General features: G+C 50.0%; 2 protein-coding genes across 9 annotated transcripts; one reads left to right on the top strand and one right to left on the bottom strand.

Annotated features, from left to right (window-relative positions):
• The first annotated feature begins 12,522 nt into the window (after nt 1-12,522).
• Nucleotides 12,523-19,188, top strand: LOC138765389 (uncharacterized). Its single transcript, XM_069942431.1, has 5 exons — nt 12,523-12,671; nt 14,172-14,281; nt 15,910-16,035; nt 17,135-17,275; nt 17,582-19,188. The coding sequence occupies exons 1-5, from the start codon at nt 12,523-12,525 to the stop codon at nt 17,797-17,799; spliced, it is 744 nt and encodes a 247-aa protein (XP_069798532.1). The 3' UTR covers nt 17,800-19,188.
• On the bottom strand, nt 18,905-45,808 carry LOC138764326 (pleckstrin homology-like domain family B member 3). Of its 8 annotated transcripts, none has more exons than XM_069940081.1 (15): nt 45,727-45,808; nt 43,545-43,777; nt 43,171-43,263; nt 41,392-41,526; nt 40,117-40,215; nt 39,774-39,929; nt 39,324-39,434; nt 32,930-33,052; nt 32,560-32,662; nt 27,543-27,717; nt 25,163-25,247; nt 22,993-23,076; nt 22,370-22,586; nt 21,891-21,976; nt 18,905-19,734 (listed from the first exon to the last, which is right to left on the bottom strand). In XM_069940081.1, the coding sequence occupies exons 2-15, from the start codon at nt 43,722-43,724 to the stop codon at nt 19,600-19,602; spliced, it is 1,782 nt and encodes a 593-aa protein (XP_069796182.1). In that variant the 5' UTR covers nt 43,725-43,777; nt 45,727-45,808; the 3' UTR covers nt 18,905-19,599. The 8 variants fall into 8 exon arrangements, with proteins under 8 accessions (XP_069796182.1, XP_069796181.1, XP_069796184.1 ...); XM_069940080.1 differs by lacking the exon at nt 45,727-45,808 and adding an exon at nt 45,410-45,542; XM_069940083.1 differs by lacking the exon at nt 45,727-45,808 and adding an exon at nt 45,410-45,540 and having other exon boundaries at nt 39,324-39,431.
• Nucleotides 45,809-54,346: the final 8,538 nt, after the last annotated feature.

Here is a 54,346-nt window from a genome sequence, read left to right as displayed (position 1 = left end):
CAGACTTAGAGCTAAGTTCCTTCCGCATTGTCCCATCACACACTACCGGGGTCAGACACAGAGTGAAGCTCCCTCCGCACCGTCCCGACTCACTCCCGGGGTCAGACACAGAGTGAAGCTTCCTCCGCACTGTCCCATCGCAAACTCCCGGGGTCAGACACAAGAGTGAAGCTCCCTCTGCCCCGTCCCATCACACACTCCCGGGGTCAGACACAGAGTGAAGTTCCCTCCACATTGTCCCATCACACACTTGCGGGGTTAGACACAGAGTGAAACTTCCAATGCTCTGTCCCATCACACGTTCCTGGGGGTGGACACAGAGTGAAGTTCCCTTTTCTCCGCCCCATCACACACTGCCAGGGGCGGACACTAAGGGAAGCCCCCCCCCCACACTGCTCCAGAGACACAGCCAATTCCCACACAATTGATACCCAGTTTGGACACCATGTGCTTCCCACAGGGACTGGAATTGGCTGCATTTTTAATCCCACGATTTTCCCCATCCTCGACCAAGTATTCACTGCTTGGGATCTGGGGATTGTGCATGGTGCCAATTTTCACAGTGTCTCTCTCCAAATTTAGTGTGCGCAAGCCCATAGCTACAAGATACCAATCTGAATCATCAACTGTTCATGGGATTTTGGCCTCTGCCCAGCTGTGAGCAAGTGCCTGGAATTGTTCCATACTCAACAACCTGTCCCCTGAAAGTTGATTGGATGTATCATGTCTCCTGCAAGTAAACTTAGATGAGTTACACTGGACCAAATATTTTTCTTTCAAAAGGTTTGCCTCCTGAAAATAAATCAGGGATTCTGATGGACAGCTTCAAGCTGAACACAATGATAATTTCACATTTGCTGCATTGTGTTGGAAGTTGGAGAAAGATTGAATTTACTTTGATTGAATTTACCATGTTTAATCGCAGAATGTCTCTCTGGGCCAAGCTCTCTCCGCTCACGTTACACAACAAATGTGAGGAGTCCAGGGTTTCTTAATAAGTGTGGTCATGCTGCGTCTATATTTAGTAAACTTCCTCCGCCACTCACATCCCACTTTAACCAATCCCTAGGCCATCGGGGCTCTGTGATTAGTGAGGGATTGCTGAAGGTGGGATGTGAGTGGGAAGGGACGGTTGAGAATCTCTGCTCCCGACCCGATTGTCACTGAAATATTTTGCTTGAGAAAAAATGGTCATTAGCCCATTTCCTTTGGAGTTCTGAAACCGTGCACATAATGAGGGACGATTAAAACAGTAGTTTTCAAACTTTTTTCCTTCCACCCACATCCCACCTTAACAGCCCCTTACTAATCACAGAGCACCCGATGGGAAAGGGATTATTTAAAGTGGGAAGAAAAAGGTCGAAAACCACTGTCATAATCACCCCTCATTGACTCATTATGTGCACAGCTTCAGAACTCCATAGCAAATGGGGCCATTCCCCTATACCATTGCATGCATCACAGCCGAGACTGGGGGAATACTGTCCCCCCCCCCCCCCCCCGAGCATAAAGCCCTGTGAAAGGTAGTGGATGCAGCCCAGGACATCGCAGGCAAAACCCTCCCCCACTATCAAGAACGTGGATGGGGGACGCTGCTGTCGGAGAGCAGCTAGGATCCACCCAGCCCAGCACGCATTCTGTTCATTAACTGGGATGGAATGGTGACACAATGTCACAGCCATACAAGAACTTGGTAAGACCCCACTTGGAATACCGTGTTCAGTTCTGGTCACCTCATTATCCATTATACCTACCTACTAATATCCTGGGGGTGGGCTGCCTTCAGGAGAGTGAATCTGATGAAAGCATCTGGACTGGACAGACTACCCGGCCTGTTCTGACCAACCTACCAATGTATTCACAGATACCTTCAACAGCTCACTCCAGCGGGTGTCAATGGTACCCAAAAGGCTGGTGTTGAAGCTTATCAGCTCCCGTCTGACATGGATCCATCCCAGTTCACCCATCGTAGCAACAGGTCTACAACAGATACCATCTCACTGGTTCTACACAAAGCCCTGGAACAACAAATATGTAGGACATCAGGACGCTCTCCATCGACTACAGTTCGACATTCAACATCATCACCACTCAAAACGGCAAACTCCAAGATCTGAGGCTCTCAACACCCCTCTGTGTAATTGGATCCTGGATTTCTTCACTTCCTGACAGACCATGATCGGTGAGGATCGATAAGAACATCTCCACAATTTCCATCAGTACCGGAGCAGCATACGGCTATGTTCTTAGCCACCTGCTCTACTCACTTTACACTGATGACCGTGAGGCTCGGTACAACAATACCATCGGCAAATTTGCCGATGATCCCACGGTGGTGGGTTGTGTAAAGGAAGGTGATGGGTCGGCTTACAGAAGGGAGGTTGAATATTTGGCTGAACGGTGTCACCAAAACCAAGGAGCTGATTGTTGACATTAGGAAGGGAAAACCAGACCCAGGGATCACTGAGGGATTAGGGGTGGAGAAGTAAGGTCTTGGGATTAAGAGATTAAGATTAAGAGATGAGGAAGTGCAGAGAGACCTAGGGGTACTTGTACACCAGTCTCTGAAGGCGAGCATGCAGGTCCAGCAGGCGGTTAAAAAGGCAAATGGTATGTTGGCCTTCATATCAAGAGGGTTTGAGTATAGGAACAAGGATACCTTACTGCAGCTGTACAGGGCCTTGGTGAGACCCCACCTGGAGTATTGTGTGCAGTTTTGGTCACCTTATCTAAGGAAGGATGTTCTTGCAATGGAGGGAGTGCAGAGGCAATTCACCAGGCTGATACCTGGAATGGCAGGAATGACTTATGAGGAAAGATTGCGCAATTTGGGATTGTACTCGCTGGAGTTTAGAAGATTGAGAGGGGATCTCATAGAGACATATAAAATTCTGGCAGGACTGGACAGAATGGATGCAGATGGGATATTTCCAATGATGGGAAAATGCAGAACCCGGGGCCATGGTTTGAGGATAATAGGCAAACCATTTAGGACCGAGATGAGGAGGAATTTCTTTACCCAGAGGGTGGTGAATCTGTGGAATTCATTGCCACAGAGGGCAGTAGAGGCAGGTTCATTAAATATATTAAAGAGGGAATTAGATATATTTCTTCAGTATAAGGGTATTAAAGGTTACAGAGAGAAGGCGGGGAAGGGGTACTGAACTTTAAGATCAGCCATGATCTCGTTGAATGGCGGAGCAGGCTCGAAGGGTCGAATGACCTACTCCTGCTCCTATCTTCTATGTTTCTATGAGTCGCCATCTCAGAGGATCTTCCCCGGACCCAACACACTGCAACAATTACAAAGATAAGCAATGACGCGAGCAACCAACGGAGGATAGTGTGGCCCACTCCCCCAAATGTAGCAGTTAGCCATGAGAAAGGATTCCAACCAAGGCTCAAATTATCCTTGTTGGCCACAATACCCAGATACTGGACCTCACGAACAGATTTTGAAACATGCTGAACAATAACATATTTATATAAGCTGCACTTGAGGCTGATGACCGAGGACTTCCTTGGTGTAATGCATCGGACCGTGTTTCCCACGGGGAACTCCCTCGGAACGTCCTCGACATTACAAATCCAATTGCTGGCATCAAAGCAGCTGTTAAGCCAGATCACCAGGAGTGTAAAATGGAGAACCTGGAACAAAGAAGCCTGACACACGTCACTCACGATACCGTAAGTGTTCAGTGTTTAAACAGACTAAATCATCCTGTCCCTCAATAGCTACCCACCGAGTGTTACCCTGGGCAGTGTCACTATTTCCCCTTTTACAGGAGGGCCACTACCTGGTGGTGCCACCCATACCTTTTGTCCAACATTCTCTAGTTCGGGAATGGGGGGAAATGACTGTTTTTCCTCTGGAATAGGCTGTAATTCAGGAGCGTGAAGAAGTCGGTGGAAAGGTGTACCTCCTTTTAAAGGGCGATGATTCAAATTGTCGACTGCTTGCTGCAGCACATGGCACCACCCCTTCTGGGTCCCCAGTGATGTTAACAAACGAATTTGTTCCTTCAGTAAGCCATTCATTCGTTCAACTAACCCGGCAGCCTGCGGGTAATAAGGAATATGGTGAACCCATAAAATACCGTTGTAATTTGCCCAATCACAGATTGCTTTCCCGGAGGAGTGCGAGCCATTTTCAGAGTGAATCTCCTCTGGAACATCATAACGATAAATCAAATGGTTTAGTCCTTGGATAGTGCTAGCTTGGTCAGCCATCTTGGTGGGAAAAGCAAAAACCAGGCCCGAAAAGGTGTCAACCATTACTAGGACGTAATGTTTACCCATACAGTCTAGCATGGGGCCTATGTAATCATTTGCCAGACCGCAGCTGAGTGAGCACCCGTTTTATTCGGCCATGCGGACCAGGTGAATGGTATGGAACTTCACAAGCTGACATTCTGGGCATGTACGTACGACCATGCGGACATCATCCTGATGGACGGGTAAAGCATGTGTACGGGCCCACATAGCTGATCCCTTCTCCCCCAAATGGCCACTCTGTTCATGTGCCCATCGAGCCAGGGGGACGGTATCAGCACAGCTGATAGTGCAAGCTGATCTGCTACTGCATTATGTTGTGCCATGTTAGTCGCCACATTGGCATGGCATCAACGTGATACACAGTTATCTCACGGTGGTGGGAAGCATCCCACAACAGCTGCCACAACTCTTTACCCCATACCTGGCGGGTCATGTATCATCCAGTTGTTCTTTTGCAAATCAGGCATCCATACCACAAGTCCATTAGCCACAGCCCAGGAATCAGTAAACAGGCGAAGGAAGGTGATCATGGGGATCTAGTGGTAAAATGACTGCCTTCAACTCAGCATACTGACTGGAGCCACCATCCCCCTCCTCCGATAAGTGAGTTCCTGACCCTGGGATGGTAAGCCACCTGTTCGTGTATGCGGCCCACCCCTTCAGGCCCTCTGGTCGCACGACTCTGAATATACCACTTCCATTTAACAATAGAAGACTGCTGAGCCCTCCCGACCTTTAGATTAGCGTCATTAGCAGGACCCAGTTCATTATTGGAAGTGCAGGTCGCAATTGAACATCTGCATCACCTGTCATTCTTTCAGTCTCTAGCAGGGCCCAGTAACAGGCTAGTAAACTGTTGTTCAAAAACAGAATAACGAGTGGCAGCCTCGGGCATGGAACGTGACCAGAATCCCAGTGGGACTCGGCGACCCTCTTGTTTACTGCCAGAGGCTCCAGGAGGCCACATCATCAATATAATGGTGAATTGAGAGGGAAGGCGATACTGGAAGGTGGGTGAAGGTATACTGGTGCCCCTTCCAGGTAAAGGCGAACTGATCCTGTGAGTCCTCAGCTATAAGAATACTGAAGAAGGCGTTAGCAAGATCAATGACAGCACACCATGTTCCTGAGTTCCCAGTAGCAATGTTTTCAATAAGGGTAACAATGTCCGGAACTGCTGAAGCAAGTGGCGGGGCCATGTTTGTTCAAAAAACGATAATCAACTGTCATTCTCCAGGAGCCATCCGGCTTCTGGAACGGCCAAAACAGGGCTATTAAAGGGCGACGTTGCGGGCCTCACTACCCCTTCTTCTTGCAGAACATCAATGGTGGCAGTAATCTCTTCCTGCCCCCCAGGGAGACGATATTGTGGAATGCACACTGGTTTCATGGGGGCTGGCACCATCACAGGATCCCACTTAACCTTTTTGTAATAGTTCGAATTCCAAATTCAAATCCCCCTTGGCTTAGTATAAGGACCGTACCGGCCAACATATTAATACCCAGGATACACTCGTCAGTAGCAGCCACCAGGGCATGTAACCAGACAGGGGGAAGGGCTATCACCCACCATGGCACAGACTTTTATTTCCTTTGCCAGGGTGACCGCTCCTCCCAACCCCTCTATTCGAAAGGCCGGTCCAGTCCAGAGGTCGGGGTTACACCGAATCACCAAGTGCTCTGCACCCGGTGTCGACCAAAGCCAAGTATTGGCGATCATTACCCCCACCCCAGTGGATTGTTAACGGTATGTAGGGCCGCGGATCCCCATGGTGTACGCCGTGTCTCGATGAGTAGACACGGGAATCCTGCCCACACCTTCAGGCTTCAGAAGGGTTCGGGGGCTTCCAGGACCACATGCTATTGTTATCTTTAAGAGCCTGTTTAACCCATTATTTTACCTCATCACGAGTAACTGAGCAGGAGAAGCCGGCTCGATAGAAGCAGGAGTGGGAACAGAAGGCACAGCTGGGCCAGGAGGACTCAGCAGCTGGGAATAATGTTCCCCAGCTTTTCTCTTACAAAGGACATAAAGGACTGCAGTAGGTTCCCATCAATATCACTTTTAGGTACGCCTAACTTTAACAAGGTTAGAAAAAGGTCCTTTCTTGTCGGTCCGTTATAGCCGCAGCCCCTCTCTTTTCATCCTGCTTGTCTGATTTAACCTGGGTTATACGTGAGTAGGTTTTACCTCCCAACTCTTATTCTCTAAGCCCCAGATAAGGTATGCACCGCCTCAGACACAGGGTGCCCAATTAGCGGACAGAACCAATCCCTGTGTGGTGGGTTGGGTGGAACGAACCAATCTGGTATGCATTCCGGCAGTGAATATCTCTTCATCAGGGCTCCCCCCATGTACCCACAGCCTCAAACGCCTGCATACAAGGCAGAGGCCAGGGCCTGCTGACGAATTACTGCTATATCCTCCTCTGGGGTGCCCCAATTGTTTCTGTAAATGTAAATCCCAATCTATTGGTGATGGGTATACTCATAGCAGGCATCCCCTAGAGTAGTAAGTAAGTAATCCATCTCTCTCCCTCTACCCCGCAGCTCAGCAGTGACCCTGATATCAGTAGATAATGTTCCTAATCCCAACAATTCCTCAGGGGTTAAAAATACATTACCCCCCCCCCATCCCCACTTGTTCCCAGACACGCAGGAGTCAGGCTGCCAGAGTTTCTCCTGCCTTTTGCCTAAATCGAAATCCAATGGGTTTCCTCGCGCAGGTTCGAACCCTGCTCGCAAGCGCCAATTGTCTTGGGTAGACTTATACCTCTCATTTTGTTCATTTTAGATTGGTCACAGTGTTTGAGCTACCGAAAGAAAATAGACACACACACCGAGAGCAGTTCAGTTTATACAAATGTTTATTACTAATTCAAAAGCTGATTTCACACTACAAGTATGCAAGCCCTTCCCAAACTATACTTATCAACGCTTGGACTGGTCCCAACTGCCGAAGCGAGGCAACGACTGCACACTTGTAGTAGGTTGTCAGGGCGCTGGTAGCAGCTTCTCCACCTCCCCGACCGGGACGTTGCTCGGACTCTGGCTGTTCTTCCTTCTTGACAAGGGGTGTTCCCACCCCTCGGAGAGTCTAAACTTCAGCAGCGGGACCACAGGCTTATATACCCCAAAAACAATTAATCATGCGCCTACTCCTTCTAACATTTGTCAGTCAAAATCAAAACTAAAATTATATTCTACAATTTAGAAGATTAATTATTATGGAACCAGGATGTTATGATTTCCTGGTTTATCTCGTAGATACAAAGACTTATTAAAACTTCTCGAGCAAGACAGGTTGTGACCAATTCGTCAATTTCAGAGTGTTGCATTTGACAATGCTTTCCCTGGCCTCACAGTGGAATTCCATTTCAAAGTGTATCTTCAGATAAATCCCCATGGCTGAGTTTAATTACATCTGCTAGTTCTGAAAGTAAGGTGACCTGCGTGTGGACCCAGTGTCGAGAGTTCCACATAAGCAAAAAGCATTTGGGTACATGGTTTTAATCCTCCATTACAGTGCCCCAAGTTGGCAGAGGTTTGGCACGATGCCGGAGACCCCGACAAATTTCCACGGAGTCAGGGGAGGTGGAAAGTGCGCAGACCATCTGCATCACGGACTGGTATGGGTGGAGGTCACCAATCTTCCCCCACGCCCAAGTGTAAAGCCCACAAAAGGTAGCGGACACGGCCCCAGGGTGTCAAGGGGGAAAAAAAACCTGTCCCCACCGTCGAGAACATCCTCGGGCTGCCGATGCAGAAGCAGCGTCAAGGGTCGAGCATCAGAGGGGTCGCACGATGCAGAATAGGTGAGATTCTCAGAGCTCCTGATACAGATCATGAAAATAGTCAAAAAACAGGCAGAGAAGTGGGAGAAATATTGGCTAAAGTTTAAAACTTATGGGGGAGAGGAAGTATAAAAAAAACAAATCAGAAAGAAACTGCGACCCCAGCACAGCACGGAGACCAGGAGAGGCAGCCTCATGGAGAAGTAAATGGCGAGGCCCATTCGAGGCACCCGCATTGGACGGCAACGGGACCCGCTTGTCGGCAGGCACAGAGAAGAGTGCGGGCATCGCTATGGGAGAGCTGGGGCCTGCACGGTCCAGGTGAGACAGCAATGGGCCGAGAGGAGAGGAGAGGAGGCGTCGCCGGTGAAGACGGAGGATGGTGGGAGTAATTGCGCCATTGGGAGTGGGCGGAGAGCAGCGGCACTGGGAAAGTGGCCTTACCTGCCTCCCACAGGCACTCGCAATGGCGGCAGGAGGGAGAAGGGGGAGAGTGGTTGGCTGGGAGGCCCGTCATCACGGGCAGGAGAGAAGGAGGGGACCTTCATGGAAAACATTGTGAGGGCAATGGAGGCGGTGATCGAGGCCTCCAAATGAACAGAGAAATAAGGGAAATTCAGGGGGCCATGGGGGAGGAATTGGGAGGGTGAATATGGTGGGAGAGGGTCTACAGAATGGAAAAGGTTTGAAAGGTGGGGGTAAAGGATGGGATAAACTCATATGCTACAAAATAGGAGAATTAATATCAAAATTGCAGGATGTAGAGAGGGGAAAGACCCTAGTGCATTTTTTTTAAAGGTAGATCCCTGAGACATTGGGATTGGAAAGGGCCTATCGCCCCCTGCCCCTTTCCCCAAACCAGGACCGGGACAGAGACTTCATTCAGATTCTGGGGATTTTAAGGAAGATAACTAATCCTGCAGGCGGGTGGCGGTGGGGTTATGTATCCGGGGTATATCCCCCTGGATATTGGTAAAAGGATGGAAGGAACTCAATGTGGCAAAAAAGGTATTGGGTTTGCATTGCTCCTCTCCAGCAACTTTAGAAGTGTTCCTGCCTGGGGGAGGGGGGCGGTGGAGGCAGCAAGGTTTGCTAGGAGCCAAGTCGCAGCCAGAAGGATCCCCTAGGAAGATGAAAGGATGAAGGGCAGGGCTTAAGGTGGTGGGAGGGAGTGTGGATGGGGAGGTTTGATCGGTGCTCCAGATGGAGGGGGAGTTGGTGCCTGTGTAAGGGATGGGGTGCCAGGAAGGGCAGGAGTGGAGTGAGGGAAAGTTGGGGAAGGAGAAGGGGTGTCATAGGGGGGAGGGGGTTTATGTATCCTTTTGAATTATGGGATTTGGTTTTGTCAGTTTGTTTGGGATGGCGAGCCTCCATACCAGGAGTCGAAAGGGACAGAAGGCAAGTATTGGAGGACAGGAAGGGAGGGTGAGAGGTAGATGGAGATCAACTGGGTGATGGGTATGACAGAGTATTTGGATATGTTTTGGGGAGATAATTGGAGTAAGTCACATACAGATACTTTAAAACATATCTTATTTGAAATACTGGAGCTCTGCTCATGCTAGATATGTCGGGGCCTCTGGGCCTTTGCAAGAGCTTTGAAGTGTGCCGAAGAGACTTCTCTAATTGATTTTTGTTTACAAAAGGCAACAGATGAAAGAATTTGTTGGAGCCACAGACTGTCTGGAGAGGAGCTTGCTGTTCTAAGAGGGTCATGTGGTTTTGCAAGCAGAGAGAGGGTCAAACAGATTTTCTCCCAGAGATCAGTTCTACAGTGTTACCACTAGCAGAAGTAGCTGGGACTGGAGCCAGACAAGCTGGCAAGCTTGTGGAAAACCCCATATAGAAGACAGGTTCTTATTCCAGCCTGGTCAAAGCACTTGTGGTTCATGCAAGAGGAGAGGACCAGCTGTCTAATCTTTCACTTGGAATAAGAGAAACAACAAAGAACTCGGTATAGTGACCTGAAAGAAAGATGTGATCATCTGGAGAACCCTGAGGGGGCAAGTTTCTTCAGCAAGACACTGAAGTGGCTGATGAAAGTAAATCAGCAACAAATCTCTCTCTGAAAATCAACAAGAACCTTCCTGAGTGGTGACCATTTACCTTTCAAGCACCAAAGCCTGGTGAATGTTATAACCATAATAAATGATAAATTCTGTGCACCAGTGAACTTGGAGGAGTGAGAAGTGAGAGTGGACTGTGAACTTTTCTGAACTTACACACATGCGCTTAGAATTAGAAGGGGGTTAAGTCAGGTAGTTAAGTTAATAGTGATAAGTTAAAGTGTGATTCTGTTTTCATGTTTAAAGATAATTAAAAGCAATTTTTGTTTAAGTAAATATCTATTGCTGCTTGGTGAATATCTATTGCTGCTGGGTCTTTGGGCTCATAACATGTGTAAAACAATGACGTTAAAAGTTTTAATGTAAATGGGCTAAATAGAACGAAAAGAGAAAAAAGAGTTGGCACACCTTATGGAAGACACATGGTTGAAGTGTGGCAACTGTATCTGAAGCACACAGGTGCACAGATATAATTCACAGCCCCCCTCCCCCTCCCCGAATAAGAAAAAAGGAACGATCCGCCACAGCAGATAAAGGATTAAGAGTATGTGTTGGGAATGTGGTGCAGACGACGGGTTTTTGCCCCATCTTAACATCTGGGGTCCTCCAACTGCGAGGAGGATTGTTGTCTTTGTTGATATTGAGGGAGTTTTTGTACGTCTGTATTTTTATATTCTGGTATTAGTATAATTTAAGGGATAGGGAGGGGAGGGTGTAAGGAGGGGGATGTAAATCATATTATGTGGGAAGAGGAGGTAGTATTTTGTTATTGTATTTACACGAGTTCTTTGGAAATCAAAAATAAATGGATCAAGTATCAGGGACTGTTCTCGCTGCTGCCATCAGGTGCCAGAGGACTCGCCCCACCAGGTTCAGGACTAGCTGCTCCCCTTCCACCATCAGACCCCTCAACAACAATTCAGGGACCCATTTAAGGACTTTACTGGTTTTTTTCTCTCTCTCTGTATCACAGTCGTTTTGTTTATATTTCTTTATTTGTTTACATGTGTATGTTGAGTGCAGTTTTGTCTTTGCACGGCCAATATTCTGCTTGGCCCGCAGGGAAAAAAGAATCTCAGGCTTGTATGTGGTGTTCAATAAATCCGAAATCACCACGGGAAGGATGTGATTGTGATCGAGAGGATGCAGAAGAGATTTCACAAGGACGCTGCCTGGATCGGAGGTATGTAAGGGACCTGAGGGATTTACGGAGATAGAGAGGGATGTAGGGGACCTGAGGGGTTATGAAGACAGGGAGGGGTGTAGGGGACCTGAGGGGGTTACGGAGACAGGGAGGGGTGTAAGGGACCAGAGAGGGTTACGGAAACAGGGAGGGGTTACAGATCAGTTCCAGTATGCCTTCTGATGATGACATGGGATTTACAGGGACGGGGGTTTTCAAAATTTCGTGACACCCGGGTGCAATGCACAACATGATGCCACGATCAGATTCATATCGTTTTACCTTCCTGAAGAGGTCACGAAATGAACTAGACTTCCTCCCGCGGCACTCCCCCCTCCCCGCCCCTTCTCCCCTCCCATGGTGCTCCATCCTTGCCTCCCCTCCTGCAGCGCACTCCCTTCCCTCCTCCCGAGGCGATCCCGGGTCACCTCCACCCTTTCCGCCCGAGCCCTCTGTTTGTTCCCAAACGCCAGCAAATATCGATGCAAATCCTCTGCTGCCGCTACATTGGGCCCGGGAACTGTGGGTGCGAGGGGTGGGAACGAGTGGGAGGGGGGAATGAGAGAGGGGAATAAAAAGAGGGAGATAGGGAAAGAAAGAGTGAGGGAGGGTAGAGATAGAGGGGAGAGAGTAGTGGGGGAGAAGAGAGGAGGGAGAGAAGTATTTGAGAGAGAGAATAGTCACACACTCTTCTCTCACACCTGTCGCCATATAGCGGGGTGATGGGCTGACGTCCTCCTCTCCCCCGTGTAACATTGGTAAAGGGGATGATGGTCTCCTATCCTGGTGTAGCAGGGGAGAAATGGGCTAAAAGGGCTCCTGTCCCGGTGTAACAGGACTAGAGGGGTAGAATAGCCTCCAGTCCTGGTGTTACAATGGCTGAACGGCCTCCTGTCCCGGTGTTACAGGGGTAGAAGGGCTGACGGCCTCCTGTCCTGGTGTAACATGGGAGAAATGGGCGGAACGGCCTCCTGTCCTGGTGTTACAAGTGTTGAACGGCCTCCTGTCCCTGTGTAAACAGGACTAGAGGGGCAGAATGGCCTCCAGTCCTGGGTGTTACAAGGGCCGAAAGGCCTCCTGTCTCGATGTAACAGGACGAGAGGGGATGCCGGCCTCCTCTAGCGGTGTAACAGGGGAGAGAGGGGCTGAACGGCCGTGAGGTTTGTCCTGTCAGTTAGTGTGGTGGGAAAGGCGGGCGAACGAGATGTGGGAGGGGTGGATTCAACATAAAAACCACATCACCTCGCTGCTCCGGCTGTTGAGAGCGCAGGAGCGGCGGCAAGAGTCACTTCTCTCGGGCAGGGATGGAGCTGCCTGTCGCGGCGCTGGTCATCTCGCTCACCCTGGAGAGCGGTGAGGGATTTATTGCCGCCCCCCTCCTTCAGGAAGGAAGGAGGGGGGTGAATGTTGCGTGATTGTCCGGGCCCAATCTCTGCGAGGAGTCCGTCTGGTCAATAACTCGAGCTGAGGGGAGTGCTTCAGGAGGAACGCCGCGGGGGAAGGGGAGGGAGGGGACTTGGGAGAGGAAGCAGCGCCGAAGGATGGTGGGGGGGGGGGGAGGGGGGTGGGAGCGCACAACCTGAGACCTCAGAGCTCCTGCATTCCCATGACCCCCGTTACATCTGGACCCCGTTACCTCTGGGACCCCCACCACCCCCGGGGACCCCCGTCAACCCCCCGTCACCCCTGGGACTCCCGTCACCCCCCGTTACCCCTGGGACCCCCGTCACCCCCCCGTTACCCCTGGGACCCCCGTCACCCCCCGTTACCCCTGGGACCCCCGTCACCCCCAGTTACCCCTGGGACCCCGTCACTCCCAGTTACCCCTGGGACCCCCGTCACTCCCAGTTACCCCTGGGACCCCCGTCACTCCCAGTTACTCTGGGACCCCCGTCACCCTGCCACGCCGGAGCCGAGTGGGACGGGACAAGCCATACTGACACCACAGCTGAACCAGTGGGTCCCGGAGTCCCGCTGCCCCGCAGTGAGAGGCCGCGCTGATTCCAACCTGTCAACGGCCTTTGTCCACCAGCCGAGGAAGAAACACGGAAAGTTTCCGCCGCTCCGAGTTTGAGGCTTTGACACAAACTTTTCCTGTTGTGCGTCGACCGTTTAAAAATCTTCCTGTGTTTCCAAGAAAACCAGACAGAGAGGTCCCCGGCCAACGTGAAGCTGCTGCATGAGACGGGACAGGATCGTCCCACTGACGAACACGACGGACTGATGAAAGGAGCGGGGGTGGGGGGGGGGGGGGGCGGGGGCTGGAGCTGGAGAAGGGCCGAACTCCCTCTCACCCCATCTGGCCTTGTTGACGGAATGGCCGTGGCGAGGAAGGAAGGAGGCGTGTGTTCTGCGTGGCCGGGCTGTGATCCGGACATCGGGGTTGCACACAAGGCACAGAGAGCGGTGGACAACCCCTTCTAGGGTCCAGGGTGCAGAGCTCTGTCACATCTCCCAAGGGAGCACCAATTATACACTGCTCCCTTTCCCTGTAACCCCCTCCGGTCCCCCACACCCCCTCCCTGTCTCTGTAACCCTCTCCGGTCCCCTACACCCCTCCCTGTCTCTAACCCTCTCCGGTCCCCTACACCCCTCCCTGTCTATAACCCTCTCCGGTCCCCTACACCCCTCCCTGTCTCTGTTAACCCTCTCCGGTCCCCTACACCCCTCCCTGTCTCTGTAACCTTCTCCGGTCCCCTACACCCCTCCGTCTCTGTAACCCCCTCAATCTCCTAAACTCTCCATGTGCGTGTAACCCCTGCATATAACGGGATGGGTGTGCCTAGTGGATAGCATAGATTTGGGCTTAAGGGCTGTTTCTCTGCTGGATGACGTGTTGTGATTGTGTTCCAGCTCTCTCGCTGACCTGCTACAATGTAGTACGGAGACGTGTGGCCCCCAAAATGTGCGGCAGTGTCAACCAGATGAGAGCTGTTTGCTCAGTATAAGTGAAGAGGCGAAAGGTGAGTAGGTATGGGACTCTCCCTCACTCCCCACCCCCCACCTCCTTTGCCACCATTCACTCAACTCCTCCTCCCTCCTCTCCAGCCCCTCCCTTCCTCCCTCCCCATCCCTCCCTCTTCACCAACCCCTCCACTACTGACCTTCATTGCCTTCTCACTAGCCCTCCCTCCTCACCGGCTTCTCCCTCCACCTCCCCTCCCCTCGCCATCCCTCCCTCCAATGACCCACCTCTCACTCTGTCCTCTCCCTCCACCAAACTCCCTCTACCACCCCTTCCCTCCTGCCTTCCTTGCCATCCCTCCATCCTGCCTTACTGCCCCCTCCCTTCCCTTTTCACCCCTCCCCACTGCCCCTGCCCCTGCACACCCCTCCTTCCATACCAGCCCACATTTCCCCCTCACTGCCCATTCCCACTTCACCATCCTCCATCCTCACCAACCCCCTGCCACTTTACCATTCTTCCCCCTTCCTCAAAATCTCTCCCTCTCTCCTCAAGGCTGTGTGTATGTGTGTGTACACATGTGTGTGTGTGTGTGTGTGTGTGTGTGTGTTAGTGCGCGCGCGCGGTGTGTGTGGGTTTGTGTATCTGTGTTTTTGTGTGAGTGTGGGTTTGTGTCCGCAGGGGTTGGTGTTGGGGCCGTTTCTTTTCGCAATGTATGCTGATGATTTAGAGAATGGTTTTGAGGCCAAGTTTGCAGGCGACCCAAGATGGGGGTGAAGCAGGGGGTGTTGAATAAACCAAGAGGTTGCACAGAGGCTTAGAAGGTTTAGGAGAGCAGGTGAAGAAATGACAGATGGGATCCAACGTTGAGAAATGTAAAGAAAGAGAATGCTATGTTGGCATTAATTCCACGGGGAATAGTGTACAAGGATAGAGGGGTGTCGATGACTCTTCTCTGGGGCACTGGTGAGACATCATTTGGAGAACTGGGTGCAGATTTGGGCCCCCTGTCTTAGAAGGGATGGACTGATGTTGGAGAGAGAACAGAGATTTACCAGGACAATTCCTGGAATGTCAGGGCAAACTGAGGAACATTTAGCAACTCTTGGACAGGATCCATTGGAGTTTAGAAGAATGAGAGGGGATCTCTTCCAAACATTTCGAACACTGATGTGAATAAGATGTTTCCCCTTGGTGGGTGAATCCAGGACAAGAGGGCATGGTCTTAGAATGAGAAGGAGTCCATTTAAAACAGAGAGGAGGAGAAATCTCTTTAGCTGGAGGGTCGTGGAATTCGTGGCCAAGTCCAGCTGATCGTTGGGGGAGTTTGAAGAGGAGTTTTCTGGCATCTAATTAGTCAGGGGATCAAGGGATACAGGGAAAGGCCAGAAATTGAAACTGGATGTGAGAACGGTTTAGCTCAGGGTGGAGTAGCGAAGAAGATTTAATGGGCTGAATGGCCGACTTCTATTGCTTCATCTTGTGATCTTGTATGTGTCTGTGTGTGGGCATGTGCGAGTGTGTGTGCGTGCGCGCAAGAGACTGTGAGTGTGTGAGTGATAGAGCATGAGTGTGTAAGTGTCAGAGAGAGTGAGTAAGTGAGTGAGCAAGCTGATCCTAGCTGGGAGGTGTTAACAGGCTTGTCCTCTCAACTCCTCCCCCTCCACCACCCCCCCCCCCCAACAGACGGAGTGGTGGAGAGATACATCCAACGATCATGCATGGCTAACTGCACAGACACCAGCCTGAAACTGGGCACCATCTACCTGGACCAGCGCTGCTGTGGAACGGACCTGTGCAACCTGAAGCCAGGTATGGGCCCTTCCACCTCCCCCTCCCCCTCCCCCTCCCCCTCTAATCTAACCCCATCTGCTCCCCTCTTATTCCCCCTTATCTGTAACTCCCACATTCCCCTCTTCCACCACACCCCTTTCCCCCTCTCCTCACCCCCATTTCCCCCTCCCCTTGCACCCTTCTACCCTGTTGACAGAAGTTTATGGGAGATGGGGGAAGTGGGGGGGGGGGTTCAACCTTCCTTCATCGTGCACTATCTGGGAGGAGGCGACTGACCCTGGAATTGGTCCAGAATGGGTGGGACCGCTCTGGAACAGATCTGGATTGGAGCGAGTGGGGTAGGAGTAAGAGGGCGTGAGTGGGGTAGGAGTAAGATAGAGTGCAATGGGTCCGGTGGGTGTCAGGTTTAAACTGGGTGGGACAGGTGCAGAACAGGTGTAGACCAGGTGGGATGGTCCCGGATGGATCAGAACGGGTAGGACGGGTGTAGACCGGCTGGGACGGTCCTGGAACAGGTCTGGAACAGGTGGGATGGGTGAGACTGGGTGGAACAAGTGTAGACCGGGTGGGACAGTCCCAAATGGATCTGGAATGGGTGGGACGGGTGTAAACTGGGTGGGACAGTCCTGGACGGATCCGGAATGGGTGGGATGGTCCCGGATGGATCCAGACTGGGTGGGACAGATGTAGACTGGGTGGAATGGGTGTAGACAGGGTGGGACGGGTCCTGAATGGATCTGGAATGGGTGGGACAGGTGTAGATTGAGTGGAATGAGTGTAGACCAGGTGGGACGGTCCCGGACAGATCCGGAATGGGTGTAGACTGGGTGGGACAGTCCTGGAACGGGTAGGATGGTTGAGACTGGGTGGGACAGGTGTAGACCGGGTGGGATAGTCCCGGATGGATCCCGAATGGGTGGGACGGGTGTAGACCGGGTGGGATGGTCCCAGAATGGGTGGGATGGGTGTAGACTGGGTAGAACAAGTGTAGACTGGGTAGGACAGTCCCAGAATGGGTGGGACAGATGACTGGGTGTAGGCCAGGTGGGACGGGTCCAGACAAAATGGGATGGATCCATAGTGGGCAGGACATTGACCCTGTTGTCCCATCACGCAGATGTGCGGCGACCGTCCCGGACATTGGAGTGTCACGGATGCCTGGAGTTCGGGAACGACATGCAATGTCTCCGGAACGGGACTGTGCGGTGCGAAGACAAGCAGACACAGTGTGCGGAGATCCACACCCGGCTCCCCGGTGGTGAGTGTCGGCCCTGGGGCCAGGAGGGAAGGAGGGAGCACCACGGGAAGGGAGGGAACGAAGGGGCGCCGCGGGAGGTGGTGGGGAGGAGGGAACGCCATGGGAGGTTGAGGGAAGTAAGGAGTGCCACGGGAGAGAAGGTGAGGAAGTGCCGCGGGAGGGAGGGAATGGTGAGGAGTGGATGGTGGGAAGTATGCGAAGGGTCATCCCTACCAGCCTCAAGGCTCATCCAACCTCGCCACCTGTGGGATCTTGCTGTGCATTTCCCAGGACGGGAGGTAATGCTGGGACCTTTCTGTGCTGCAGACAAGCTGCGGGAGGTGACTCTGCGAGCCTGCGTGTCGACTTCGTGGTGCCATGGGGCCAAGACCATGGCTTCCATCTTCGCCATTGACAACATCGACTGCTGCCAGCACAGTCTGTGCAACCGGGCTGCCTCGCCAACTTATCGGCCCCTCCGCCTCCTGCTCCCCCCCACCTGCCTGCTACTGATGAGCACGATTCCCATTGCCGGATGGTGGTGAACACTGCGCCCGCCCCTCCTGGGGATCGGCGCCTGATGCTCTTATCGCAAGTTGGCAGCCTGAGGAAGCGCTGAGAGATGGAGGGAGCACCGAGGGAGTGCCAACTGTGAGGGAGCGGAGGGGGAAGTGCCAATTTGGGGGAGGGGGAGAAGGAGGGTGAAGTGGAAGAGGCCGGGAGGGAGGGGGATGCGGATGGGGTTGAGGAGGAAAGGGCCAAGGAGGGGTAGTGAGGAGTGGAGGGAGTGCTGTGGGAGGAGTGAGGGAGCAGGCAAGGGAGGGGGTAAGGGGAGTGAGAAGATGAGGAGGGACGGAGCGGGAAATGGAGGCAGGGTTCGGGAAGGGGAAAATGGTGAGGAGAGAGGGGAGAGGAAAAAGAGGTGTGGGAGGGCGCGAGAAAGGGGGGACAGCAGAGGGAGGGAGTGCCTTGGGAGGAGGAGGGAGTGTCGTGGAAGGGGTGATGGAGGCTAATGTGACAAATATAACTGGCTGAAATTCGACCACAGGCCCTCTTGTTCTTTTATTTCCCAGAGACGTGGGTTCGACCTTCATCTCCTGCTGTCAGCTCCCTCCTGCTGTCAGCTCCCTCCGCACCACCCCGTCACACACACCCGGGGTCAGACACAGAGTGAAGCTCCCTCTGCACCGTCTCGTCTCACACGCCTGGGGTCAGACACAGAGTGAAGGTACCTCCACACTGTCCCGTCACACACTCCCGGGGTCAGACAACGAGAAGCTCCCTCTGCACTATCCCGTCACACACTCCCGGGGTCAGGCACAAAGTGAAGCTCCCTCCGCACCGTCCCGTCACACACTCCCGGGGTCAGACACAGAGTGAAGCTCCCTCTGCACCATCCTGTCTCACACGCCCGGGGTCAGACACAGTGTGAAGATACCTCCGCACCGTCCCATCACACATGCCTGGGTAGACACATAGTGAAGCTCCCTCTGCACCGTCCCATCACACACTCCCCTGGATTGGACAGAGCGAATCTCTCCCTACACAAGTTGCGAGTGGGTGAGATTTACTATGTTTTCACAACACTTATACAATATACAAATTCCTTCGCCCAGCCCATGGGCAAGAACACCCCCACCCCCCCAACCACACACCCCCATCACCTCACCTCCCTCAGACCCATTACAGAGGCACACTCGGGAGATTCGACATCCAATGCCCTCTTCCCACTCACTGGGCTAATGGTGTCCATTCTGTCATCAGTATGTTCAGATAGGATTTCACTGTCAAACTTTGTTCACACATTTAGTCGCTTTCAACAAAATTACAACGGGTGGGAGGGATTTAAAGACTTGCTTTGAGGCATTTTCCCATTTGGTCATGTCAACAATCATCTTGAGTGTACGACATCCAATAAATGCCAATGAGACTGAGCAGCCATCTTGAGTGTTCTGGTCCAGGTACCACCATTTTGAGTGTACTGCTCCAATATGGGCCACCAGGAACCTTTTCACCACCATTTTCGGTATTCCCCCTTGGAAGCTACCAACAATTGCCACAGCATATCTTCAGCCACCATCTTCAGTGTACCAATACGTGCCTCAGTGGATCTTCAGCCTCCATTTTGTGTGTACCATCTCCAATATCTGCCACAGTGCTACTCCAGCCTCCATTTTGAGTGTACCCTCACCAATGGACATCGAACTGCCATTTTGAGTGTATGTGCACTGGCAAGGACATCTTCACCACCATCTTGACTGCCCTCTTCCCCATTTTCAGGCAAGCTCCAGGGAAGGCAGTGAGGGAGGAAGGGGTGAGAGGGGCAGGGGGTCCTCCTGGTCCTTTCAGCTGTGCCTGGCTCCCTCCACAGTTGTCAGGATCACCTCCATCCAGATCCTCAAGGCCACATCGCTTGGGGCGACCAGGTAGTACCGCCGGTCGTAGGTCTTGAGGCAGAAGGTCAACAGGGGGCTCGGGCTCTGCAGAAGGGTGACAGGGTGAAAGACATATGGTGGCCTCAAACCCCTATCCCGTTCAGCCTCTTAATTCCCTCCTAACCCTTGTCTCCCTCTCCAAACCCAAAGAATCCAGCGCCTCCCTTCCTTCTCTCCCATTTGCCCCACTGTTCCCCCCAGACTCTCTGCCCAATCCTGCCTGGAATCTGGCCAAATCAAAGAGGTTGCCCAGCCCCTCTCTTTGCTACCCCGTTCTTGGTCTGTATTTCTGTCTCGACACCCCTCCCCCACCAGCTCCACGCTTCCCGACCTCCTCTACAACCCCCCCACCCCAACCTTCTCAATCTCCCCTCTGAGGACCTGTGGAGGTGTGGTGGGGGGAATGAAAGAGATGGGCATAGCGGTTATCGCCATCCCATTACAGCGCCGGCAATTGGGCCGGGGGTTCGAATCCCGTGCTGTCTGCAAGGAGTTTGTATGTTCTCGCCATGTCTGTGTGGGTTTTTTCTGGGGGCACCGGTTTCCTCCCATCGTCCGAAACATTCGGGGGTTTCAAGGAGTCATGGGCTGAAAGGACCTGTTACTGCGCTGTAGATCTAAATTTAAAATTAATGACCTTATCTTTGCTACATAAAGGTCACAGTTTGACTTGCCAAGTTTCTCCAGCGTCGTGTGCGTGTTTTTACCTCAACCATGGGGTCTGCAGGCTTTCCTGTTTTTCTTAAATTCAAAATACAGGAGACTTCGCCCCACTGCGCACCCCCCCCCCCCCACCGATCACTGATCCAGCCCACCCTCCGACCTCCAAAGGTGCATGGTGCAGTGGCCTTCAATAATGGCGAGATTGCATTCGAGAGCCGCGAGGTGATGTTGCCGACAGGCAAGACCCTGGTGAAACATCACTTGGAAATATTGCTGGTCACCTCACTGCAGGGAAGGATGTGGTCATGACAGAGAGGGGGCAGAGGAGATTCACGAGGACCCTGCCCTGCATTGGAGATTACGCCTCACGAGGAGAGGTTGAGAGAACTCTGTCTTTTCTTCTTGGAGAGACGGTTTATGTATTCAGCCAAGTTTTGGTTCAATGCAATTAGAGTGCAGTATTTTTAATGCATATGTATTAGATGGGCATTGTAAGTTCAAATCTCAAGCAAATGGAAATTACACATCCGGAATCTACCCATACCCATAGGTGCCGGATACCAGGGGTTTTACTGCACAACTTCACCGTCATCGATATCTGGCAGCCAGACCTCAATGAAGTTGCCTCTCATCCTTCTTCGAGCCCCCCAACCCCCACCTCTGCTATAACCTCGCCTCGTGAGGCGTGATCTCCAATCTGGGCAACATCCTGGTGAATCTCCCCACAGCTTCCATGCCCTTCCTTCAATGGGGCGGCCACAACTGAACACGGTAGGAAACCGGGAGAGCCCGCAGGCGCCCGTGATTGCCGTGATAACGCTCAGTGGCGTCGGAGGAACTCGGCCAGACCCATGGCGTCCTCAGAAGGTAAAGGTGTACCCCTGACTTTTCGGCAAGTACAGAATGGGGAGGCGCAGAATAATGACATGGCTGGCTGGGGGAGGGGTCCAGACCAACAAAAGGTGTTGATCGGATATGATAAGAGGTGAGAGTCGATTTTAGCTCTGCAAGAGAGAACTGGGGTGGGGGGGAGGGGGGGCACCAGGAAGTGTGGGTGCGGTTTAATGAAAGCCGGAGAAGTCGACGTTGATGGAGGGAGCCAGACGGGAGATGAGCTGTTGCTCCCCCAATTTGCGGGTGGCCCCACGAGACAGTGGTCTGGCAATGACGGTGAGGGAAATTGGGCGGGCAATTGAAAACGGGTGGCCATGGGGATACCCTGCGGAGGAAGGAGGGCGAGGCGCTCCATGGAGCGACCTCCCGGCCCCCTTTCCGACGTGGAGGAGACCCCCAGCGGGAGCGGCGGCTGCCGGTGGGAAACGACAGGAATACGTCTTTCCCGCCTGCGAGACCAGCCGAGTCCCTCCAGCATCTCTGAGTTTCCAGTGAACACTGGGCTCCAACGGTTGACCCACTAGAGCCGCTACTTTACCTCACGGATTTAATTCTGGCTGTAAGGCAGGAAATCCTGTGCCTTTGCACAGAGGACCCATGTGTACGATAATAACGTCTCCACTAGACCCAGTCCAGGCACGCACCTTTGGAGCATCTCGCAAGTGGTCAAAGTAGACCTCTTCAATTGCTTGGAAGTAAATCACCCCCTTTCGTTTCGTTTCCCCCTTGTCTTCAGCCGTCATGGAAAAGAAACAAAAGTTAACCCTGACCTCTGCCGCACCTCAGGAATGAAGCAAACGTTCCCCCCATCGCGCACAGTTCAGGGAAGGGTTGGGTTTCAAGGGAGGGGGAGTGATGGCGCAGGAGGGGAGAAGAGGGGAGGAAGAGAGAGCTGGCAGAGAAGATGGAGATGAGCGAGAGAGGCTGAAGGGAGGTGGGGTAAGGAATAGGAGGTTGAAGGGAAGGGAGTCAGGGGAGGAGGCAGGGGGATGGGAGAGAGAAAGAGGGACGGGGAGAAAGAGGACAGGAAAGAGAGAGACAGGAGAGGGAGAGGGGAGATGGATTGGGAGAGGAGACAATGGTGATGGTGTGAGGAGACGAGGAGGGGAGGGGAGGGTCCCACCTGTGTAGTAGGACAGGTGCCCCTGTCTACTGTCAAACACAAACCACCGCTTCCTCCAGCTCTTGATTCGCCCCCCGACCTTGGTGAGGAACCCCCGACAGCTCGAGCTCGACAGGTGGATGTGGGGGCACGAGCCCACCCCGTGGCCCGAATCCTCCACATGGCCGCGGAGGTCCAAGGGACGGGCGGGCAAATGTGTCCAATTGGGTCGATTGGGCTGGGAGGCATTGGGGAGGGGGAGAGAGGGAGATGGGGAGGGAGGGGTGATGGAGGTGGAATAAGGGAAATTAAGACAACATAAATTGGAAAGCAAGAACCCTCCGCTAGCTCCAACAGGGTGGGTACAGTCTCATTCTCCCCCCCTCACTACCCTCCTACCCCCCCGCTCCCGACTCATGGTTTTGTCCTTATTTCCAAAATGTTGCATCACATGCCAGCAGCTCCCCCCAAACCCCCCCTCTCCATATACCACTCTCCGTTCTCACCCCTCCATCTTTCCTCGATGTCCCCTCCCTCCCTCCCTCTCCGCCCCCTCCTTCCTCGCCATCCCTCCCTCAGTCCCCTTCCTCTGTTCCGCCCCCCCTCAGTCCCCTCCTTCTCCGTCCCCTCCCACCACCACCAACCTGCAGCATGGGCACGTCCATCTCCCCGCGCTCTGCTCCCTCCTCCCTCTCCGGGACTCCTTCCCGCTTTCCCCTCTCACCTTCCTGCGGGAGGAGAGAGGGAGGGACATTTTCACACCCCCACCCTCATCACCAATTTGTCTGGAGGCTCTGATGGAGAGATTTCCGGACATGGAGGAAATAGCCGGGTGTGGGGGGGGGGGGCGCAGTGGTGCAGTAGGGACAAAGGGCCATATGTCCTCTGTCTCCCGTGTGGTGCTTGAGCGCAGGTTCTGAATCAGATCAGGTCGTGGACACATCACGAAATTCACTGTTAAATTGCTATAAATTACATTTAAAAATAAATAACGTGGAAAAAGTTAGGAGAAAGTGTTTGGGATTCCCTGTCTGATGGTGGAGGGGAAGAAGCAGTCCTTGTGCCGCTGAGCACCTGTCTTCAGGCTCCGGGACCTTCTTCCCGATGGGAGCAGAGTGAAGAGGGCAGGGCCTGGGGGGGTGGGGATAGAGGCTGCTTTTTTAAGACACCACCTCATGTCGACGTCCTCGATGAAGTGATGTCCGTGACGTCGCAGGCCGAGTTCACAACCCCTCTGGAGAATTTTTCTTGACCTGAGCGTTGGCACGTCTGAACCAGGCAGCGATGTGACCAGCCAGATTGTCCTCCACCTGCAGAGAATTTTGAGTCTTCGCTGACGTCCCAAATCTCATCAGGCACCCCACCGAGTCTAGCTGCCGGCGAGCCTTCTTCGTGACTGCATTGACGAGGAGGCTCCAGGATGATGTTGACCACCACCATCCCCACCCCTCCCCAGGAATTTGAAATTCTTGACCCCTCTCTGCCTCTCAGTCCTCATTGAGATCTGGGCCGTGTTCCCCCGGACTCCCTCCCCAAATCCACAATCATCTCTTTGGCTCTGCTAACGTTGAGTGCAAGGTTGTAGCCAATCGAGCTGATCGCTCTCCCTCCTGCACGCACCATTGTTGCCGTCAGGAAACTTGTAGACGGCACTGGAATTCAGATTTAATGTCAGAGAACATACACCGACATCACGTACAACCCTGAGATTCTCTTTCCTGCAGATGAGGTATAATTACCACTTATTGGTAGAGCAAAAAACTGGACATGTGTAAACAGATATAGAAACTGACTGTTCAATACAGAAAGAGAAAAATTAATAAAGTGCACGAGTCCCTGATTGAGTTGGTCGTTGAGGACTCTGATGGTGTAGGGGGGAAGTGGGTGTTCCTGAACCTGGTGGGGGCGAGTCTTGTGGCCCCACCACCTCTTCCCTGATGGCAGCAGCGATAACAGAGCGTGTGCCGGGCGGACGATTGCCGCTGCTCTCTCGACGGCAGCATCCCCCCGCAGACACTCTCGACGGTGGGGGACGGTTTTGCCTGTGATGCCTTGGGCTGCGTCCTCTACCTTTTGCACAGCCTTACATTCAGGGGCGGGGGGAGGCGGGGGATTGGTGTCCCCGTACCAGACCTTGATGCAGCCGGATCAGTGCACTTTCCACCGCATCTCTGTAGAAATTTGCTGGCGTTTCTTGCCACACAGTCATGGGTTCAGGCCCCCGTCTCTCGTTTCCCGGGTCAATCTGCATCCCCAATGCCAACATGTCACCCTCACCTCCCCTGTTCAACCAGTTGGTGCTGGGAGGAGAAGCAGATCTCTCCTTTCAACCGTACTCACCTGCAGTGTGGGTCATGGAGGATTACATGACCTCTCTGTCTGGAACCCAGTCGGAGGTTGTATCACCTGCCAATCAAGGTAGGACTCCGCTTACCCATTGCTAGGACACCTGACCGCTCCTCCCTGCTGAAGTCCTGGGCTGGACCCTCCAGCTCACTCTCCACGGGCAATAACTCTTCCCCTTTTGCTCTTCAGCCCTGAGACGAACCCTCGGAGGCCGTGGGGTGGGGGTGGACCTTGTAAAACCACGTGGGGTGTGGATAAGGTCGATGGTTATCTCCCCCCCCCCCACCAATCCTCCAGGTTAGACTAAACAAAGTTTAATGGGAGAGATTTAAAGCGGCACCTTCTCCACAGAGAGGGGGATTGGGTCTGTGGGACATGGCGGTGGGGGGGGGGGGGGGAGGGGAAAACGGTTACTGTGCTTGGGTGGGGTTGGGCTGAAGGGCCTGGAACTGACTTGTTGTAACTCACCCGGGCCAATAGTAGACGCTGTTTCTCTGCCATGGCCTTGCGTAAACTCTGCTCCATCTCCACGAGGATGGTGAGGGAATCTCCACTGCAAGAAGGGACAGGGGTTCAGAGGGAGTGAGGACTACACAGGACCACTCCCTATCCTTCTGTCTGCCTCCCATCTCCCCCTCCCCTTCCCATAGTCCCCCTCCCTCCCCATCCCTCTGCCCATCCCACCTCTCCCTCCCTCCCTCCCATTCCTTCCTTCTCCCCACTCCATCCGCCCTTCCCAAACTCTCCCCAATCCCCCTCAACCCCCTCCCTCTCCCTGATCCCCCTACCTGTCTCTAATTCTCCCTCTCCCTCCCATCCCTGACCCACTCCTCGTTCCCGATCCCCCTCCCTGTCTCCTTCCTTCTCCCCTTACCCTGGGGTAAAGTCTGTGTCCGTCCAACGTATCCACGCCCCCTTGTGGTTTTATATAAACCTCTCAGCCTCTGATGATCCAGGGATCATCGTTATAAATGGAAACCCCCCCCCCCCATCCCAGAAACATCCCAGATAATCTTTTCTACTCTCCCACCTCTCCTTCCAGCTCAGTGATGTCCTGCCTGCAGTTGGGCTTCTGAAACTGTGCGGTCTCACCACATCTCCTACAGTTGTAATGGGACGTCCCAGCTCCTGGACTCAGTGACCCAAATGAATGCCCCCTTCCCTGCCCCATCTACCTGTGTCCCCACTCTCAGGGAATGATGTCCCTGTACCCCGAGGTCTCTGTTCTACAACACCCTTCCCCACCCTGTCTACCTGTGTCCCCACTCTCAGGGAACAATGTCCCTGTATCCCCGGGTCTCTGTTCTACAACACCCTTCCCTGCCCCATCTACCTGTGTCCCCATACTCAGGGAATGATGTCCCTGTACCCCGGGGTCTCTCTGTTCTACAATAATGTTAGGTGTTGGGTGTACTATGGAATGGGCTTCTGGAGAATGACATTGAGGCAGGGACTATTGCAACAACGGAGAAAAAATTTGACAGATCCATGCATAGGACGGGTTTAGAGGGATGTGGGCAGGTGGGACCAGTGTGGGTGGGACTGTTGGACGGATCCATGGATGGGAAAGGGTTAGAAGGACATGGGCAGGTGGGACCTGTGTGGGTGGGGCATGTTGGTCGGCATGGGCAAGTCAGCATTTCCTTGAACCAACAAAGGAGGCCACTCGACCCACCTGCTCCATGCTGACCCACAGAGTAAGCCCATTTCCCCTCCGAACTAATATCCCCCGGTGGCCTGGACTTCCCATTGACCTCTGGGATTGAACCCAGGTTAGCCGGACCACGCGAGGGAGTGACTGCAGAGACTAAAATTGCTGCTACTTTGCAAGTTACTGGCCCATTGGGAAGGGGGAGAAATGTGAGACTCAGATCCCACTCCCCCTCAATGTTTGGATAACACACTCTTTCTATGCAAATGATTTGGTGCATGGAATAGGTGGGTTCGTGGATAAGTTTGCGGATGACATCAAAAGATGTTGCTGGGTGGGTGGTGCTGAGGACACGGCAGCAGAGAAAATCAGATCGACAAGAAGAATGGGGGAAAGAGGTGGCAGATGAAATATAGTGTTGGCAAGTGCACAGTTGTACACTTTGAGAGAAAAAATAGACTATTGTTTAGACAGGGAGAAAATTCAAAATTGGGAGGGGCAGAGGGACTTGGGAGTCCTGTTGCAGGACTCTTCGGATGGGTCGGTTGGGAAGAAGGTTGGTGTTCATTTCTCGATGAGCAGGGATATAATGTTGAGAAACTACAGGGAACTGGTGAGACCTCACTTGGAGACTGGGTACAGATTTTGGGTGCTGTGTTTGAGAAAAGACAGGCTGCGTTGGAGAGGGCTCAGAGAAGATTGACTTGAATGAGACCAGGAATGAAAAGGTTAATTTATGAAGAACAATGATGAGTTCTTGGACTGAACTCGATGGGGTTACAGAAAGACAAGGGGGACCTCGTGGAGGTGTTTCGAATGCTGAAAGCCCTGGACAGAGTAGATGTTTCCCCATGGTCGGGGAGTCTCAGACAAGAGGGCGCAACTTCAAGATAAAAGGCTGTCTACTTGGAAGACAGATGCGGAGAACTTTCTTCAGCCAGAGGGTCATGAGTTGCCACGTGCAGCCATGGACGTAAGGTCGTTGGGTGGATTTAAGACAGAGATTGGCAGGTATTTGATTAGTCAGGGCATCAAGGGTTACGGGGAGAGGGGCTGAGTGGAGGGCAGACGAGCTCAGGGTGAGAATAGCGGGGAAGACTCGATGTGCCGACTGGCCAACACCTGCTCTGCATTGAATAAGTAACCGCACATTTTCCTAGCCCCTGCTTCCCCTTTCCCAAATCCCACTCTACTCACTGGAAGCTTGAGGCACGAGCTGTGCGAGTGAGTCGCGTCACACGACGGGGAGAAGTCCTGGCAGAGGGGGCCTGCTCTAAGGATTCCTTCTGGGATGGGGAGGTGGAGACGGCCGGCAGTGGAGACTGATGGAGAGAGTCGAGGGAAAAGCGTTGGGTCGGAGGGCGGGCCACACCTGGAAGGCAAACAGGGCTCGGTACAGATCAAGTAATAGTGTCACATAATAAAACACAACAGTAGAGTTGAATAGAGGCACTCCGACCCATACCGTCACAGTTTCCCTCCGCTCCATCCCGTCACAGACTCCCGGGGTCAGACCCAGAGTGAAGCTCCCCCCGCCCCGTCCCGTCACAGTCTCCCTCCGCCCCGTCCCGTCACAGTCTCCCTCCGCCCCGTCCCGTCACAGTCTCCCTCCGCCCCGTCCCGTCACAGTCTCCCTCCGCCCCGTCCCGTCACAGTCTCCCTCCGCCCCGTCCCGTCACAGTCTCCCTCCGCCCCGTCCCGTCACAGTCTCCCTCCGCCCCGTCCCGTCACAGTCTCCCTCCGCCCCGTCCCGTCACAGTCTCCCTCCGCCCCGTCCCGTCACAGTCTCCCTCCGCCCCGTCCCATCACACACCCCCGGGGTCAGACCCAAAGTGAAACTTCCTCCGCACCATCCCATCACACACAACCGAGCTAAGACCCAGACTGAAACTCCCTCCGCACCGTCCCGTCACACTCTCCCGGGGTCAGACCCAGAGGGAAGCTCCTTCCACTCCGTCCCATCACACTCCCGGGGTCAGACCCAAAGGGAAGCTCCCTCCACACCGTCCCGTCACACACTCCTGAGGGCAGAACCAGTGTGAATCTCCCTCCGCATCATCCCGTCACACTCTCCTGGATTCAGACACAGAGTGAACCTCCCTCCGTACCTTCCCGTCACACACACCTGGGGTCAGACCCAGAGGGAAGCTCCCTCCACACAGTCCCATCACACACTCCCGGGATCAGGCACAGAGTGAAGCTCCAACCGCACCGACCCATCACACTCTACCGGGGTCAAACACAGAGTAAGGCTTCCTCCGCACCGTCCCATCAAACACTCACGGGGTCAGACACAGAGTGAAGATCCCACCACACTGTCCCATCAAACACTCCTGGGCTCAGACATAGTGAAGGTCCCACCGCACCATCCCATCACACACGCTCGGGGTCAGACAAAGAGTGAAGGTCCCTCCACACTGTCCCATCACACACTCCCGGGGTCAGAACCAGTGTGAATCACCCTCCGCACCGTCCCATCACACACTCCCGGAGTCAGACACAGAGTGAAGGTTCTTCCGCACCATCCCATCACACTCCCGAGGGTCAGAACCAGTGTGAATCTCCCTCCGCATCATCCTGTCACACACTCTCGGGGTCAGACACAGAGTAAGGCTTCCTCTGCACCGTCCCGTCACACACTCCCAGGGTCAGACACAGAGTAAGGCTTCCTCCGCACCGTCCCGTCACACACTCCCGGGGTCAGACACAGAGTGAAGGTCCCACCGCACAGTTCCATTTACACTCCCGGGGTCAGACACAGAGTGAAGCTCCCTCCGCACTGTCCCATCAAACACTCCCAGGGTCAGAAACAGAGTGAAGGTCCCTCCACGCCATCCCATCACACTCCAAGGGTTAGACCCAGAGGGAATCTCCCTCCACATCGTCCCACCACACACTCCCAGGTTCAGTCCCAGGTGAAGCTCCCTTCACTCTGTCCCATCACACACCTGGGGTCAGTCCCAGAGTGAAGCTCCCTCCGCAACGTCCCGTCACACTCTCCTGGATTCAGACCCAGAGTGAACCTCCCTCCGTACCGTCCCGTCACACATCCCTGGGGTCAGACCCTGAGTGAAACTCCCTCTGCACCGTCCCGTCCCCCTCTCCCGGGGTCAGACCCAGAGGGAAGCTCCCTCCACACAGTCCAATCACACACTCCCGGGATCAGGCACAGAGTGAAGCTCCAACCGCACCGACCCATCACACTCTACCGGGGTCAAACACAGAGTAAGGTTTCCTCCGCACTGTCCCATCAAACACTCACGGGCTCAGACACAATGAAGGTCCCACCGCACCATCCCATCACACACGCTCGGGGTCAGACAAAGAGTGAAGCTCCCTCCGCACTGTCCCATCACACACTCCCGAGGGCAGAACCAGTGTGAATCTCCCTCCGCATCGTCCCATCACACTCCCAGGGTAAGACACAGAGTGAAGCTCCCTCCGCACCGTTCCATCAAACACTGCCGGGGTCAGAAACAGAGTGAAGGTCCCTCCATTCCATCTCATCACACTCAGGGGACAGACCCAGAGGGAAGATCCCTCCACACCGTCCCATCACACACTCCCAGTTTCAGTCCCAGTGTGAAGCTCCCTCCACATAGTCCCATCACACAGTCCTGGGGTCAGGCACAGAGTGAAACTCCCTCCGCACCGTCCCATCACACACTCCCGGAGTCAGACGCAGAGTGAAGGTTCCTCCGCACTGTCCCATCACACACTCCCGAGGGTCAGAACAAGTGTGAAACTCCCTCCACATCGTCCTGTCACACACTCCTGGGGTCAGACACAGAGTAAGGCTTCCTCCGCACCGTCCCGTCACACACTCCCAGGGTCAGACACAGAGTGAAGGTCCCTCCATTCCATCTCATCACACTCAGGGGACAGACCCAGAGGGAAGCTCCCTCCACACCATCCCGTCACACACTCCCAGTTTCAGTCCCAGAGTGAAGCTCCCTTCACACAGTCCCATCACACAGTCCCGGGATCAGGCACAGAGTGAAGCTCCATCCGCACCGACCCATCACACTCTGCCAGGGTAAAACACAGAGTGAGGCTCCCTCCGCACCGTCCTATCACACACTCCCGGAGTCAGACACAGAGTGAAGGTTCCTCCGCACTATCCCATCACACACTCCCGAGGGTCAGAACAAGTGTGAAACTCCCTCCGCACCGTCCCGTCCCCCTCTCCCGGGGTCAGACCCAGAGGGAAGCTCCCTCCACACAGTCCCATCACACACTCCCGGGATCAGGCACAGAGTGAAGCTCCAAACGCACCGACCCATCACACTCTACCGGGGTCAAACACAGAGTAAAGCTTCCTCCGCACCGTCCCATCAAACATTCCCGGGGTCAGACACAGAGTGGAGATCCCATCGCACCGTCCCATTAAACATTCCTAGGGTCAGAAACAAAGTGAAGCTCCCTCCGCACCGTCCCATCAAACGCTCCCGAAGTCAGACCAGAGTGAAGCTCCCTCTGGACCATCCCTTCACATATGCCCGGTGTCAGACACCGAGTGAAGATCCCTCCGCAATGTTGCGTCACACACTCCCGAGGTCAGACACAGAGTGAGGCTCCATCCACACTGTCCCATCACACAAACCCGGGGTCAGACACATAGTGAAGCTGTCTCTGCACCGTCCCATCACGCATTCCTGGGGTCAGAACCAGAGTGAACCTCCATCTGCACCGTCTCATCACAGACTCCCGGGGTCAGACACAGAGTGAAACTCCCTCCGCAGCAACCCAACACACTCTCCCAGGGTCAGACCCATTGTGAAACTTCCTCCGTAATGTCCCGCCACACTATCCCGAGGTCAGACCCAGAGGGAAGCTCCCTGCACACTGTCCCGTCACACACTCCCAGTTTCGGTCCCAGAGTGAAGCTCCCTCCACTCCATCTCATCACACTCCCGGGGTCAGACACAGAGTGAAGGTCCCATCGCACCGTCCCACTAAACATTCCCAGGGTCAGACACAGATTGAAGCTCTCTCCGCACCGTCCCATCAAATGCTCCCGAAGTCAGACCAGAGTGAAGCTCCCTCTGGACCATCCCGTCACATATGCCCGGTGTCAGACACCGAGTGAAGATCCCTCCGCAATGTACCGTCACACACTCCTGGGGTCAGACACAGAGTGAGGCTCCCTCCACACTGTCCCATCACACAAACCCGGGGTCAGACACATAGTGAAGCTGTCTCCGCACCGTCCCATCACGCATTCCCGGGGTCAGAACCAGAGTGAACCTCCATCTGCACCGTCTCATCACACACTCCCAGGGTCAGACACAAAGTGAAACTCCCTCCGCAGCGTCCCAACACACTCTCTTGGATTCAGACCCAGAGTGAACCTCCCTCCTTACCATCGCATCACATTCTCCCGAGGTCAATCCCAGGGTGAAGCTCCCTTCACACATCCCATCACACACTCCTGGGGTCAGACCCAGAGTGAAGGTCCCTCCACTGCATCGCATAATATTCCCCGGGTCAGCCCCAGAGGGAAACTCCCTCCACACCATCCCATCAAACACTCCCGGGGTCAGACACAGAATGAAGATCCCTCCGCACCATTTCATCACACACTTCTGGGGTCAGAACCAGTGTCAATCTCCCTCCGCATCGTCCCGTCACACTCTCCCGGATTCAGACCCAGAGTGAACCTCCCTCCGTACTGTCGCATCACACACTCCTGGGGTAAATCCCAGGGTGAAGATCCCTTCACACATCCCATCACACACTCCCGGGGTCAGACCCAGAGTGAAGCTCCCTCCACTGCATCGCATAACACTCCTGGGGTCAGACCCTGAGTGAAACTCCGTCCGCATCGTTCCGTCACACTCTCCCAGGGTCAGATCCAGAGTGAAACTCCTTCCACACCGTCCCATCACACACTCCCAGGGTCAGACACAGAGTGAGGCTCCCTCTGTACCATCCCATCTCACACTCCCGGTGTCAGACCCAGAGTGAACCTCCTTCCGCACCGTCCGGTCACACACTCCCGGGGTTAGTTCCAGAGTGAAACTCCTTCTGCAACGTCCCGTCACACTCTCTCGGGGTTGGACACAGAGTGAAGCTTCCTCCACACTGTCCCATCACACACTCCCAGGATCACACATTGCCCCTCCACTCTCTTTCTCCCTTTTGTCCAAACTTTGTCACATCCCACCCGCTTCTCTGCTTGCCCTGACATGGATTTGCCTGTGTCCTTCCCGACCTTTCTTCTCCATTGATCCAGTTTGGTCCATTCTCTGCTGTGCTGCCATATCCTTATGATTCAAGCAGAAACTTCTGGAGAGGTTCCTGGACAGTGCAGACTCCTGCAACAGGGATTAGATGTCAGTCAAGGATACATCATGGTGGTGAGGGAAGCGGGGGGGAGGTGTGATAGGAAGGGGGGAAGAGGATGAGGGGGAGGTGTGACAGGGGAGAGGTGGGGTTGAGAGGGGAGGTGTGACGGAAATGGTGGAAGAGGATGAGAGGGTGGGGGAAAGGTGTGATGGGGAGAGGTGTGGAGTGGGGAGGGGAGAGGGAGTGGTGGAGTAGCTTGTGGTTGGGGTCTTGGGAACAGTAGAGTCATCACACACCTTTAGGACCCCCTGGGTCACTGAGAGACTTGCTGTAGTAAAGACACATGGTCCGGAGAAGAGGGGTAGTGGATCTCCCTGAACCCCTGCCCCTGAGGGTGGTATCCACACGGTCTGGGGTCTCTGTGGCAGTAAAACAGTGATGATATCACCCTGCCCACCTCTCCAGCCCCACCAGTATCAGGGGCTCATCAAGGTAGAAAGGAAGGGGAGAGGAGTCACGTGATGGAGTAGTGGCCGGACGGTGAACTCCAGCCCTCTCCAGAAAAGTCGGGAAAAACAAGAGAAAATACAAAGGCACAGAAATACAAGTTAAAGAAAAGTGAGTATAAAGGTGGAAAGAAGATGGAGACAAAAGGTGAAAAATCAAAATCAACGGAAAGAAGAGAGGAAGAGAGCATGAAAAAAAACACACCGACGGGAGGGGGGACCAGCTGGGGAGTCGATCTCCAGAGCCGGCAACGACAGCTGCAGAACACCTGCAGCAAGAAGAGACCACAGAAGACAATGGAAACAAGAAAGAAGAGGAGGAAAGGGCAGCAAAGAAACAACAGATGGTCAACCTAGAGGAAGAAGAAGAGGAAGAATACAGTGAAATAGATAAAGGGAAAGGCAAGGTAAAGGATATACTTGCTCTTGTTAGAGGATACATGGAGTCATTTAAAGAATGGCAAACACAGGAATTCAATGATTTAAGAAGAAGAATAAACAACACAGAAAAGAAAATAAATAAAATGGATATGACCTTAACAGAAATGGGGAAAAAAATGGACAAGATGGAAGAGCGGGCAATAGCAGCAGAAATGGAGGTAGAAGACTTAAAAAAGAAATTGGAGGAATCTAATAAAAAAACTAAAGAGACACAAGAATTACTAGCCCAAAAAATAGATATAATGGAAAATTATAACAGAAGAAATAACATAAAGATAGTGGGCCTTAAGGAAGATGAAGAAGGCAAGAATATGAGGGAGTTTATAAAAGAATGGATCCCTAAGGCCCTAGGATGTCCAGAACTACAGCAAGAAATGGAAATAGAAAGGGCACATAGAGCATTGGCCCCTAAACCACAACCACAACAAAAACCAAGATCTATTGTAGTAAAATTCCTAAGATATACTACAAGAGAAAAGGTACTGGAGAAGACAATGGAAAAAGTAAGAGAGGGCAACAAACCACTGGAGTATAAAGGGCAAAAAATCTTCATTTATCCAGATATAAGCTTTGAACTCCTAAAGAAGAGAAAAGAGTTCAATACAGCAAAAGCGATTTTATGGAAGAAAGGATATAAATTTACACTGAAGCATCCTGCGGTATTGAAAATATTTATTCCAGGACAACAAAACAGACTATTCTCGGATCCAGAAGAAGCACGAAAATTTGCAGAACAATTACAAAAATAGACTGAGGGATGAAGACGGGTAATGAGAGCAAAAATGATCACGATTGATATGTATGTGGGTAAAGACAAAAATAGACTGAGGGATGAAGACGGGTAAGGAGGGTAAAAATGACCACGATTGATATGTATGCGGGTAAAGAGGTATAAGAGTGAATAGAGACAATGGGCATATGTGAAAGTATCTGTAATTAGAGGAAAACATAGAGAGTATAGACAAGAATTAATAAGGGAAGGTAATGGAATAGAGAGAATAAGGAAGGAATTAAAAGAGTGACCTTTGTGACATATAAAAAGCAAAATCTTTTCTGGGGGGGGCTGGGTGGGGGAAAAGAGCGGTCACTGCAAAATCAGTTGACGCTTGCGAGTGGATTCGCAAATCCAAATGGAGAGGGGAGATGTGGTTGTCCGACAAGGGAGAAAGGGCAACTCAGGAGGGGAAGGGGAGATTGGGGATAAAGAAGATAGAAATAGGAGAATAAGGAAAATGTTGGATGTTGTAGGAATGTTGTCTGGTAAAGAGTTGAAAATAAGAAAACAGAAATGGAAAAGGAGGAAAGGTAATGATGGAAAAACGGAAAGAGAAGATAAACAAAATATAAAATGGCTACGCTGAACTATATGACTCTAAATATTAATGGAATACATAATCAAATTAAAAGGAAGAAACTACTAAATTTACTGAAAAAGGAAAAAATAGATATAGCATTTGTCCAAGAAACACACTTAACTGAATTGGAGCACAAGAAATTAAAGAGAGATTGGGTAGGACATGTAACAGCAGCATCGTATAATTCAAAAGCAAGAGGAGTGGCTATATTAATTAGCAAAAATGTGCCATTTAAAATAGAAGAGGAAATAATAGATCCAGCAGGGAGATATGTTATGATAAAATGTCAGATATATTCAGAGCTTTGGAATCTACTTAATATATATTCACCTAACGAAGAAGATCAAAAGTTTATGCAAGATATCTTTTTGAAGGTAGCTAATACGCAAGGGAACATACTAATAGGAGGGGATTTCAATCTGAATTTGGATCCAAATATGGATAAAACGGGGAAAAAAATTAACAGGAAGAACAAAGTAACCAAATTTATAATTAAATCAATGCAAGAAATGAAACTTGTGGACATATGGAGGAAACAAAACCCAAAAGAAAAGGAATACTCATACTACTCGACTAGACATAAAACATACTCAAGGATAGACCTATTCCTGTTATCAGCCCACATTCAAGGGAGAGTTAGGAAAACGGAATATAAAGCTAGACTATTATCGGACCACTCACCCCTGTTATTGGCAATAGAGCTAGAGGACATCCCTCCAAGAATGTATAGATGGAGATTAAACCCCATGCTACTTAAAAGACAGGATTTTAGAGAATTTATTGAAAAACAGTTAAAAATGTACTTTGAAGTAAATACGGAATCAGTGGAAGATAAGTTTATACTATGGGACGCAATGAAAGCATTCATTAGAGGGCAAATAATAAGTTACGCAACCAAGATGAAGAAGGACTATAATCAGGAAACAGAGCAGTTGGAAAGGGAAATAATAAACATAGAAAAAAAATTAGCAATAAAGGAAGATACAACCAAAAGAAGAGAATTGGCGGATAAAAAAATAAAATATGAAACATTACAAACATATAAGGTGGAGAAGAATATAATGAAGACAAAACAGAAATATTATGAACTAGGTGAAAAAACACACAAAATCTTAGCATGGCAGCTTAAGACAGAGCAAACTAAGAAAATGGTATTGGCAACAAGGAAAAAAGACAAACAAATTACATATAATCCAAAAGAAATTAAGGAAAACTTCAGAGAATTCTATGAACAATTATACCGAACCGAAAACGAAGGGAAAGAAGGGAAAATAGATGAATTTTTGACTAAAATTGAACTACCAAAACTACAAGTAGAGGAACAAAATAAATTAACAGAACCATTGGGAACAGTAGAAATACAAGAGATAATAAAAAATTTACCAAATAATAAGACACCAGGAGAGGATGGACTCCCAATAGAATTCTACAAAACATTTAAAGACCTAATAATACCGCCCCTCCTGGATGTAATCAACCAGATTGATGAGACACAAAACTTACCAGATTCATGTAAAACAGCAATAATTACAGTGATACTAAAACAAGGGAAAGATCCACTCTCACCAGCGTCATATAGACCAATATCTCTGTTAAACACAGATTATAAGATAATAGCTAAACTATTAGCAAACAGATTAGCAGAACAGGTACCGAAAATGGTAAATTTAGACCAAACTGGATTTATCAAAAAAAGACGCACAACAGACAATATTTGTAAATTTATTAACTTAATTCATGCAGTAGAAGGAAATAAAGCACCGGCAGTAGCAGTTGCTTTAGATGCAGAGAAGGCCTTCGACAGAGTAGAATGGAATTACTTGTTCAAAGTATTGCAAAAATTCAGTTTACCGGAGAAGTTTATTAATTGGATTAAAGCATTATATGAGGGACCGTTAGCGAAAGTGACAGTAAATGGACATGTATCAAAGCAATTTAACTTAAGCAGGTCAACGCGGCAGGGATGCCCACTATCACCATTATTGTTTGCGCTAGCTATAGAACCACTAGCAGAATCGATAAGAAGAGATAATAATATAAAAGGAATAAAAATAAAAGACAGGGAATATAAAATCAGTCTGTTTGCGGATGATGTGATAGTGTACTTAACAGAACCAGAACTATCAATAAAAGAACTATATAAGAAATTGAAGGAATATGGAGAAGTGTCAGGATACAAGATAAACGTAAATAAAAGTGAAGCAATGCCTATGAATAACGCGGATTTCTCAAAATTTAAGGAGGAATCCCCATTCAGATGGCAAACGCAGGCAATAAGATACCTAGGTGTGCAAATAAACAAAAATCTAGGCCAATTATATAAACTCAATTACAATCCACTAATGAAAAAATTACAGGACGATTTAGAGCATTGGAAAGAGCTACCACTAACACTGATAGGAAGGATAAACTGTATTAAAATGAACATTTTTCCAAGGATACTATACTTATTTCAGGCATTGCCAATACAACTGACAGAAAAATTCTTCAAAGAGTTAAAGAAAATAATAAGGAGATTTTTATGGAGAGGGGGGAAACCGAGGATAGCACTAAATAAATTAACAGAATGGTATAAACAAGGAGGCTTACAATTGCCAAACTTCAAAAATTATTATAGAGCCGCACAATTAAGGTACCTATCAGATTTTTATCAAACAAGGGAAAAACCAGACTGGACGAGACTAGAATTAGATAAAATAGGGGAAAAGATACCTGAACACATATTATATAAATGGGACGAAAAATTGGTACAACATAGAACTTCTCCAGTATTACACCATCTCCTCAATATATGGAAGAAGATTCATGTAGAAAGAAATAAAATAAATTACCAAATACCAAAACTAATATTGACGCAAAATAAGCTATTCCCTTTTACAATAGACAACCTTGCCTTTAGAAAATGGGAAAAAAAAGGGATTAAAAGAATAGAAAATTGTTTTTCAGGAAGTAGATTCTTATCCTTTGAACAAATGAGAGATAAGTACAATATAACTGGAGATACAGCGCTGGCATATTACCAACTGAGATCCTACTTGAAAGATAAATTAGGAAGCAACTTGAGTTTACCAGAGGGAAGTAACCTTGAATATGTGATTACAGATACAATGTTAATCAAAAGATTTACAAAAAATATGTATATTAAACTGCAAGAAAAGGAGAATGAGGAAACAAATGGTAAAACTAAACAAAAATGGGAACAAGATTTAAATATAAAGATAAAAAAGGAAACATGGGAGAAGTTATGCTCTGGAACGATGAGAAATACAATAAATACGAGGCTGCGTATGATACAATATAATTGGTTACACAGACTATACATTACACCGCAAAAGTTAAATAAATGGGACCCAACAGTATCTGATAGATGTTTTCGATGTAAAAAAGAAAGGGGAACAACAATTCATGCAATCTGGACATGTGAGAGAGTAGAAAAATTTTGGGATGATCTCAATCAGATATTAAATAAAATAACAGAAAACAATATACCAAAGAATCCAGAGATCTTTCTCCTAAGTAACATAAAAAATAAAGAATTTGGAATTGACTTGGAAGATGCACAAAAAAGATTTGTCAAGATAGCCCTAGCCGTAGCAAAAAAATGTATTATGTCAACCTGGAAATTGGAAGATAATTTGAAAATACAACAATGGTATATAGAAATGAATAAATGTATTCCATGAGAAAAAATAACATATAGTTTAAGAAATAATATTGAAATATTCGAACAAGTATGGGAGCCTTACATTAAATACAATAGCGAAAACCTACCGGGAACAAACATTACCTAAGTTGATGGAAGGAGAAGAAAAGAAAAGAATGGACTCAGTAGAATTTCTGGTGTATTTTTGTTGAATGACAACATTGTCTAACTGAATTAATGCAACCTAGATTGTATACCTAAAATGGATGAGAAGGGGGGGGTGGGGGGGTGGCTTGGGAGGAGGGAGGTGGGAGGGAGAAAAAGTCACTGTAAATGTGTGGAAAAGAAAAAGTGTATATCATGGCTATTGTGATTTATGGTGTGAAAAATAAAAAATTTAAAAAAAAAAGGTAGAAAGGAAGGGGGCGAACATCTGGGGTTACAGAGGCAGGGAGGGGTGTAGGGAACCGGAGTGGGTTACAGAAACGGGGAGTGGTGTAGGGGAACCGGAGGGGGTTACAGAGACTGGGAAGGCTGTAGATGATGGGGGGGGGGGTGGTTTACAGAGACAGGGAGGGGTGGAGGGGGGATTTACAGAGACTGTGGGGAAGGGGGACGGGATCATGTGGAGCTTGCCCCAGCCCCACACCCTCCGCAGACCAGAGGTGCTCAGCCATTCAGATGGACACACGAATATAGAAGCTGCGTTTAGCGGTGGAGAAGTTTGCAGGAAACACCGACTCACCTGTACCTGTGCTTGGACTGCACGATCCACTGGTGATACATGTTGTCCTGTGTCTGGTCCCCGTTCTTGAACACAGGTGATCAGCTTTTCCAAACACCGCACTCTCTCCTGCTGGGGGAGTTGGTGGAGGTGGGGGGGTTTGCAATTATTGCATTAAAATGATTCTCCTTGCAGGTGAAGTGAGGGGGGTGTCGAGGAGTGAGGGGAGGCGAGGAGTGGGGGAGGCAAGGAGTGAGGGAGGCGAGGAGGGAGGGGGCGGCGAGGAGGGAGGGGGCGGTGAGGAAGGAGGGGGCGGTGAGGAAGGAGGGGGCGAAGAGGAGGGAGGGGGCGCCAAGGAGGGAGGGGGTGAAGAGGAATTTTCCAATACCCTGAGGATGTTGGGATTGAACCGCAGGCCCAATGTCTCTGGGAGACGTCACGGGGGAGTCAAAATCATCGTAGATCCTTTACCTCTCTTAATGTGACCCTCCTCTGGGCCTGCATTTCCTCCCAGAGGAGGGTCCTGGCCTGCGTTTCTCTCTCCTCCTCCAGTGCACTCAGTCTCTCCAACATCTGGAACTCGAAGTCTTCGAAAACCTTCTGGGCCGCGTCCACTGCCTCGGCCTCCTACCCACACCAGTCCAGATCACAATGGGTTAACACCCCCTTCAACAGAATACACCCTCATATCCTCTACACCGGGAGCACCGGGAACAGTTCCCCGTCTCCGTATCCCACACCGGGAGCACCGGGCACAGTTCCCGGTCTCCATACCCCACACTGGGAGCACCATGCCCCATGCATTTGTGTTCACCTCCTTCTCCTTGCCACCATCCTGCGCCCTCCGCGCTGCCTGCAGCCGTTCTTGCGCCCGGTGCAGCTCCTCTCGCTGCCGCTCCACCCGTTCCCGTTCCTGTGGAGGTGGAAAGTTCAGGGAATGAGCCCTGTCAGCCCTGGGTCATCGACATTGAACCCCTTTCTCAGAACCCACCTCTGACCAGCCCAGACCCCCATCCGTTCCCAATACAGGACCCCCAACCCATCCCAATCCTGCATGGTGGGGACACCCAACCCGTCCCGTGCGTAGGGAATCACCCACCAGAGGGAACAGAACCCACACTGAGCTGGGCCCTGGGACAGGAACCGTCCCTTGGGGTGGGGGAGAAGTTCAGGACGTTGGACCTCTCGCATCCCTCAGGGGAAGGTCTGGGATCTTCCTGCTCTCCTGAGGGGGTGGGAGTTCAGTTTGGTTCCCAGGCCGAGGGGGTATGAGGTCCTGTTACTGGGTCCAGGTAAAGATGGTGGGACTCTGGGATAGAATCTAGATGGGTTGATTGGCCTACTCCCATTTGCCAAGTGACAGAACATTCAAAACCTGACAATGACGACTAGTATAATCTCTAAACCTGATTGGTTGGATCATGTGCCCATATAACTGGGTCAATTTGATTAGACGATGACCAGTTTCAGAACAAGCCAATCAGTTGGCTCACCTTGAGGCAGAAATTAATTGGCCAGATTATGGGGAGAAGGCTAGGCAGTGGGGCTGAGTGGAAGAATGAACTAACTCATGAAAGAATGGCAGGGTAGACTTGATGGGCTGAATGGCCTAATGTCTCATGGCTGTAGTAGACACTGACCGCAGGGTGGCAGTACCTGAGCTCGCCACCAGATGGCAGAAGATCAACATTGGGATTCATGGTGGCTCCCAAGGACTCAAATAATGTCTCCTCAAATCCCCTTTGCACTGTCCCATCACACTCCCAGGGTCAGACACAGAGTGAAGCTCCCTCTGCACTGTCCCGTCACACACTCCCGGGGTCAGACAGAGAGTGAAGCTCCCTCCGCACTGTCCCGTCACACACACCCAGGGTCAGACACATAGTGAAGCTCCCTCTGCACTGTCCCGTTACACACTCCCAGGGTCAGACACAGAGTGAAACTCCCTCCACACATCCCATCACACACTCCTGGGTTCAGACACAGAGTGAAACTCCCTCCACACCGTCATATCACACACTCCCGGGGGGTCGGACACAGAGTCAAGCTCCCTGAGAATGCTTGCCCCGCAGGCAGACCACAGCTGCACCTTCTGTTTCTCCTGGTCGATGAGGCTGAGCTCAATGATGTGGCACCTCACACCCTCTGCTCTGCGACGCTCCCTCCCCAGTTTCTCCACCTCGTTCTCCAGCTCTGCCTGCAGCAGGGCAACTTCAACATTCTCCTGTGTGAAGAACGCTCGTTCAGCTTATTGAAGAAGCAACAAAGGAAGATTGATGCCATGTCTGTGGATTGACCAGGTAACCCATGGTGGACATTCAGAAAGCCACGAGGCCTGGGATGCATGGAACCTCGGCTGTGTGGATCAGAGCCGTGGTGGGGCGGCAAGGTCAGAGTAGTGGTTCACGCCAATCTATTATGGCATGGCGACTGGGCCTAGGATCTGGAAAATCCAGACCGACCCAATCCTCGAGCTGCCTGGAAATTTCCGACCCGCGCTGCCCAATTTATACCCCATTAACCGACTCCCTCTCCCCCCCCCGGTGCTTTTCGAATGGTGGGAGGAAACTGGAGCCCCTCCCCCACCCGGGGAAAATCCATGCAGACACGGGGAGGATGACAACCTCCTTAAAGATGGTGCAGGATTCGAACCCCGGGTCCTGATGGTAATGTCACCCCTCGGGTTCCTGGCGACATGGTTTAGCGCAACATTTCTTTTAAAAAAACAACGCCAGCGACCCCGGGTTGAAGTACCGCGTTGTCTGTGAGGAGTTTGTACATTCTCCACATGTCTGCTTGGGTTTACCCCGGGAGTGGGGTGTGGGGGGGGGGGGGGCCGTCCTACACTTCATAACTCTACCTGAGTTGTCAGTTATTTGGGAGGAAATGGGAAGCTGGGGCTTGTGGGCTGGAAGGGGCCAAAACCTTGCTGAATATCTACATTAAATTACCACGGATCCTCATGTAATCGTTAAACTTTGGACCAATTTGTTGGAGGGGGGTGGGGGCGACCTTTACATGGGTCGAACTACCAATCGAGGTAATTTTCTGCGTTATTCAAGGTGTCGGGGGCTCGGACCCCAAACCCCTCAAGGTCCAAACCCCTCAAGGTCACTACACAGCCTTGATAGGACAGTTAAGAAGGCCAAAGGGATGCTGAGTTTCATTAGTCAGGGGATTCAGTTCTGGAGTAGAGAGGTCTATAAAACCAGAAGCGTTGTGTCCAGTTCTGGTCACCTCATTCCAGGAGGGATGGGGAAGCTGTGGAGAGGGAGTGGAGGAGATTCACCAGGATGTGGCCTGGATTGGAGGATGTGCCTCATGAGGTGAGGTTAACCGAGCTAGGGGCTTTTCTCTCTAGAGCGTAGGACAAGAGGAGACTGAATAGAGGTCGACAAGATTCTGACAGGGTGGACGGCCGCCATTTATTCCCAGGGCAGGATCAGTAAACACCAGAGGACGTCTATACAAAAGTGAAGTGAGGGAAGTTTAGGGGAGACGTCAGGGGTAGATTTTTTTTATATACAGAGACTTGTGGGGGTCTGGATGCCTTGCTAGGGATGGGGTAGAGACTGAAACATTAGGGGCATTTAAGAGATTCTTAGACACATGGAGGAAAGGAACATGGAGGGTTACAGGGTCGGGAGGGTTTTGTCTTTTTTGGTAGGTGTATAGATGCCAGCACAGCATCGAGGGCCGAAGGGCTGTTCTGTGCCTGTAGTGATCCATGTTCTCAAAGAGGGACGTTTGGGAGGGAGAGGGACAGAGACTGTGGGGGCAGGAGAGGTGATGGAGGGGGAAGAAGATGTGATGGAGGGGGAAGAAGGGGGGTGAGGGAGGGGGTTGAACAGCCTCTCTGATCATTCACCTCTATGGCTTCACTCGTCTCCGTTGTCCTGGGTGCCGTCTGGTACCCCTGAGTGTCTAGACGGCTGGGGGGTGTTGCGAAGACGGCCCGGACCTTTTGTAACAGGGCAGAAGTGAGATCAGTCACCCCTTTCCCTTCATCTGTTCCCCACCAGCCCACTCCCCTTCCTTCTCTGCCCCTCCCCTCCCTGCCCCCTCCCCTACTCTTCCTCTCCCCTCCCTCAACTCCCCCTGCCCCCTCCCCTCTCTCCCCCACCCTTCCACTCTCCCCCCTCACCCTCCCCCTCTCTCCCCCTGCCCCCTTCTCCTCTCTCCACCACCCTTACCTCTCCCCCCCCGCCCCCTCCCCTCTCTTCCTACCATGACCAGACCCACCTCAGCTCGGGACACCCTCGGGGATCCAACCGTCAGACTGGCCTTCACGCCATTCTCAGTCACCGAGTCCTGTCTGCTGTCACCGGGACTTGACCCCCGGTGAGGTGGGGAGGTTGGAACAGTGACCCTCCCCTCACTGGGTCCAGGACAACCTCCAGGTCCCATCGCCCTGTTGATCATCCCCTCCCAGCCTCTGACCTCCAACCGGGAGCTGAAGGGGGGTGCACCTCAATCTGGGGGCGGTGGCGAGGAGCCAATCAGGACACAGCCGAAATCTGGGACCCCTCCTCGGTGCCCCCCGTCCCTCCTCACACCACCCTCAATCCTCGCCGTCCCCTCCCTCCACATCGACCGTCTCTCACCGCCCCCTCCCTCCTTACAGCCCCATCTCTCCTTGCCACCCCCTCCCTCATTCCCTCCTCACCGGCCCTTCCCTCCCACTGAGCTCCATCCTGGGGACACTCCGTCCTGGAGCAGAGGGAACCTGTGTAGTGGAGGTTGTTCTCACCGTCTCTCATAAACCTCCCCCCTGTCCAGCAACACGACCCACGGGCAGTGTATCAGCGTCTGGTACACGTCGATTAAACTCCAAACTCACAGACTCTACACAAAAGAGGAAGCTTCCAGAAAACTCAGATGCATGTTATATGCAAAACAAAACTCGACTATTTGGATTTCCCCAATCCACTTTCCAAAGGCCCAACTCCCCTATCTCACTGCTTCTTATTTATCATGCAAATTCATCCACATTTAACTCTGCCCGTGATTCACCGTGGTGCTCCCGGAACTGGAACGGCTTGGATTTGAGTTGAAATTCTGGCATATTCCTCCCTGGAACAGAGGAGTGGACAATGGGGAGATGGTGGGGCAGTGGGATCATTGTGGGGAGAGAGAGGGGCAGTGGGATCAGTGTGGGGAGAGAGTGGGGCAGTCGGATCAGTGTGGGCATTGATACAGGGCTGTGGGGACAGAGTAGGGGAGTGGGATCAGTGTGGGGACTGACACAGGGCTGTGAGGAGAGAGTGGGGCAGTGGGATCAGTGTGGGAACTGACACAGGGCTGTGAGGAGAGAGTGGGGCAGTGGGATCAGTGTGGGAAGAGAGTGGGATCAGTGTGGGGAGAGAGTGGGGCAGTCGGATCAGTGTGGGGACAGATACAGGGCTGTGGGGATAGAGTAGGGGAGTCGGATCAGTGTGGGAAGAGAGTGGGGCAGTGGGATCAGTGTGGGGACGGATACAGGGCTGTGGGGAGAGAGCAGGGCAGTGGGATCAGTGTGGGGACGGATACAGGGTTGTGGGGATAGAGTAGGGGAGTGTGATCAGTGTGGGGACTGACACAGGGCTGTGAGGAGAGAGTAGGGAAGTGGGATCAGTGTGGGGACTGATACAGGGCTGTGGGGAGAGAGTGGGGCAGTGGGATCAGTGTGGGGAGAGAGTGGGGCAAGGATCAGTGTGGGGAGAGAGTGGGGCAAGGATCAGTGTGGGTACTGATACAGGGCTGTGAGGAGAGAGCGGGGCAGTGGGATCAGTGTGGGTATATTTGCTAATAACTCACTGCGATTAATTTGTCTAAATGTGTTGAAAGAGCATTGTCATGGGCTGAGAATAGTTATCTTTACTCCTGGCTCAGTGATTGTGCCAGCTGATTAAAAACTCCCCCCCCCCCCCCCCCCCCCCCACTAACAGACAGCTCATTCCAAGAAACAATACAATCTCCACTCACTCTAACAAGGTCAGTGGCAGAAGGTGAGATAGTTCAGGGCAACACAATCAAATGCGACAGTTTTACTAATGATATTTCTGAAATCCAGAATGCAGATCAACAGGGAGACTGATAGTGTGAAGTTATCAGACAAAAAAATTCACCAGTCCAGGGAAACATCCCTCCGCACCGTCCCATCACATACTCCCGGGGTCAGACACAGTGAAGCTCCCTCCGCACCGTCCCGTCACACAGTCCCAGAGAAAAGGCAAGTGAATTTCCTGCTGTTAGGAGGGGGGTGGAAGGAGATCCACGGGAGGGAGTTCATTTAGGTAGGATGAGGGCAGGTGAGGAATATATGGGTATGGGTGCCTCATAGATTCCACATTCGGGGGGGGGGGGGCGGGGGAAATAGCTATAGCAGAGAGGGTGGGGGGGGGGGGGTCACAGACCACTGCAGAGCCAATGAGCCCTGACCTACCTGCAGAGCACCCGAGGGTGGGAACTGCTGTCGAGCGTCCCGTCCCTCTCCCTGAGGCACAGGGAGGGAATGCAGTGAGCTGGATCCTGTGTCAGTGCTGGTAAAACCGGCTGTGTGAGTCCACACACAGGCAGGTGTGGGAGAGAGAGAGAGAGGGAGAGAGAGAGAGAGATGGGAACAGGCAGAAGGAAGGGGGGGGAGGGAGGGAGAGTGGAGAGGGTGGGAGATAGTGAGAGCATGCAGAAAGGAGAGGGGAGGATGAAGGAAGGGGAAAGGGGAGAGAAGGGGGCAAAGAGGGGGGAGGGGAGGGAGAGAGGGGGAAGGGGGAGAGGTTAACTCTCCCAATTCATGGGTCTGTGTTTCAGGAAATCCCACAGATGCTGGGCAGAGAGACCCTGCCCCCACTTTCTCCCTCTATTCCACGAACGCTCCCCTCCATCCAACTTTCCCTTCCTCCCCCTCACCATCCATCCTCCTTTCCATCTCCCTCCATCCCTCCGTTTCTGTTCCAGTACACCTCAACTCCTTCATCCCTCTACGCCTTCATTTTTCTCACCGTCCCTGTCTCTGTAACCCCCTCTGGTCCACTACACCCCTCCCTGTCTCTGTAACCCCCTCTGGTTCCCTACATGTCTTCCCGTCTCTGTAACCCGTTCCGGTCCCCTACACATCATCCAGTCCCCAACACACCACCATGTCTCTGTCACCCCCTCCTGTCTCCTAACCCCCCTCCCTGTCTCTGTAATCTGCTCTGGTCTCATACACCCCTCCCTGTCTTTGTAACCCCTCCGGTCCCCAACACCCCTCCCTGTCTCTGAGAGGCAGTCAGTAGAAGGTCCCACATGATTGAGGGATTTTTGGCACCAGCAGTTACTTGCCTTCCTAGTGTTCCTGCTTCTACCTATCCCGACCTCGTTTCTAACAGGTTTCACTTCCCGGTTTCAGGAATCTCCCTGGTGCTGGGAATGGGTGGGAGGGGACACCAGGTGGGGCAGAACCACACACCTTAAGTTCATGTAACTGGAGAACAGGTTTTTTAAAAAACTTTATTTATTCGTTCAAAAAACAAATAATATGACATATACAACAATTAACCATAAACATTAATTTATATATGTAAAAAAGAAAAAAAGAGAAAAGAAAAGAACCCCCCCCCCCCTTAGCCAACTCTCCTAAGGAGAGCCATAAAGAAAGAAAAAAGAAGAAATATTAAAGAAAAATTAAATATACATATTAAGATCTAATCAATGTAAATTGAAATGTAAATATTCTGAATATAACAACCACATTAATTAAAAAATTGTGATTATCACGCAAAACATACGTGATTTTTTCCATTATTAAACAATATTTCATCTCATTATGCCATCTATTAATATCAATCACATTTGTATCTTTCCACGTACTAGCAATACATTTTTTTGCTACGGATAAAGCTGAAACTTAACAAATCCCAAGCCTTTCAGAGGTTGCAAACTACCCAATAAAAATACTGTTGGATCTAAAACTAGTTTAATCTTATACAGATATTCTAAAAACGATTGAATTTTCTTCCAAAAAGATTGTATGTGTATACATAAACAAACAGCATGAAAAAAAGTTCCAACCGTATCACCACATCTAAAACACAAATTTGATTAATGAAAACCATACTTTTTAAATTTTTTCAGGTGTTAAGTATAATTGATGTAAAAAATTATAGTTAATCATTGCATAACGTGCATTTATCAATCTAGTTACACTATCATAACAGATATCTAACCAATCATCTTCGGAAAAAATAAAACCAGTATCCTCTTCCCATTTACTTTTAGATCTATCCCAACCCTTTTTATCCATACCATCCTGTAATATTTGATACATATATGAAATATAACCCTTCTTTGGTACCTTCTTAAGAAAAGTCTCAAATTTAGTCATTTCAGGTAAAATCATATCTCTACCAAACATACATCTTACCAAAGATCAAATTTGATAATAGAGTTCTTATCAATACCAAAACCTTCCCTCATCTGATTAAAAGATAAAACTTTACCCTCTTTAAAACAATCTCCCAAATTTTTCACGCCTTTAAATCTCCAATGTAATAAACTTCGATTATGTATTTAAAAAGGAATAAGTTGATTATTATACAATGGAGTCAAAGCCAATAATTTACCCCTAGAGCCTGTCATTTTATTTTTCTTTATCCATAACTTAATTAAATGTTTTAGTATAGGCACATTATATTGTTGTAACAAATTTATATTGCATCTAAACAAAAATTGATGTATTTCAAATTCAGAAATATTTGCCATCTCAATTTTGGCCCAACTAGGAGTCCGTACCAAATCCATCAATGAACTAATAAATTTAAGTTGGGCTGCTTCATAATAATTTTGAAATTAAATGTAATCCCCCTAACTCATATTTCCAAGTTAATTTATTCAAAGCTACTCTCGAAAATTTACCCCTCCATAAAAACCCCCTAACCATTTTATTCAAATCCCAAAAACAAAATTTATCAAGTAAATATGGAATAGATTGAAACAAATATTGTATACGCAGAAAAATATTCATCTTAATTGTATTTATCCTACCCATTAAGTTAATAGGTAAATCTTTCCATTTGATCAAATCAGTTTTAATTTTTTTCATTAACGGAACATAATTTAATTTATACAAAGATTGATAATTAACATTCAAAATTATACCCAAATATTTAATTCGATCAGTCCGTTTCAAATTAATAATATTCTTATAAACTGAATAATCTCCTTCACTTACTGGTAATATTTCACTTTTTTCCCAATTAACTTTATATCCAGAAAGACATCCATATTGTATTAAACACTCCTTCAAGTGCAAAAGTGACTGAGCTGGGTTTGTTAAATACACCAATACATCATCAGCAAATAAATTAATTTTATACTCATTGTCTAAAACTTTCATACCCTGTATCTGTGTATTTTGTCTTATCAACTGTGCTAAAGGTTCAATCACTAACACAAACAAAGCTGGTGATAAAGGACAACCTTGACGAGTTAAAGGGTTCCAAAATGAAACCATTCGTCAATACTCTCTTTTCTTTTGGCTTGGCTTCGTGGACAAAGATTAATGGAGGGGTAATGTCCACGTCAGCTGCAGGCTCGTTTGTGGCTGACAAGTCTGATGCGGGACAGGCAGACACGGCTCTAGTACCGGTTTACTATATAGAGCCATAATCCAACCAATAAAAAAAGGACCAAACTTGAATTTCTCCAAAACGTTAAACAAAAATTTCCATTCAACTCTATCAAATGCTTTTTTGGCATCTAAAGATATCACCATTGGGTTATCTGAAGATTGTCCAAATGTATTAATCAAACTAATCACGTGCAAAATATTATCTGAAGCATATCTATTCTTTCTAAAACCTGTTTGATCCATATGAATCAACTTAGGTAAAAATTTAGCCAATCTATTCGCTAATATTTTAGCTATTATTTTATAATCTACATTTAACAACGAAATTGGTCTATATGAAGATACTTTCAAAGGATCTTTATCCTTTTTAGGAATTACTGTAATTAAAGCACTAGAACAAGTCTCAGGTAATTCATAATGTTCTCCAACTTGACGTAATACATCCCCAAACACTGTAGATAAATCATCATAAAAAATTTTATAAAATTCAACCGAAAATCCATCATCACCAGGCGATTTACCATTCAGAATTTCCAGCATAGCCATTTTAATTTCTGAATCAGTAAATAGTTCTTCTAACTCCTGTATATCTCTATCCTCTAATATCGGTAAATTCAACTGTGATAAAAAAAAGATCAATTGATCCAATTTCTTGTTTTCCTTCAGATGTATATAACTTTTTATAAAATGAATAAAATTCATCATTAATCTCACGAGGTTTATAAGTAATAAGGGAATTCCGTCTAACAGCATTAATAGTACTCGAAATCTGTTCTTTCTTTAATTGCCACACCAGTACCTTATGTGCTTTCTCTCCCCATTCATAATACCATTGTTTAGTCCTATTAATCACACATTCAAATTGATAAGATTGCAAAGTATTATATTCCAATTTCAACCTAGATAATTCTATTTTCTGATCTTCTGTAGCATCTTTCTGAAATTCCTTTTCTAACTCATCAATCTGTTTCTCTAATTCAAAACTCTGATTTAATCGATTCTTTTTTTATTTTAGAAGTATAACTAATTATTTGTCCTCTCAAATAGGCTTTCATAGCATCCCATAATACAAATTTACTTTGAACAGAATTAGAATTTTCTTTCAAAAAAAATTAATTTGTTTTTTCAAAAAATCAATATTCCATATTTTTTAACAACATTGTATTAAACCTCCAACGATAGGCCCCTTGGATTTTCTCATAAGTTGCATATGTAAAATATAACAAAGAATGATCTGAAATCATCCTACTTTAATATTCCACTTGTTGTATTTTCGCTTGTAAATGTGCCGATACTATAAAGAAGGCAATCCTTGAAAATGATTCATGACTAGATGAATAAAAGGAGAAATCTTTCTCTGTCGGATTAAGACGTCTCCAAATATCTACTAAATTAAGATCTTTCATCAACTCTTGGACCTGAATTGCCATCTTGGATTTCTTAACTTTCTTCGGAGATTTATCTAATAAAGGTTCCAAAACACAATTAAAATCACCACCAACTAAAATATTATCATTAGCCTGACCCAAACATAAAAATGCATCTGAAATAAATATTTCATCATCTGCATTTGAGGCATAAATATTAAGTAAAGCCCAAAATTCATTAAAAATCTTACAATTCAAGAATACATCCTGCCTTTTCCTCCATTGATTGTAATTCAAAAGATAAATTTTTATGTATCAAAATTGCTACACCTTTAGCCCTTGAATTAAATGAAGAAGAATGTACATGCCCAACCCAGTCCCTCTTTAATTTCATACTTTCTTTCACATTCAAATGTGTTTCTTGTAAAAAAGCAATATCAATTTTCATTTTCTTAATATACGCCAAGACTCGCTTACGTTTAATCGTACTATTTAATCCTCGAATATTAAAAGTAGCAAACCTCAACTTTGACATATCTACTATTATTACTAAATACCAATAATATCTTTATATGAAAACTCAAATTAATGTATATGGGCCCTCCAATAGGAGAATAAAATCACAAATTAAAAATTAACTAAAATGAAAAAAAAATAAAGAAAATGCCCCCACCAAAAAACTACCAAAAGGTAGTAATCCCCTAAGCAAAAATTGGATGTGGGTCACCCACCAGTGGCTGATGACTAGTAAAGAACTTGGAGCAAATCTCTCCCTCCCCAGCCAAACAATCAATAACATCAAAATAGCATAATAACAAAAAACTAAAGTAAGGAAAAGAAAATTCTTCTTTTCATCCAACAGATTCCAATCTCAAAGATCCCATTTCAGAAGAAATTGGAATCTTTCTATTCCTGTTTTTCCCATTTCTGCCATTTCTTCCATTTCCAGAAGAACCAGATTTTTCTTTAGGAGATAATGGTGGACTATGTCTTTGTCCTCTTATATCTGGCAATGAATCAGCAAAAATCATTGCTTCACAATCATTTTCAAAAAACCGAAATTTATAGTCTCCATAAAACACCTTCAACACTGCAGGGTAGCAAAAAATAGACTTATAACCGTTACGCCACAAAACTTCTTTAACTGAATTAAATCGACGTTGAATGACCTCTTGACTCATATCAGGATTTAAAAAAGACTGCTATTTTGAATCAATAATGGGGTTTGTCGTTGTCTCGCATTTTGTACTGCAAGTCTAAGTATTGCTTCTCTATCCAAATAACTCAAACATCGAATTATTACCAGTCTCGGTGGTTGACCAGCTAAGGGTATGCTTCTTAGAGCTCAGTTGGCACTTTCCAGTATCAATCCCCCAGAAAAAAAATCTTGCCCTAATACTTGCGGGATCCAGTCTTTAAAGAAACGAAGAGGATCTTGTCCTTCTATACCTTCTGGCAAACCAACAATTTTCACATTATTCCTTCTGCTTTGATTATCCAAGTAGTCTATTTTCCTCTCTAGTTCCTTCTCATGTTCTCCCAATTCTATGACTGGTTTTTCAACCTTCAACACTTTTTCTGTGTTAGAAGCCACTTGTTGTTTACAGTCCAAAAAAGCAGTCTGAATTTTAAAAAATTCTTCATAAGATGCATCCACATGTCTTAACCATATTTAATTCTGAACTTATACCAGCATTCATTTGAGCTTTTTCATTCATTTGAAATGTCAAAGGTTTTATAACAGCTTGAACGATATCATTTAGTTGCATACACTGTAGATCAGAAAAGCTCAGCCCTGGTCTCTCTGACGTAGTGGCAGAACAAGGTAACTGCAACTCCTGCTGCAACACAACAGAAGGCTTTTTAAAAGTTTTACTGCGGGTCTGGACTCGGACAACAGGTTTAATGACCAAACAGGTGATCTCAGAGCCACAGACACTGATCTGGCAACACAGCGGGCTTCGGGAGAGCTGGGGGGCTGCAGGCGAATCGGGAATGGCTCCTTCTCCCACCGCACCAGCCCCCAGAGAACCCAACAACAAGCCCTCGCGCATCTGGGGAACCACTCCCAGCGGAGCGGAGTCAGGACCAGCGATGTTTGCTGGTGTAGGGCAGAAGGGTGAGGGGGAGCAGGGGAGGGGTGGGGGGAGCAGGAGGGGAAAGATGGAGGGAGGAAGGAGATGAGGTGGGGGGAGAAGTGGAGCAAAGAGGGAGGTGGGGTGGAGATTGGGGGAGAACAGTGAGGATTGGGGAGAGGGAGAGAGGATGAAATTTAATCTCGCACTGATTGAATGGAAGGCCATCCCTTTTACCACTTTCATGGGACTGAGCTTTTCTGGTACTCCCAGTGTCCTGTTGATGTACACTCCTCCCTCCCACACACTTGACCCCTCCCTCCCCCGTCATCACCCATACTCCCTCTCCAACCTGCCCTCTATTCCTCTCCCAATCTTCCTCAACACACCTAATCCAACCCTCCATGTCTCTGCAAACCCCTCCATTCCCCTTCACCCCTCGCAGTCACTGTAACACCCTCCGGTACCCTCCACCCCTCCCTGTTTTAATAACCCCCTCCCGAACCATACACCCCTCCCTGTCTTTGTATGTCTCTCTAGGCCCCTACACCCCTTCCTGTCTCTGTAGCCCTTCCAGTCCCCAGCACCCTTCATTGTCGCTGTAACCCCCGCTGGTCCCCTACACCCCTCACTGTCTCTGTAACCCCCTCTGGTCCCCAACACCCCACCTTATCTCTGTCACCCCCTCCGGTCTCATACCCCCCTCACTGTCTCTGTAATCCACTCCGGTCCTCTACACCCTTCCCTAACTCTGTAACCCCCTCCGGTCCCCTAGACCCCTCCCTGTCTCTGGGAGGTAGTCAGTGGAAGGTCCCACAAGATTGAGGGATTTTTGGCACCTGCCTTCCCAGTGTTCCTGCTTCTTCCTGTCGGCCGGTTTAACTTGATCCCGACATAATTTCCAACAGGTTTCATTTCCCGGTTTCAGGAATCTCCCTGGTGCTGGGAATGAGTGCGAGGGGACTCAAGGTGGGGCAGAACCACACACATCGAGTTCATGTAACTGGAGAACAGGTTTAATGACCAAACAGGTGATCTCAGAGCCACAGACACTGATCTGGCAGCACATCGGGCTTCGGGAGAGCTGCGGTGGGGGTTGGGGGACTGCAGGCGAATCGTGAATGGCTTCTCCTCCCACCGCACCAGCCCCCAGAGAACACAGCAACAGGTCTGAGAATCTGGACAAGCCCTCGCGCACCTGGGAAACTTCACCCCCAGTTGTTCCCGTAATCCGCAGCGGAGGTTGTCAGGACCAGCAATGTCTGCTGGTGTAGGGCAGAAGGGTGAGGGGGAGCAGGGGAGGGGTGGGGGGAGCAGGAGGGGAAAGAGGGAGGGAGGAAGGAGATGAGGGGGAGAAGTGGAGCAAAGAGGGAGGTGGGGGAGAACAGAGAGGATTGGGGAGAGGGAGAATGAAGAGAGATGTGGAGAGGATGAAGTTTACTCTCGCACCAATTTAATGGGACTGAGCTTTTCGGGAAGTCCCAGTGTCCTATTGATGTACACTCCTTGACCCCTCCCTCCCCCGTCATCACCCACCCTCCCTCCCTCTCCAACCTGCCCTCTATTCCTCTCCCAATCTTCCTCAACACACCTAATCCAACCCTCCAAGTCTCTGTAAACCCCTTCAGTCCCCTTCACCCCTCCCAGTCTCTGTAACACCCTTCGGTCCCCTACACCCCTCCATGTCTCCATAACGCCTTCCGGTCCCCACCCCTCCCTGTCCCTGTAACTCCTTCTGGTCGCCTAAACTCCTCCCTGTCTCTGTTACCCCCGCTGGTCCGCAGCACCCTTCCCTGTCTCGGTAACCCCATCAGGTTCACTATACCCCTCCCTCTCTCAGTAAACCCCTCCGGTCCCTTACACCCCTCCCTGTCTCTGTAACCCCTTCCAGTTCCTTACACCCCTCCATGTCTGTAACACCATCTGCTCCCCTACACCCCTTCCTGTCTCTGTAACCCCCTCAGCTCCCCTGCACCCTTCGGTTTCTCTGAAACCTGCTCCGGTACCCTACCC

The sequence above is a fragment of the Narcine bancroftii genome, chromosome 5 (assembly GCF_036971445.1).
Source record: "Narcine bancroftii isolate sNarBan1 chromosome 5, sNarBan1.hap1, whole genome shotgun sequence".
Lineage (NCBI taxonomy): Eukaryota > Metazoa > Chordata > Chondrichthyes > Torpediniformes > Narcinidae > Narcine > Narcine bancroftii.
Note: the sequence above shows the minus strand (reverse complement) of the source record. Positions and strands in the feature narration are given on the sequence as shown.

What these genes read in the sequence shown, in the direction of transcription:
- LOC138765389 (XM_069942431.1), top strand. Translation starts at nt 12,523, where the DNA reads ATGTGGGAGGGGTGGATTCAACATAAAAACCACATCACCTCGCTGCTC. An exon ending in TATAAGTGAAGAGGCGAAAG is followed by an intron (nt 14,282 to 15,909) that starts GTGAGTAGGTAT and finishes CCCCCCCAACAG; the next exon opens with ACGGAGTGGTGGAGAGATAC. An exon ending in CCACACCCGGCTCCCCGGTG is followed by an intron (nt 17,276 to 17,581) that starts GTGAGTGTCGGC and finishes TCTGTGCTGCAG; the next exon opens with ACAAGCTGCGGGAGGTGACT.
- LOC138764326 (XM_069940081.1), bottom strand. Translation starts at nt 43,724, where the DNA reads ATGATCAACAGGGCGATGGGACCTGGAGGTTGTCCTGGACCCAGTGAG. An exon ending in GGAGGGTCACATTAAGAGAG is followed by an intron (nt 39,435 to 39,773) that starts GTAAAGGATCTA and finishes CAACTCCCCCAG; the next exon opens with CAGGAGAGAGTGCGGTGTTT. An exon ending in AGCGTCTACTATTGGCCCGG is followed by an intron (nt 23,077 to 25,162) that starts GTGAGTTACAAC and finishes CTCCTCCCGCAG; the next exon opens with GAAGGTGAGAGGGGAAAGCG.